Source organism: Electrona antarctica, assembly GCF_951216825.1.
Source record: "Electrona antarctica genome assembly, chromosome: 1".
NCBI lineage: Eukaryota > Metazoa > Chordata > Actinopteri > Myctophiformes > Myctophidae > Electrona > Electrona antarctica.
The window spans coordinates 37,380,315-37,452,403 of record NC_136806.1 but is presented as its reverse complement, the minus strand read 5'-3'; the positions used below and the strand labels follow the sequence as shown (position 1 = coordinate 37,452,403).

General features: G+C 42.5%; 2 protein-coding genes across 4 annotated transcripts; both read left to right on the top strand.

Moving 5' to 3' along the window:
* Positions 1-13,818: 13,818 nt before the first annotated feature.
* On the top strand, positions 13,819-40,373 carry sh3rf2 (SH3 domain containing ring finger 2). 2 transcript variants are annotated; one of them, XM_079511447.1, is made up of 10 exons: positions 13,820-14,996; positions 18,579-18,872; positions 19,889-19,984; positions 21,366-21,746; positions 30,586-30,710; positions 33,666-33,836; positions 34,019-34,287; positions 34,751-35,064; positions 36,083-36,390; positions 38,167-40,373. In XM_079511447.1, the coding sequence occupies exons 1-10, from the start codon at positions 14,592-14,594 to the stop codon at positions 38,345-38,347; spliced, it is 2,544 nt and encodes an 847-aa protein (XP_079367573.1). In that variant the 5' UTR covers positions 13,820-14,591; the 3' UTR covers positions 38,348-40,373. The 2 variants fall into 2 exon arrangements, with proteins under 2 accessions (XP_079367574.1, XP_079367573.1); XM_079511448.1 differs by lacking the exon at positions 19,889-19,984 and having other exon boundaries at positions 13,819-14,996.
* A 2,433-nt stretch (positions 40,374-42,806) lies between these two features.
* On the top strand, positions 42,807-67,856 carry kif3a (kinesin family member 3A). 2 transcript variants are annotated; one of them, XM_079501362.1, is made up of 17 exons: positions 42,807-42,982; positions 46,090-46,354; positions 47,458-47,602; positions 49,290-49,374; positions 49,572-49,677; positions 50,296-50,435; positions 51,199-51,396; positions 51,762-51,936; positions 52,366-52,464; positions 56,809-56,965; positions 57,498-57,678; positions 61,857-61,967; positions 62,908-63,033; positions 64,984-65,037; positions 65,204-65,272; positions 65,932-66,062; positions 66,535-67,856. In XM_079501362.1, the coding sequence occupies exons 1-17, from the start codon at positions 42,977-42,979 to the stop codon at positions 66,581-66,583; spliced, it is 2,097 nt and encodes a 698-aa protein (XP_079357488.1). In that variant the 5' UTR covers positions 42,807-42,976; the 3' UTR covers positions 66,584-67,856. The 2 variants fall into 2 exon arrangements, with proteins under 2 accessions (XP_079357488.1, XP_079357487.1); XM_079501361.1 differs by having other exon boundaries at positions 42,807-43,000; positions 46,099-46,354.
* The last annotated feature ends 4,233 nt before the right edge of the window (positions 67,857-72,089 follow it).

The window sequence follows — 72,089 nt, the reverse complement described above, 5'->3', positions numbered from 1 at the left end:
AGTAGGGGCAAATGTGGCGCTGTTGTGCTAGAAACAGAGAGATAGTGTTGCACTGTTGCCTGCTAATTACAATGTGGAGCGTGCAAGAGAGAGCAAGAGCGACCATGGGCCCCATTTTCAACTCAACTCAACTTTATTGTCACATCACAGGTTTACAGGTGTCGTACAAGCTCCATGGCGAACTTCTTCAAATGCCTAAGGTGAAAGAGGTGTTGTTGTGTCTTTTTTCACCGCATGACCAGTGCTCTCATCTCAGGAGAGGTCCTTGGTCATGTGAACGATGAGGAACTTGAAGCTTAATGGCGTCCATCCTCCCTCCTCTCTTCCATAGTCCACAAGCAGCTCAATGGTCTTATCGATGTTGAGAGACAGGTTGTTCTCCTGGCACCAATCTGTCAGGTACCTGATCGCTTTCCTATAGCCGTAGATCTGTTTTGTCTGTAAACAAATTGGTGAGGGGCTTTTCAGCCTTTATTGTATTGATAGTATATATATAGTAGATAGATAGAAAGGAAATGGGGAGAGAGAGACTGGGAGTGACACGCAGCAAAGGTCCAGATGCTAGGTACATTCATATCTGTGTGTGTTTCTGTGTTTAACCCATTTTGACCTGAGATCAGATTCTAAAAATGTCTTCTACATCCTGACGGTTTTCTGTCGTTCTTCGATTTTTCAAAAATAGCAGTTCAGTCAGACAACTCAAGGAGGATGTAATATATATTTATTGAATATAGATGAGCAATACAGTATATTCATTATGGTTTGGCGATGTATTGGATCTGCTTTTTAGGTACTTAGATCAAGCGCATCAGTCCCGACCAAGGGACTCCGAATCCCCCGTACCTAAACAGTAGATCCAAAACGACAGGTGGTAGCTGGGGTGGAGGTGGGTGCGCAGAAGGTTTGTATACAGCGGCACGCTGATACAGAAGCAGCAAGCAAGTTGTATACTGCAGCGCGCAGGTATACGGTAGCAGCAGCGAGCAAGCAAGCAGAAGGAGGAATGCAAACCTCCGGTTAAAGTAGCCGGTATGAAGATGGAGTGAGTGTGTGATTGGCTGAGTGAATCATGTGAATGGGAGCGTGATGCTGAGGCGGTACTGAGGTTCCCTGACTGAACTTGCTCTGCGCATGTCTACGACAGGCGCAAAAAGCTCATTTCAGTCAGACAACTCAAGGAGGATGTAATATATATTTATTGAATATAGATGAGCAATACAGTATATTCATTATGGTTTGGCGATGTATTGGATCTGCTTTTTAGGTACTTAGATCAAGCGCATCAGTCCCGACCAAGGGACTCCGAATCCCCCAAAACACAGCGCAAAACATCCGAATCCCCCAAAAAGCAGATCATTCCACACCAACCCTAAGCTATACATGTGTACAACAGAGCACCTGTTGTTTCCTGAAATCTGAAATCAGTACCCAGTAGCCTACCACCTGGAGCTGAGAGTTAGCGAGCCTTGCAGAAAGCGCAGCGCATGAAATTAAATGAAATGAAATGAAATCTATATTTACCCAGGGTATCTGGGCTAAGCTCAAGAACTTGTTTCCAGCCAGGCCCTGCTCATAGAACACATTTCATCGTAGTGGTTGATGCCTTGTTCAAGGGCATTTCAGCGGTGGTAATTTTAACGTGTCGGACGGCTGATTCGAACTGGGAACCTTCCGGTATCTAGACCGCGCCGCTATCCGTTCGGCCACCGCTGCCGCATATAGCATGATCATAAAGCAGCAGCAGTAAACTATGCCGCAGCGCATATAACATGATCATAAAGCAGCAGCAGTAAACTATGCCGCCTGGCGCAGCGCATATAAGCATGATCATAGAGCAGCAGCAGAAAACTATGCCGCCTGGCGCAGCGCATATAGCATGATCATAAAGCAGCAGCAGTAACTATGCCGCCTGGCGCAGCGCATATAGCATGATCATAGAGCAGCAGCAGTAAACTATGCCGCCTGGCGCGGCGCCTATAGCATGATCATAGAGCAGCAGCAGTAAACTATGCCGACTGCGTGGCGCATATAGCATGATCATAGAGCAGCAGCAGTAAACTATGCCGCCTGGCGCGGCGCATATAGCATGATCATGCAGCAGCAGTAAACTATGCCGCCTGGCGCGGCGCATATAGCATGATCATGCAGCAGCAGTAAACTATGCCGCCTGGCACAGTGCATATGGCATGATCATAAAAGCGGCAGCAAGTAAACTATGCTACCTGGCACAGCGCATATAGCAAGCATGCAGAAGCAGTTAAAGAGTATTTATAATACCCTGCAGCATAGGGAGCTAAATAAAGAATATATGTAGCATGTGTGTAGCATTTGGAACTTTTGGTGCTGCTGTGGTAGCTGCGCCGATCCTGAAGAGTGTGACGTGTAGCGATCAGGAGGCAGCCCACGGCCTTGACACAGAAAATGCAGCTTTTGCAGAACCAAGGACCGGATATGGCTTCCCGGAATCCATCATGAACAGGGGCTCATGACATTTGCGGATGGACAGCATGGCAGAAAACGAGGCATGGAAGAGAAAGGACAAAGACCAGTGTTAGTTGCTGTCACAGATATACCTTAATGAAATGAGTTGTTTTTAGTGATTTTATGGTGGGCATCCAAGCAAAGTCAGAAGTGGAAATATCATGTATATAGGATTCGCCACATCTTAGAAACCCATAGAAGGAAGTGAGACATCTGATTGTATGAGATCTATGTAAGGTAAGACTGAAACCCTTGGAGTTGAGAACCAGTTGAAAAGCATTGCCAGTAGATTACTCACTGAATGATCTGGAGTAAAGCTGAACGTCAGCTATAATGCCTTTGAGATTAAAACAGTTAACTAAAGCACTACAAAATAGGATACACAGAAAGCAACTTGGAAAGATGAATAGGACGCTGCAGAGTCATAGGTTTTAAGCCGATTTGGCTGAAGCTTGCAGCTGTTTAAGAGAAGGCAGGAATAGTTTAGCATGGTTTGATTGAAAGTTACCAGGCTACTTCGAACCCATCAGCATGGCCTCTGGGCTAGAACATGAAATTAAACAGGACGAGCATCTCTACGTTGACAAACCTGGAATTAAAAACAGGTCTTAGAATGAAATAATCCATAACACAGGTCCACGTTATACCACTGAGTAGCCTGTTGATAGATGGAACAGAGGAGCGTCCTTATTGATGGGTGATTGCAGATTCATTCATTATGACTGATCCGTTTCCCATTCCCGGTTTTATCCGACCAAAAGCAAGCCACCGCTGCTTATAAGGTAGCTCCAAGCACAGAAGACTTATCTGCCGGCAAATATTGAATTCAGCCATTTATCTGCAACCCATCTCCCTTCGTACTCTTCCCAACCGTAAAAGGAGCTGCGTCCATGTCAACAACTAATGTTACAGATGTTTCGGCCGAAACACTACTTAAGTGGCTGAGCGACTGCGTGTGAATATGGAATTGAAAACTAAGAGAACAAATGCAGCCTATGTGAAGATGCAGATTGATTAACTGATGACCTGCCTCGTGGTTTCGGTAGCAGCAAATCCACGAATACCGCCAATGTGAGCCTATCCGGTAATGGCCGCAGCTGCGATGAAGACTGTATGCGGCAACCCACAGGAAGGACCTTCCCAGCACCCAAGGTTCATCCCATCAGTATGATCACCATAAAGGCCTGTCGCTCAGGAAATGGAAAACAGAAGCAGTAGGAGGTCAGGCTATGAATGAATATCACTTTAAAATGACATGGATATAGCTAAAGTTGACGTTAAAAGCAAGTTAGCTTCAGTCATAGTGTAGTATCATCTAAGCCGTAACGCTAATAGAATTAAATCGTCATCATTTAGCAGCAGTGTTAGCAACGCGGTAACACCATACCTCTTTTCCTGGGCTGAGCATAGGAGAAACACCACACCTGTTTCTGGGCTAAGCATAGCAGAAATGTTAGCAAGAGCCAATTCCTGTCTTTAAAGACGTTTATTTTAATGTTAAACACTTCCCTGGCGCGCCATATGCACTTACCTGAAAAACAGACCTGAAAAATAGAGTAAGACGGTAAGAATGGCACGGCTCTTCTACAAATGGGTAGAAGGACCGAAGTAGGCAGAAATGCATGGACCCATGCAACGGCCCAGCTTTAGTGATCTTGAATCCCTATATGTTAGATTGTTTGTAGTAACCATACGACAAACACGTTAGGGACTTTAGTCATCACTGAATAATACTTTTAAAAACAGTTGTCATGTTGCACACGTGCCTAAAAATAGCTCTTATTGCGCCGCTGAAACTTCGTTGAAAACAATGTATTCAAACTCTGCTTGTCCGCCTTTCAGACTGCATGAACAGCACTCGGTTTCTACCCCCTCATCGTAACTCTTCTATTAGATGGCTCTGCTGTAACCTATGCCACCAATTTCTCCAAGCATACTTGCATAGGCGGCCCAGCGCGTTAAGTCCGGGGGTGCTTGAGGGCTGAAGCACCCACTGACACAATGGACGCGTTCAGAAATAGCGCACTGAGCGCACTGTGCAATGCAAACAAATGGACGAGTGCGCTCCCGCACTGGGGGCAGGGCAGGGGGGGGGGGGGGGGGGCACCCACTGTCGTTATAAGAACTTTAGCGCCTGCATAGGCCTATATCCCGTGCGTCCGTACCATAGACTTGTTTCTCCAATTATAAGCATGAGCATATAATTATTTTCTAACCATCCGTGAGCACTTCTGCATCTGATTAATTGAAAAGAAGGACCCCAACGTAACCAAGCCAAAGTGCTTTTCTGGGCATTTTTAAAATCCTCTAGCTGCAGACCACTTATATTGAACTGCGCTTTGACAACTGGTAATAGTTGCAATAGATCTTCCTGATCGTTAATCCCCTATCAATTAGCCTCCTAAAGACCTCATAATACTAATGAAAAATATTGTTGTGATTCCTGAATGTGCAAGCATCCACCTTATAGCCAAGTAAATCCTTTACTTTAAACAGCAGGATCATTTAGTTTATATAGTTAGCATGAATCATTTGGCATTATATTGATTCCTCCAGCCAAAGATATCCGGCATGGCTCTGCCCACCCTAGGCCCATGATATGGTACAATTCACACTTAAATATTCCTTGGGACCCAGCAGCCATGTGGGCCTAAGCAAACTAGCAACGTCTACTCCCTCAGTTGCTCTGGTCAACTCCATTTACTTCTGACTGACGCTGCATTGGACATTTCATTCTGATCAGAAAACTTGAGTTGCCATATTGGAAGAGACAAGCAGCCAGGTCCGCGAAAACAAGCCACAAAAAACAATCTTGAATCCTTATGAAAACAGTCCAAACAACGTCAATAATTTTAACATCATATTAGACTGAGGGTGCTTCAAATGCACCGTGGGTTTAACAACGACGTTTACCCGGCAAGTGACTTAAATAAAACAAGCCCAAGATGCTTATAATGACCAGACGTGGCAACATGCCTGACAGACGCGATGCGGACATACTCAGAGTAATCTAGTAATGGTGGCGACTTACGTGGCAACAATGGAATGCGGAAGTGCTCATTCTATCTCAACGGGATAGTTCCAGCCATAGGAACGATGTTGGAACTGGAGATCAAGCGTGTCGCCACTCTCCTCCTACTTTACCTCTGGACAAACTAGTCGCAGACGCAGACTAGTGTATACTTTTAATCCATATTACGTCCACATATTGACTAGTAGGCCTACTACTAGGCAGTCAAGACAAGAATGCGCACTAAACGTGACCGCTGTCTGAATGATCATAAAACATTGGCCTGGATTTACATGTGAAGAACGGCGGAGAAGCAGAGCAACTCGATAGCAGGTAAGGCTGCTTCCTTGACTAGTGTTGTGAGCAGGACAGACCCAACGTGACATTCATTGGCTAACAAATGCGATCTCGGTGTTTGAGGCACAACGATAAAATGGCAACAGAAGAGAACATTTAAGCAGCAGCTTCAACTTGATCTAGGTTCCGTCGGTGAACAAAGCAGTGCACGTTCTTCCCACCAATTCAAACCCCCTGACTTACCAGGTTTGCGTGGAAAACCGTGAAAGCAACGTCAGCAGCAGTAGAATTGCGCAGAAGCAGAAGGTTTGTATACAGCGGCACGCTGATACAGAAGCAGCAAGCAAGTTGTATACTGCAGCGCGCAGGTATACGGTAGCAGCAGCGAGCAAGCAAGCAGAAGGAGGAATGCAAACCTCCGGTTAAAGTAGCCGGTATGAAGATGGAGTGAGTGTGTGATTGGCTGAGTGAATCATGTGAATGGGAGCGTGATGCTGAGGCGGTACTGAGGTTCCCTGACTGAACTTGCTCTGCGCATGTCTACGACAGGCGCAAAAAGCTCATATCTACAAGCTCGTAGCGCACCACTCGGTGGCGCGCTATGAGCTTGTAGATCTGCTATTTTTCAATAGCTAAATTAAGCATAACATAATGCTAACACCAAAAGGGGTTCCCGCCCAAAATGGGATGGTAAACGATAGCAGCTGAAACAGCCCATGGTTATGGCGGCACGTAAAAGTATGTATAACATGTCACATGACGACACCGTAAGCTTCCCCGATGTTGGACCACTTCAAATATGAATACCAAGACATGCTGTATGGTAGAGGCACGTCATGAGTGTGTGAGTGGGCTTCCATTGAGGGTGCACTCCACCTGCAGTGCAGTGTAAATAAATATAGTACACGTCCCCTGAGATGAATGTACCGTATGGAGGGACACAATGGGCTGACACAGCAATCACAGGAGGTCATTCATGACATGCTGGGTTAAGATGTCAAGTAGAATGGCAGGTATGCAATATGGTTCCTCTCATATAAGCTGGGCTGTTCTGTTATAACATCGTGGTATGCTACATCCATGAGAAGAACATTTCTGCATATTACATATAGAATAAAACAAATACCTCTCCAGTGACCAAAATGTACGTATACCAGGAGATATGCTTTGAAATTGAATATGATTATGAGGATAATTATATGATGATTATCATCATCATGTCCCTTATTTAGCCAGGTAAAACTCTGATTGAGATTAAAATCACTTTTCCAAATTGACCTGACCAAGAGAGCAGCATAAATTGTTACAATACAACAATAAACACCAACAATACAAACAGACAAATACAACTGTCACCATACAACCGAGTAAAAACCAGTAAAAAAAAATCCAGTAAAAATGCAATAGAGGGTCAAAACTGTCATAAAATACATGCAGCATATTTTTTTCTCTCAGTATTACAGAATATGGTGGTACAAAATATTGGATTCACAACATTGTTCTTTTTCTTTGCTTTAGCCATTCTCATGGCTGGCATTGGAAGGTTTCTGACAGAATACGGTATTTATATTTCCGTTGATGCCGGTGAAGTGGGGCAGCACCCGACTCGCAGTTCCTTTCCCAAAATACATGAAACTTCGACATCCCTGCGCCACACTTCCTCTAGACAATTGACTGAAGCAGTGTCACATTCGCCCTAATGAGCCTCTGCATACACAGGTAGGAAGCAACTTATTGCAATGCTAAGAAGTAAAAAGAGGTCGTTTCATTTATTTATCATCTATGAAATATTCATAACATCCGATATGCTGCCAGAGAAGGAGCAGGCTGAACAAACTGTGGGTGGAGGAACTTTCTGCTTTGCTGAAGGACGTTAAAAGGCATCTGGCAGCAGACCACCTGCCACTCTGCCCACATACATTCCCATACAAAATGACATTCCAAGGCTTTCAGACAGCAGTGATACCACAGAGCTGGACTTAGGATGTAGCGTACACCATGAACACATCCCTACTGTATGTTGGCTCTTTGGCAACTTGACAGTCTGCAACACAGCAGGACAAGAGGATCTGAAAGGACCACAATGGAAATGAGCTCTCAATTTTTTTTTGAGTTTTATCCTTTTGACAGATATGTACAGTACACATATTATATGCTCATGTATATGCATTTTTTTTAATGCCAATCAATTGACCAAAAGCAGGACTAAAGGCCTCGAGTTACACACACACACACACACACACACACACACACACACACACACACACACACACACACACACACACACACACACACACACACACACACACACACACACACACACACACACACACACACACACACACACACACACACACACACAGAGAGCTCAGAGGAAAATCCAGTTCTTCAGGTTTGACAATGCTTTTTCCAAACAGATCCAGCAACTTCACACAATGCGTGAAAAGAGAAAGGTTGTCTTTTTATGGAAAACATAAGAAAACAGAACATTTTACTGTCGAAAGACTGCAGGCTGCAGCAAGCAATGAAACATGTCACCTAATCAGCACCTGAAAGTATGATGGGGGCCGATTGGTCCTCTGAACTGGAGGAGTTAATTATGTTGTGTTGTGCACCTAAAATAGCTGTTAAATCAAAACAAAGTCAAGTTGCTGCATGACGCGTACGCATCCACACACACACACACACACACACACACACACACACACACACACACACACACACACACACACACACACACACACACACACACACACACACACACACACACACATTATCAAACATTCACAGAGAATTACTCTAAAGGGAGAGAGATAGCAGAGAGAGAGAGAGAGAGAGAGATGCTAAAATAGATCACGTTCCACCATGAGTTAGCTGCACTCTTTGCGTAAGACAGCGACTTAAATAAAACATGAAGGCCAGAGAGGAAAGGACTCATCCTCATGCAGCAACTTGTGACAAGCAATGATATTCTGAGAGACAGCCCACCCAGCTAGGAGCCTTCCCAGTGGCAACCCCCGCCCCCCCTCCATCAGCCACAACCATCAAATACAGGACCTCATCATCACACATGTGAAGGAGTGCCAGAGGATCATACGCATTCATGTATTGATTTTATGAGCGTCAGAGTGGGTGGCCCCCCTGCTCTCTTCGACAAAGCAACAGAATGTATCCCATCCTTACACAGGTTCAACACATACTGATAAGAGTACTGAATAAACCAAAGTACAGTCAGCAACTGAATAGTGTACTTATATCATATCCCTGCTGCATTTGTTTGGACCTTGACAAAATCAAGCAGAAGTGAGAGCACTCCGTCCGTCCGTACAGCTAATCTCCGGCACCAGCGTTAACCCGGTTGATGCCAAAGTTTGCACACACACTCCCTGGATGCCAATGATGAACCTCTGCCCCAACTTTTCCAGAACGGCCTGTTATAGCACCACCATGAGGCAGCTTTTCACATTTTGTACCTATAACTGCACCGATCTGCGAAACCTTGCATGCACACTCCTTAGAGGCCAAGGACAAACCTTTGACATGCATTTTTCCTGACCTGCCTTTTATAGCGCTACCAGGAGGCCGACTTTTGTAAAACACATTTTTTATATTACTCCTCCAGATTCTGTAGAAAAATCCCACAAATCGTTACACAGTGTCGCTATAGTCATCTGCGTAAGACGGATGTCAGATATTTCATATTCCATCCTAATTGGCTAACATTGGCTTTCAAAGTTTGCAGGATTGGCCCGTTTTGAACAAAAAGCCTCAAATCATGAACACAGCGTGCAATTTACGTGGAACCTTTCATGCACTTTCCTACTAGGCTGAGGAATATATCCCACCCTTTTCACATTGGCCTGTTATAGCGCCACCAACAGATTTTCAAAACACATTTTTAGAACAAAATGCCTCAAATCATCCAATTGCCATCAAAGGCGTAAGAAATGGCACCCTTTTCACATTGGCCTATTATAGCGCCACCAGGAAGCCACAACCTGACCTGGCCTGGTGGAGACCTGTGGCACTTTTTCTAGTTCTCAATGTGGTGTCTTGAGGGGGTTCCAGGGGGTCCGCAGCTAAATTATTTGGAACTAAATGGACCCTTATAGCTAATATGTAACACAATTTGGTTACATTTGTACACTCTCAGAGTTAAACTGAAATGAAAAAGGTGCTGTAGAGCACCATGGGTCCAGAGAAACGGCCTTGTTTATAATTAAGCTACACAAGAGCCATTAAGTACTGAGAGGCCTGAATAGAAGATCTTGTACATCAACATTGAAATGAACATGTGAATAAATCATAGCTAATCTCACTCTGTTTGCATGTTCTCGCTCTCCCTCTGCCTCTGCCTCGCCCTCTCTCTTCCCCGCCCTCTCTCTTCCCCCTCTTTCTCGTTCTCTCTCCTACCTCTATTTTACCCTCCTTCTCTGTCTCCACCTCTTCATCTCTCTCTCTCTCTCTCTCTCTCTCTCTCTCTCATCCCCACTCAATCTCTTCGTTTCTCTCTCCCTCTCTCTGTATCCTTTTGAAAGCCATATATTTTAAGAATTCCCCAAGTTCTACTGACGTGAAGAAAGAGATGAAAGATTCATGCTTGTTTGAAAAATTCAAATGGATGTCCTGAACTTTCACTACATAGCCCACATGGGTAAATTATTTAATCCAAGGGAATTTCGGGGTTTGAAGTTAAGTGTGCAAACGAGATCCATGCCACAAAATAAGACATTTAAAAGATTTAATGAGAAGATGTCGTTCTAGCTACTGTGCATCGTAATGATATTATACAGTATCAAAAGTAAAACTTGCATCATTTGGCAAGAATAGGATGCATAATTTTGTCCACATTTCAAAAAAACATGAAAATAAGTAAGCCTATCACTAATAAGCCTATGACTCAAAGGGAATGCAGCTGAATCGTTAAGTGTTTATCATGCAGTTATTTAACCACCTGGATTCCTTTTATGGGCAAGTCATAATATAGGTGATCATAATCTGTGAAAATAGGCAAACATTCTGTGAAGATATCAGATCTACAAGCCCATAATGTGCCACAACATGTGGTGTTGTAAGCTTGTAGATCTGCTATTTTTGGCAAAGAGAATTTGTATATAGTAGCCTACGTATTACGTAAAGAGGGTGCCAAGTTTAAACAAACCAGTTACCCCGGGGGGTAACGAGTCAACGACAATCGACAAAAATAGCTGATCTACAAGCACACAATGTGTTGCAACAACATGTTCTGTGCTTGTAGTGTAGATTGGCTATTCTGTGGTAAAGAGATTTGGTGTAGACGGGGAAAATGCTGTTGGAAGTACAGTGCAGTTGTAAATGTCTGGTTCTCTACAGAGGTTCCCAAGTTCCCTACCACTGGTACGTACTGCTAGTGGTACTTGAGTCCCCCTCTGGTGGTACACTGAGGAGTCGCCCAAAAAAGGAGAAGAAAGACAAAAGTGGAATGAAATATTTATATTACTACAGGTAGTTCTTCTGACCAATCAATAGAGGGTATGCGCGTGACATCATCGTACCTGGAAGTTATGCGGGAACGCCCACTGAGTGGCAAAAAACTACTTTCTGGCCTTGATAGCCCTTACATCCAAACAGAAAAGTCCTGTCTGATTGCATTAAACAATGTTAAACTCACCAACATTGCAGCTGTACGAAAAGCTTGAATTATCCTCTTTCTATCTGCAAAGTTTTTGTTTCATGAAAATCCACCATAGAAACGTTATGAGCTACTTTCTGTCAAGAAATGCCCTGTATTTGATTATTTTTCTAAGTGTCAGAGTTTGGAAGTGCTTGTTTTCAATAACACAACATTTTGCTGCCTCCTGCATTATGTGACATTTAGACATTTAACACTCCATGCTGCTCAATGTATTGCCACTCAGTCTAGATGAGGGGGGCGTGTCCTGATGGGAAAATCATGCATGTGCATACTCTCTATTGGTTGTAATAGGCTATCCAGCCGTGCTGAAATGAGCATGACAGCACACCTAGCCGTCTTAAGATTTGAGAATGGATTAATCACATTAGAAATATCATCAGGTGTGCTGATTAGTGATTAGACAGAGTTTTGTCAGAGCAGCAGCATTATTGGCTTAGGAATGGAACAAAAGGGGATCCTGTATTTTAACATCAGTTAATTAAGGTGGTACTTGGAGAGCCAAATATTTTCTGAGGTGGTACTTCAGTATACAAAGGTTGGGAACCAGTCTATAAGACTAGAGGGTTTATTTAAGTAGTTAAATAAATGGTTAAGCCGTGTGTGAATTGTGCTTGTTCAAGTTAACAAAGGCAGCATGGCAGGGTTACTGGCACTATATGCACCAGCAGAGGGAGACCATGACACATGACAATATGAGATGCTCTCGCTGAAGCTAGAGCTACAGTTCTGATAAGTCATGTCATGTGGCCTAGACCTGTCACGGTGCATGGTTTCCAAAGTATGGTCCGGGGGACCCCGGGGGTCCAAATTATGATTAGTTTAATTAATAAGATATTCTAACAAGTAACAACAATGTCTCAATTTCAATTTCCATTTCAATTCAATTTCAATGTCTTAATATCACTAATAAGAATCAATTTTTATCTTGATAATTTAGCAAGATTTAAACAAGTTCAAAGTGTTATTTTCATATCAAGGACAAGGTACCTTGGGTAGAAACATTTGGGCATGCATGGCCTATAGGCCCTAGAGAGAAAGACAGTTTGGGGGTCCGTGAACATGAGAAGGTTGTAAAACAGCTGGGACCAGTTAGATCGCTGTGCAGTGATGCTTATGGGCTGCTGGTAAGGCTGCAGCTGCCATCTGGTTTTCTAGCCCACCAGAGGATGTTTTCACCTGGTGCCCTTGTCATTCTAGCTGTCTAAGCAGGGATCTAGTTATTAGTTAACAAAGGAGTAATACAGTTAAAACATACTGGGATACAAAAACAGCTGCACTAGGAGCCTGACTAGGGGTCCCTGAGAACAGAACTATACTGACCTTGACATCTAAAATGTTAACACATTTAAACCGCAGAGGCAAGAATAGGTGATGAGAAAGAGCAGGATGAGCAATAGCCCTATAGAATGTCTGTGATATTAGGCTACATACATTTCATATATTAGGCTACATACATTCCATGTATTCCAAATACACATATACAGTATTTGGAATACATGGAATGTATGTAATATGAGACATTCTAGATGAGCAATAGATACAAAAGTAAATTCCACTAATGAAAAATCAAGTATAGCCTTGATTGATTGATTGATGTTTTTATTGACAAAAATGCATAGGCTACAAATACCGGCCTACCATAGTCGATTTTTGGTTCTCCCAGCAGGTGGCATAATAATAGCCTACAATATCTGGGTACACATCTGTGAGAACCCAATGGCTAAGTTATAGAATATAAACAAAGTAAATATGCAAGACAAGTAGGCTACTTATTTTTCTAGACACTATATGATTTATTTATTTTGGAGCATGCTATAGCTAGTATAGCTAATCAGCATGTGACTCATTGCAAGTATGAATGAAATTAAAAATATACATGAGTATAAAGTTACCCCCCCCCCCCCCCTTAAAATCGCCACTCAAAAACAAGGATAAAACACAAAAAAGCTTGATATATGAGAGCGTATTTTCATTGTGGTCCTTTTGAGTGTACATCTTTGTGTAAACTGAGTGCATGTGTGTGTGGCTACAGAAGAAAGATATATAAATCATAATGAATATACATTCTTACAATTTCAATGAGTTATGGTAAAAAAAATAGCAAGGAACAATAACACGGGTAGCCTACTGTAAACGAGCAATTTATCAATCAATTGTATGGTATTTAATGGATAATAAATTAATAATAACTAAATGTTAGCAGAAAATATTTGCTCACATTATTGTGTGTGTGAATGGAGTCACCACATAGCAGCAGCGTGTGTACTGTGTGTGTAGGCCTACAACGCCTACAACGCAAGGGTTAACAACGTGAGTGGACAGACTGAAACCCGACACTAGGAAAGTGCAAATCCCTAAACGTGTTTTAAGTGGATCCGAGACATGTTAGACAACTTAATTTAAAAGTAGTATTTCTGTGTGTCTAATCTGCAATCCTCTTTGTCACACAACCAGCAACACAGAGTGTTTTGGTTACAATCGCCACCGCCCACCACGGAGTTGTGTTCATCATGTTTGGTAAATAATCAGCTGCGTCACAGACAGGCGAGCGCTGCACTTTTCTGCGCGAATGCTTTGGAGTTTGGACATTTCCCATTATTGGAATGTATGGCTAATAGTCAGCAGCCACATGCGTAAGTCATAAAGTATTAGTATTTTGAAAACAATGTGTAGCTCAGCTGAAAGGGAATATTTCTTGCAGTGAGAGCAGCCTATAGCTGCAGTGCTATCATGGATTCAGTGCTGCTACTACTTCCTGAAGTCGTCTCACCTTTGCAGCCAGCCAGCAGGTGAGGTGCGCCGACATGACACCTGCGTGCGTCATGTGGTGTTTACGCACGCCGACAGTAGCGCTTCTCTCCTCGTCTCGGTAGAAGTTTTGGATCGATCCGCGTGGCGTGGAGGGACCGTGGTGATAATAACGGTGTTAATCCTAAACGTGAGTGCTCCCGGATTAGGGCTGTTACAGTGCTTTCATTGTAGACAATTTGCAACAAGTGGATTGCCAGAATAACTGAAGTCAGACAGGCAGCTATAGCCTATTTCCTTTCCCAGTATGGCGGAATACAGTGTTTGGAACGTGTTAGAAGAAGAAGAAGTAGCGGTTTCCAGACAGATACACTCGTTAAAATGGAGGATCTAACTCTGTTGGACCTGCTTGAATGTTCTCTGTGTTTGGAGCGGCTGGATGTGTCGGCCAAGGTGTTCCCCTGCCAGCACACGTTCTGTAAACCCTGCCTGCAGCAGGAGGCGTTCTGCTCACCACCACAACAGCAGCAGCAGCAGCAGGTGCTTCTCTGCTGTCCGGAGTGTCGCATTCCCTCCCAGGCCAGGTCAGTGGGGGAGCTCCCGGAGAACGTGCTGCTGGTGAGGCTCCTGGAGGGACTAGAGCAGGTCTCCATGGGACCCGGCCGGGGGGCCAGGCAGTCTGCTGCTGCCCGCTACGCCCAGGTGCCCAACAACATGACCCTCAGGGAGGGTCAGCAGCAGGAGTCACCGAGCTCCCAGCACAGAGACAAACAGGGGGACAGTGAGGTGAGCGTGGAGGTCAAACACATAGCAACAAACTGACACATCATCCCAACTAGCCTACCTAGTACCTACTAACTTTAATGCTAACAATAGTGCCATTTAAGTTAAAAAAAAATATATATATTTACCAAACAATGTATTAATTTGTTTGTTGTAATTTACAGCTTACTATATTGAAATCAAATTACACTTTGAGAAGGTTGACACAGTGTCAACCCCAGTAAGAAAGTGTTTTTTTGTTTGTGTATTTTTTTTGTTAAAGTAACAATTAAGTAGCTTTAATATTTATTCTTATAGTAATCATTGCTGATGAGTGTTTGTTCTGTGACGGGAGTGTCCCTATCTCTCCAGCTCTTTAGTAAACAGAAAATACATTTTCAGGTTGGGATACCAATTTCATCCAATCAGGAGAGAGAACTCATACATATACACAATACAAAAAAGAGAAATAAGTGTCAGTGACGAAACAAATAATTGAGCAGACGAAATCAAAACTGTCTGGAACACTATAAAATTGAAGCGGTTCTCTTATGAGATTGGTGTCCCACAGACCCACCAGTATTTTCAGTTTACTAAAGAGCTGGAAAGACTGGAAAAACCCTGTTACTAAACAAACACTCAACAACAATGATTAATATTGGACTAATAGAGCCTTAACTTTTAACAAAAATACATTTTGTTTTAACCAGAAAATATCACTTACACAGCCTTTAAACCTATTAATACATATTAATCATGGGCCATGGCAAGAACCAAACACACCTCTTTTCTGCTTTCTAGTCTATACGTTTCCCACATTACTGTGAGCTCAGTACACACCCCCTTTAATCTCATAATAATTAGCTCCTTGCTCCAGGGTGCTTCCACTGCGTCACCACAGACTAACTGCTGGCACAATGCGAGTTTAGCGAGTAGTATTGAATATCGGGCGGGCACAGTGATTGACAAAATAAATTCAGTTTGTTTATGTTACTGTTGTTGTTTCTAACCTCCCATTTAATTCCACTTGGAAGTTTGCCGGAGAAATGTACTTGAATATGTGTCACTATCTCAACAAACCAACTGTAAAGGTGACTATAGGCTTCACTCTTTTTTTGATAGTGTGGAATTTGGATGGTGGTTTTACCAGCATCCCTATTCTGGGGATAACGAAAAAAGCATCACAATACAACGTTTTGGGAGCTTAGATCGTCCCGATTTATCCAGAGCAACCTGCAATAAGCAAGGTAATCACATATGTAGAATTTGCAGTTTCCGCTAAGATATTTGGTGTATGGGGATTGGGGGAAAACAAGCTGGCCGTATTATTACTAAGTATAGAGGGTATAAGCGGTTAAGGTTATTTTTGTTTTGGTTCTTAAAAAGCTTAATCTAGTCAGTTCACTAATGATCTGAGACAGACTAATTACTTGAAAGCTATATTTCCCCAACAGGGTCCCACACAGGAACATTGGGTCATTATATTCTTTCATCTATGCTGCCATTTGAGCATTAATTAACACAACACCAAGATGAAGTGCCCTCTAATAACCTCCCTGGAGGACAGAGTCATGCAAGCTCATTACTCTTAATAAATGTTAGTAAATCAAACTGTGCTGCTGTGTTCTTTTTATTTGTGGGATGAAAAACATATATTTGTTTTGCAGGACAATATCCCTTTTTGGTCTGATACTTCTGATAATTAAGTTACTAAATCACATGAAAAGTGCTGTTAAATTAAGTGTTAGTAGCTCTATATTCTAATAGTAATCATTAAACGACAAATGTTCAGGTCAGGACATCAATTTCATCCAATCATGAGAGCTCTTGTATTACAGGATACAGTGATAAAGTGGAAATGAAATGATAGCTTAAAACTTTGTTGGATTAACAAAAAACGGTTATTAGACATAGACAGTTTATTAATGATATGTCAGATATTTTGGATTGCATCATCACTATAAATTAAACATGACAATTTCACAGCCCAGAGATTATCACAATTTTCAAAATGGCCAATGTGAAAGGGTTGCCACTTCTTCTTACGCCTTGCATTTTGTTCAAAAAAATTGTTTTGCAAAAATCCACCTGCTGGTGGCGCTATAACAGGCCAATGTGAAAAGGGTGGGATACATTCCTCAGCCTAGTAGGAAAGTCTGTGAAAGATTTCAATCATGTCACGTAAATTGCACGCTGCGTTCATGATTTGAGGCATTTTGTTCCAAAAATGCGTTTAGCAAAAATCCACCTGTTGGTGGCACTATAACAGGCCAATGTGAAAAGGGTGGGATTTATTCCTCAGTCTAGTAGGAAAGACCGTGAAAGATTTCACGTAAATTGCGCGCTGCGTTCATGATTTGAGGCTTTTTGTTCAAAACGGGCCAATCCTGCCAACTTTGAAAGCCAATGTTAGCCAATATCGGACAGATCCGTCTTGAACCACATGACTATAGAGATAGTGTGAAACGATTCGTGGGATTTTTGGACAGAATCTGGAGGAGTAATATAAAAAAAATGTTTTTCAAAAGTCGGCCTCCTGGTGGCGCTATAACAGGCCGTTCTGGAAAATTTGGGGCAGAGGTTCATCGTTGGCATCCAGGTATCCAGCTGTACACAGACGGACGGACGGACACAAATGGACGGAGTGCAAAACATACTCTCTCCCCATGCCTTCGGCCTGGTGGAGACAACAATTATGTTCATGAAAGCCAGTGAGATCAGTGTGAGGAATGCAAATTTTTACATTCAAAGTATTGACTCATTTCTCAGACAAGCTAAGCATCTTCTCTCAATGCAGAAAGAGAGAACAACACAATGACATTTAAGCTCTTCACTGATTAGTATCTACAGGGATGTGTGTGTATGTGTGTCTGTGTTTTGTCTTCATTGTATTTGAAGGACTGGGGCCTTTTGCTAATGTTCTGCACAAGGCTTATGTGAGTTGTTTTGGCCTGCTGCTATCTCCCTGTCTCTCTCATTCTTGTTAGTAAATGTCCTTTCCAAAGTGCCTGGTCTCACTTTGTTACTGTAGAAGTAGGTCAAACCCCAAGTTTTGTGTTTCACTCAAGGGAATTGCAATTGTATTGGCGAGCCACTATTTGTTTTATATCTGACATCATGGGAAAGAGTAGCCCAGGGTCCCTTTGGTACCTTGCTGCTTCTCTGCCCAAATGCAGCAGATTGTATTTTCATCTTGATTTTTAAGAATTCATGAACACAATGTGTGCGACACATAACTTATGGTATCAAAGATATCTCGTAAAGTTTTCTTTTTGCATGTATCTTAATGTTTCAAAGGTTAAGGCCTTAAGCCAGATATATACAGTACTTGGCTATACACTGAAGCAAGAATAACCAATCCACAAGCTTACAGCGTGTTGCATTGTGACGAGTTGGGAGCTTATAGAGATATGCTATGCCACATTGTGACGTGTTGAGAGCTTGTAGAGCTATATTATTGTTATAAAGTTTTGGACATTGTTCACCTATAACGACACGCCCAAAATAGGAAGGGCCGGTTGTTGAAATGTGCTATACAAATAAACTTGCCTGCATTACACAGCCAATTAATCAAAACATGTGCTATTATTTTCATGCCGTGTGCAGGTTACCAGAGCTTTGCACAACCACGGACGAGGCGGCATGGGAGAGCTGGTCCTCAGCACTGCCAACACCAACCACGGACGAGGCAGCATGGGAGAGCTGGTCCTCAGCACTGCCAACACCAACCCAAGACAGAAGATGGAGGAGAGCAGCAGTGGGCCAGGCGCTGCCAACTTGTTGCAGGATGTAAACCTGATGCCTCAGTCCCAACCGCTGGCTCTTTGCAGGGCCTTGTCTGACTTCAATCCCAGCACTATGGACCAGGAGGATTACAAATACTGCCTGAGGTTCCTCAAGGTTCGTCTCCCTCTGTATTGTAACTAACCTGATACTTCAACGAGGAAAGCGGACAAGTTGAGAGAGTGGAGTCCGTGTGCCATGCTTACAGGTTGTAAATGCAGGGAGCATCAGGAGGCTAGAATAATAGGATTTCCTGTTCAGAGCGGTTTATTAACTCCAGGGACACTCCACACCTACATCAGGCATGCTGCAATTTTTGGAGAGAGAGAGAGAGGTGTAAAAGGCATGTGAAAGCCATTGTGCACTAAAAACCAGCACAGCACCTATGGTCTCAAGAGTGTTAAAGACCATTGTCAAGTGATCTGTGAAACCACCTAAAAGTGCAAAATATCATTCTCAAGTGCAAGCTGGTTGAAGCTACATATTAAGTCAGATGGGACATGTGTATGTGTGTGTGTCCCTTTTCAGTGAGGGAGAGAGAGACACACGACACCAAATTCTGCATCATGCTCGTGTGTTCAAGCACACACGAACGAATATGCACAATGGTGTTATTTCATAATGTCTGTTGCTTTCTTTCTCCTGTTCCCTGCTTGAAAGGAACAGAAAACCCACAGGATGGTGGAGCCAGGGGCATAGTGGCACAGGAAGACCTCCACTTCGCTCGCTACTTAGCGCAAAGGACTTTCTGAAGGAGTTACATAAGGACCTTAGTGTTCCATTAAAGCACATCTGAGAGCTGGTCAGAAGGGTTTGAGAGAGAGAGACAGGGAGAGAGAAAAATGTACTGGGCCCTACAGAAATAACGGCAGTTGATGTCACATGCTGCGTGCGTGCGTGCGTGCGTGCGTGCGTGCGTGCATTTATTTTTGACAGGGGGGGGGGGGGGGGGGTTCTTAAGACTAGGTCTATTTCTATTCCAAACATGTTCTCTTTTCTTTCTTTTTATAACTCTCCATTCAATCTAAATTCACGCCCCCTCTGTGTCTCCTTCTACCACTGCCCCCCCCCCTCTCTCTCTCTCCCTCTCATCTCTTCCTCCCCCTTTCCTCTCCTGTCATCCTGGTTTGCAGGGAGACATCCTTACTGTCGTCAGACGGGTGGATGAACACTGGATTGAAGCGAAACTTGGAGACAAAGTTGGGATTCTCCCTCTACAGTTTACTGAGGTTTGTCTCTTTCTTTCTTTCTTTCTTTCTTTCTTTCTTTCTTTCTTTCTTTCTTCTGTCTTTCTGTCTTTCTTTCTCTGTCTTTCTTTCTTTGTCCATGTGAGTTGAGAGTGAGTGGTACTGTGTGTGTGGTAGTGTGCGTTGCAGATTGCGTGGGCTGATGCTGTTTGACGCTATGCCTCCAGCAACAAATACAACTGTAAGTGTTAGTGTTGATGCTGGAAGCGTGGGTCACTGCCGGAGCGTTTTCGCGCTCAAACCTTTTGCTTCATCCATAAATGTCAGTGGCGTACAGCAAAGTGCTGAGGCACAGTGCTGCCTGCAGCCCCTCATTAGTGAGTGACTACACGGTTTACTCAGGTTCCCAGAGCTTGCTTAGGTTGCTGACTTGTTTTCCTCTCAGAAAAGAATGTTATCCTCGTCAAAGAATTTAGATATTTTAACTGCTCCTTTTTAAGCAGTTGAACCCTATCAGATCTTGTGACTCGGCTTGTGGATCGTCTATATTCAGCGAAGACATTTGGTGTAGAGGGAAACAACTTGACGATCTAATATACTGTCGAGTCCTGGAGGACCCTGCTCAACTTCGCAAGTATATAGGCTTTAAGTGGTTAATGCGCCTTCTTCAGATGTTTGACTTCTTTACTTCCATCTCTCCTCGTGTCCTATTATTATTTTACGTCCTTTCTCTTCTCTTCGCTGTGTTGTTTTCCTCCTCTCTTCTCAGCTTTCTCCTCTCATGCTTCTCCTTTCTGTCTTCTCTCTTAACAGCAACCCTCTCAACCTTGTTCCTCATCTTCCTCTACTCTGCTCTCATCTTTCATCGTCCTGCGCTCCTCTCCTCTCTCCTCTCCCCCTCATTCTGTGCCTCTCTCGGCATGTTGAGGCAGTGGAGCGTGAGGACACAGTAATGCTTTCTCTGCTTGGGTGGCGTAACAACACATCACTGTAGGGAGTGAGAGCATTAACCCTGTCCTGCCTGACGGTCTGGCATCTCTACAGTCCATTTCTCTGCCATCTGCCATCATCGTTCCCACCGCCTCTCGGCCTGGCCGTTCGTAGTCGCACTCGTCCGGTCAACAAAGTTGTATGGGTTTGTGAGGTAGTTGTATGGCCTTCGTTATTGTTTAGCTTAGAATAGAAGTTGTCGGGTGAAGGGGTGAGCGAAGCATTTAGTGTGTGGTTGGTTAAGAAGTCGTATGTTATTTTTGTGAAGCTTTTTGTCCTGTTCTCTTTCAGCCGAACTCGGTAGTGGTGAAGTGCAGTAGCTGGATGACCTTGTTAACTCGGTAGTGGTGAAGTGCAGTAGCTGGATGACCTTGTTTTTTTTAGCTGAGCAAAGAAGCCATCTGTTGACGTGTTTTCTTCTATTCTCTTTCAGCCAAACTCGGCGGCTGTCAAACTCCTGGAGGGTAAGAACAGGAAGGGGAGGGACTCATCGGAATTTAGCCAGCGGACCGGAAGTGGGAGCAAGGACAAGGCCGCTGACGCACCCGACAGGACCAACCATTTCGGAGTCCTTCAACTCCCGGCAAAGACTCCTACTATCAACGCTCTGCCTCCCCCCAGCCAGGGGAAACAGTTGGGTGTTGGCAGCAGTGCCATCTACCAGACGGCCAACATCTGCACCTTCAACGGCCTGCAGGGCCCGACGCCCCACCTCTCCACTGCTCCAGCCAACCACAGCCTTGCTCCGCCCTCCAGGGTGACCTGCCAGAACGTGAAGGGCCGCTCCGACGGGATGCACAGACACCTGTCACAGGTGAGTCCATTCTTGTGGAAATCAGAAAAACAGCAGGGCTACGTCTTTATAATGATTAGTAAAGCTAAAATCCTTGAATCTGAAGTCAAGAAGGAAAGGTAAAAGGGAGTGCAACAAACCATGTACAACCCAGATTCAGCGCAAACATGGGACTAAATTATTTTCGCTCCTATGCCACCAAAATGTGGAACGCCCTACCAACAGTCATTAAGACATGCAAATCCCTTGACTCATTGACTCTCTCAAAGGGCACCTACGGACGGCTGCAATTCGAAACTGGCCCCCGTAAAATCTGAATCCCCCCCCCCCACACCCCTTTTCCCCCTCACTGTATATGTTTCTTTTCCCTTTTTACCTCCATTATGATGAATTCCTGTTCTGTTCTTTGGCTATATAGAAGTGTATTTGTACGTCTCTAATTGTTTTGATGAATTGAACAAGGTGGACCCTCTTGTAAACAAGTGTAATGCTTTATTGGGTCGTCGCTCACAGTTAACAGTCTTTGTATTGAGTTGTGCTTGAAATGTACTGTAATTCTGCAAACTGTTAATAAATATTTCAATCAATCAATCAATCAATTCCAAGGCACTCTTCAGTCTTCACGATGTAAACAAAGCTTTAATAAAGCAGGCTAGTTCATCATTGAACAAAAGACAGCATGCCTACATATTTTGGGCCTCAGGGCAAACATGAAGCCTTCCTTATTGTGTCAGTCACGGTGGTTCAAGATGCCTCTTTGGTTCGAGTTCCTTTCCGTTTTGTTTGCTTTACCTTGTCTTTTCCATTTTCCATCCATTGGTTCAAACTGTGGCATGTGGATTTCCTTTAGTGACTCTTTGGTCTCCCTCTATTTGTTCTAATAGAACACGCATGTTATTCAAAAGACCTGACCTGTTTTGTCAGTGATAATGAATGTTTTCATCAGTCAATAGGAGAGAACAGGGAGGGAAGCATTACACTAGGTTTCAGGAATGAGTGCAGAGGGAAAGACATCGCCCTTGTGTTTCTGTTCGCCGTTACATGACTAACAGGCTCACATGGAGACAGATGTGGAAGCCTACGACTGAACGATGGAGCGATAAAGAGGGTCAGAGATAGAGGTGAGTGGAAGGAGGCAGGAGCCACAGATTTTAATCGGCATTGGGAAGTTAGCCTGGTTTCCCCCCACAGGAGATGAAGAGCAAGGAGAGAGATAAGGACTATAGGAGGAGTGTTTGATTAGCTGTCATACTGTTAATTTGCAAATTAGTTGAGGTGAATGAGGTTTGGATGGAAGAGAGATCGTTAGCAGACATCATTCAGAACCAATGATAAGATATTGTAGATTCAAGTCTAGTTTCTAATGAATACCTCTGAAAAACCAGAAGAGCAAAAAAGACTGACAAGCTCACTTGTACTGCACTTGTCTGTTCTTGCCTGAAGATCTTTCTGCTGTAACATCTGTAAAACATATCAATTGGAAGCAGGCTTTTTAAAAGCCAGACTGAGAGGTTGAAGCTTGTAGGATAACAAAACGTGGTCATGTTTTACGAAGATGGTTTAAGGCCTCCCTCCAAGTATGAGGATGAATTGCCAACACAAGTCACACATGCTACAGTATTTATTTAGTAATGTCCACATTCATCACCTTGTGCCAGTGATACAATGTGTATTATTATACACACAGTGTATCTATCACCTCTCACAGGGCTGATGAATGTGTGCATTGAACCATGCTGGGCAGCTGCATGACATGACTGAAATAAACAATTCAGCTAAATCAGGCTAATGTTCAATATATTTTAGCACCATGTTTTGTTCTTTAATAAGAATGGATCAAATGAGTCAATGGCAGGGATTATACCATGAAAATGGAACACAGCACACCTTCCATTTAAACGTTTTTTATGTGTCTACAAAACTGTCCTTTCATGCCAATCAGAACTAAATGACTGGATAGTGTTGTCATAAGCAGGTTAATGTCAGGGTAAGGCTGGGGCGTTTCCTGTATACGAATGTCTGCAAGCATTCATTTTGAACCGAAAGTGTTGCCAAAAGACCTGCCCTGATACGACGGTTTCCTTTGAGGAGAACATTCACATGTCTGCCCTGCAATTATACTGTTCACTGTACTGTACATGTCAGCCTGCGACAGGGAGAAAGACAGGCAAAACGGAGGAGGAGGAGGAAGGAAGAGGAGGGGGACTAGACTGGAGAGGAAGGGCAAGAAGGTGGAACATTGGGTCAATGGGGGGGGGGGGGGGGGGTATGCAGGGGGGGGGGGGGGGGGGGGGGGGGTATGCAGGGTTTGAAGTTAAAGCTGCAATCCGGAACTTATTTTAACCACTTAAGCTTTATACTTTGTCATGGAAGAATAGCTTAAGTATTTGATCTACAAGCGCTTATAGATCGATTATATTTGCTTGCCAATTTTTGAAAGGTTTCGCTTATGATATGGCCAAAATAGGGATGCGGCAGCCAAGATGCTGCTTTTGTTTAAAGTGGGAAATTTGGTATATAGTTTTTTTTTTATTGGCCTAAAATATTGTCTATATACAGTACATGCATTCATGAATCCACTTGCTGACCGGCTATCGGTATTGATCAATGTTTTTATTGGGGGATATATGTGAGCCACTTGCCCAAATGTGCCCAAAATGTGCTGACCTCATCACATTTGTGATGACGACTATCCCAGCCCAAGGAGTGTTTTGTTTGTGCAAAACTAATGCTTGGAATGGATTCAGAAATCATGAAAACCCCCTAGTTTGACACGTCACATGGTACTTGAAGCATAATTAATTTTTGACATCTTTGCCTTATATAGGTTTTTAAGGTATGGTCACACATAAACACCTAAAAAGAAAATTGCTCAATACCGACAGCCGGTCAAGCAAGTGGATTTATGAATGTATGTATATAGACAATATTTTATGCCAATAAAAAAACTATATACCAAATTTCCCACTCCAGTCCACACCCCCGGCTGCCGGACTATATAGACAGAATGTTAATACAAACTACATCTGCAGTGGTTGGCGGTGGTGTCCCTGCTCTTCCTGGTATCGCTGGTTCGGACACCTACAACACTGGTTTACAAGTAGTACTGCCTGGCCCTGAAACAATATCTCAGATAGACAGAGCGGTAGAAAGGTTGTCTCTGGGTCGGGGGACCTGGGACCTGGGTAGGACATGAAAGTTTATGGATTGCAGCTTTAAGAAAGGAACTAAATTATGTAGTTTGGAGAAGCAGGGGTGACAGGAGAGGGGGGGTGGGGGGGTACAAGACAAAAGAAAATAAAGAGAATAATGAAGAGTATAGCTGGGAAATGGAGAGAGAGGCATGGAGAAGAGGGAGTCTCTCTGCTTATCTCTCTCATAGCGATGATGATGAGTCACTGGCTAGGGTGGCTTACATAACGGACCCCTTCTATCTCCTCCTTCCTCTTCACTGAGCAAGTAACATCATCACCCCGGCCAATAATAGACGACAAGCCCAGTTCTTTTCTGTGCGAAAGTTTTCTCTCTCTAAAAGGGGGACAGGACTCCTCGCCATTGGCCAAGCCAGCATGTGTTTTTTTTTTTTTTTTTTAGATCTATTTATAGACGTGCTTCCCATCACCTCTCTCAGCTGTGCAATCTGCCGCTGAGTTTGAAATACTGCTTCTATTGTGAATATTAACGGAGTTGTGTATAAACACAGCATGGGTGAAGGAGCCAGAATAATATGTAGGCTAATCATTTAATTTGTTTACAAACCGTGTACTAATTTATTGAGGTCTCTCAGTGAGTGTTAAAAGGATCCCTGGCTAATAAGACATGTGTCTTAAAACACTACTTGCCCTCTATAACTAAAATGACAAAATAAAAACACCAATATTTTATTTATTTCGTAAATAAATAATCTTTCACTCAATAGGAAGTGCTCCTGTCGCAAGTTGATGAAGTCATATGTCCATGTGTGGTCCAGCCCTATGGAATGTATGGAATGCATGTGCTAATAAAAAACAACTTAATACTTCCTAAAGTTAATATGAGCATCAAAGCAATATTTGAAATACTTTTTCATTAGCACATGCATTCCATACATTAAATCGGGCTGGACCACACATGGACATATGACATCATCAACTTTATTTTTACATTTTAGTTGTAGAGGGCAAGTATAATGTTTTAAGGCGTATTTGTCTTATTAGCCAAGGATCCTTTTAAGAGATGAGTGCAGTCCTGAAAGAAAATACTAAATCAGCTCGTAATTTAAATTTCTAATCAATACCGGTTCTGACTGTTGCATAAGTGATCATAACAGCTATCATTGAATGATTGTATGCTGACAACACTAAATGTCACAATTTAATGTGACGAATGAGTTTGGTTTTTCCAGTCACAGCCGTAAAGGTTTTGAACTTACTGTGCGGCACAACCTGTCGCCCAGGTTGTGCCTAAACCTTAACCTTGGAACTTCACAAAAACTATAAACCTATAAACCCTAACACTAACATCACAAACACTATGCCTAACCCTAACTTTAACCCTAACCTCACAGAAACTATGCCTAACCTAACCTCAAAACCACTTCCACCTGGGCGAAACACAGAGAAAAGAGAGAGTCTGGTACCTCTCTGTCTGTCAGTCTGTATCCATTTTATGCCCATATATAGAGATCTCTGCGTCTGCTTGAATAACTCCTTCAGGTCCTCGGTGATGGGCATGCACAGTTTGAAGTCTATCAGTGGGACAATTCTCCAGATAGCGCGTGGACAGACGGCAGAGATTTATAGATGTAGAAGACTAATTAATCCGTCATCCCTGTCTGTGTCCCTTTTTTATGCCCATATACGGAGATACATGAGGAACAACCACCGCCGATCCAACACGCATCACTCCATCGGGTCATCAGCCATACGTGTGCCGAGTTAGACATTGATTGATCATATTTCAGTACACCTAGATAGATATTACATGGATAGTGATAAATATTATTTTCTTCATATCTGTCATATTGCTCAGTCGTGCTTGTTGTTTCAGTTGGTGTTAAAGATAGTCATTGCTTTTTAAACACCAGACCTCAATGACTTCAGCGTGACTTAATTTGGGATAGTGCGTGACACACTGGGTCACATGCTGGGTCACTGTCTGTTTGTGTTTGGATGATAAAAGAACAGAACAGAAATGATAGAAGACATAATGGACTGATACGAAGACATGAAGACGTTGAAAGGTTGGAGTCAGTCAAGCCATTTCAGTTCTTTATTGCTTGCTTCCCTGCTTTCTCTCTTTCTCTGTCTCTTCACAAAGGAAAGCTGTCATGTCTCCAGGACATTCAGTAATAATAATACAGTAGTACGTTAACTCGATCTCCTGTTACTTCCGCCTCATGTCACTACTTCACAGCATCTTCATTAGGACCTTTTTTGTTCTCTTGGGTACAGTGTGAATATAATGCAACCTAATCGTGGGAGAGCCTAAAGGGTTAAGGGTACTGTTACCGTAACTGTACAGAGTGGAATGTTGTGTTCTCTGTCTGCAGAAGAGCATTAACCACTTTAACGCTATATACACTACTTAGTTGACCGGAGTCCCCCACAGGTCTACTAGGTCCCATCCTTTTACAATTTTTATTTAAGTGTCAAATCACAACAAGTTGTCTCAAGACACTTTACATATAAAGCAGAAAACCAACAAAGATCCACCCAGAGCAAACAATATTGTGACAGTGGTAACGAAAAACTCCCCTTTAGCAAGAAACGTCAGGCAGAACCCGACTCTAGGGTGGGCGGCCATCTGCCTCGACCGTGTCGGGGGAGAGGGGGAATAGAAAGAAAGAAAATAGAAGAAAGATAGACCGGGAAAGAGATGCAGGCAAATACAAGTAGTAGCAATAACAACAACAAATAACAATTTTTCCCCTCCACAACTTCAACTGATTGTGAACCCGGGACCACCACCCTGACAGAATCAACCTGGGGACCACTGTTGTCTTGGGTGGGGATATGGACTAAGATTTGTGCTTTTGTAACACTTGCATCCCATGTGTATACAGCCCACTGTTTCTCAACCAATGGTCCATTGACTACTAATCATTTCCTAATAATGAGGACTCAACCAGACAATCCGGTGCACTTCACCCTCTTGAGATTCTAACTCTTTTTCTGTTGAATTTTTTTACCTCCAACTTCAGTAAATAACTACATGTTTCTCAACTAGTGGATTTTTTAAAATCATATCCTACATTACTAAATGAATCGTCAGGGACCACATACTTCCACAGACCACCAGCGGTTCAGACCACCTGTTGAAAACCCTTGATCTACACCAAATATATTCCCCCCCACATTTAGTAAAATGTTCACACCAGAATAGGGACACTAGGTTTCATGCGGTTTATAAATTAATGTTGTTTAACACAGCTGAGCTGTAAATAGCAGCAGGCATGCCGTGTGTACAGTGCATCACCAAAAGGATAACGGTCACTGGGAAAAACATATTAACACCTTTCAGAAATAACATCATGACTCGCCATGAGTGGTTTTCATTTTGAATCACAAAGTCCGTGTGGCTAAAAATCTATTTTCAGCTTGTTAAGTAGTAAGTACCATTATCCTAAAGGCTACATTCTCCTCAAAAGCCGGTAGCCACACCCTGGGATTTGCTCCCTCCCATTATGCTGGCTGTGTCAGGCCTGACTCACTGGCACTGCTCTGGGAGAGCGGACGGCGTGGATGAGTGTGTGTCACGTGTTATGCTGCTCCCACAATTGTTGGTTTCGGGGCACGTCCCACTGGGAGGAGGCCATGGGGCAGACCAAGGACCAGATAGGTGATAGGGCTCCATCTTGTGCCACCCTTATCCCTTATCCCTAAACGTATTTGCCATTTTTTTATTATTTTGAAAAGCATTTTAAAATAGTTCAACTGGCCGATCTACATCGAGACATTGTGAGCTTGTAGATCGGCTATTTGAACTATTTTAAAAGGTTTTTTTAAATAGTAAGAAATGGCAAATTAGTTTAGGGATAAGGGTTAAGGGGTGGCGCAAGATATAGCCCTATGGGCTCCATTTTCGTCACCGATAAACCCCTTATCCCTAAACTTCTTTGCCTTTTTTTTACTATTTTGAAAAAGATTTTTGAATAATTCAACTAGCCAATCTACATTGACACGTTGTGAGCGTGTAGACTGGCCATTTTAACTATTCAAAAATGTTTTGCAAAATAGTAAAAAAAAGGCAAAGAAGTTTAGGGATAAGACACTCAAAGCTGACCATTCATTGTCAATGGCATTCAATGTTTGTGTCAGGACAATGTTTGTGTTTACACAAACTCTCAAAGCTGGACATAGGAGGTGCTAGCGCCCCTCAACAATGGATACAAATGTAATGAAATGGACACTATTCAGAGTTTTGGCTCCGCCAGGGACTGCCCTTTGCCATGGTTCCGTTATGTCCTTATCTGCATTTCTTGCTCTACACATGGCCCGGAATGTCTCAGGACATTCCATGCAGACATAATCATAACAACACTGAACACTAGGTTAAAATGAGTCATTCAAAAAGTGAGAATAAAATGGGAATGAATCATAGAACACATTTCTTCCACATGAACTTCTTGTGATGTGTTACGTTTTTTGGATCCTCAGAAACATCAGTAATTGTGCACAATAAAATCCTCAGTGGTATAAATGTAACTCTGAGAGTGTATGAATGTTAAATTGTTACACTCTGAGTAACAAATGGATAAATTAACAAGTATTTTACTGTGTAACTACTGTATGTTCCGGGCAGAACATTAAAGACTTCCTCACATGACCCTTTTGGCAAAGATGATTAGACTTTTGTGTCAAGCCACGCCTACATCACTGGCAACACACAGATCCACTTAGTATTTTTGAGGGGCGCAAGCCCCTCCTATGCACAGCGTTGTGTGTATTGAGCACGGAATGTGTTTGTAGCACGTAATGTGATGATTTGATTGGCTGAGCATAGAATGTGATGTATGACGATAAGAGCGCCACTCACTTAACACGGGTGTGATTTTTGAGTGGTGCAACCACTCCAAGGAACAGCAATGTCACTATGGGACTATGTCCCAATGTTTAGAGTACCAGTAGGGGCAAAAGTGGCGCTGTTGTGCCAGAAACGGGGAGAGAGAGAGATAGTGTTGCACTGTTGCCTGCTAATGAGAGAGAGAGAGATATAGAGAAAGAGAGAGAGGAGAGTTGCACCACTCAGTTCACACGGGTGTGATTTTTTTTTTATCCAAAGAAAAAGTTCTGGTCTGTTGATCTGCCTCCTCCTCCTCTCACCTCTGTGTCTGTTAAAGCTGAAATCCGTAAGTTTTGAACCCTGGTCTCCTGTGTTTGAGAACAAACTTCTATGTCAAAACAAACCTCACCATGAGGAGATACTGGACTTGTGAGCTTCAGGCAGTACTACTAGTGAACCAGTAGCTAGCTGACACCAGGGTTAGGGCTGTCACGATTATTATGACATTTTACTTGACGATGAATTCATCGTCATACAAATAATTGCGATTTAACAATTTAATTGTGTGGCTTTTTAGGCCACGTTGGCCTAACCTAACCCTAATCCTACAGATTCACTAATTATTGTTGACATACTCTATTCTACCTACATATGTACTAGTTATTAACTATCTACCATACAGATGTACTAGTTATATTGAAGTAACATACTCTACCATACGGACTGGTTAAAATAACTTTCATTCAAATAGGTTCCGGGTGGCAGCCTTTAACCATAGATATATGCGTCATCCTGTGCGTCATATACTGTATGTGAATCATGAGTTGATTAGCATTTGTGTATGACGGCGATGTTGACCTCCATCGCTGCCTTCCAGGGCGAGAAGAAGATGAACAGCGAGCCGCCCACCATCAGCATGGCCCTGGTCAACCCCCAGGTGACCCCCCCCTCCACGGACAGTAAACACTCGTCCTCCTCCACCCAGCAGCTCTCCATCAGCGTGTGAGTAATACATATACACAGTAAGACACAGAAACAACTTCTCTTGGAATCAACTTTCCTAGGACTGCAACAGTCAAACTAATGGCCCCTACAGACTGTAGGAGTTTTAAAGTTGTTGGCGAGTCATCGGATTGTTAAAGGGGCATTCCACTCATTTTCAACATTTTACTATGTCATTAATATACCTTAGAGCTGTTGTGTGGAAATAATAAAAAAGTCCCCCCATTCTGTGTTTCCTAGAACTGTAATTGTTCAGACCTCTAGTTCTAGGAAACATAGAATGGGGGGACTTTTTTATTATTTCCACACAACAGCTCTAACAGCTAAAGTTTTGAAAATGGGTGGTTTTCCCCTTTAAGTATTTCACACTACAGGAGTCTTTTTTTTAAATCGACTGTCATTATATCTGTGTGGCTTTCACACTAAACGATTGATCGCCGACTAGGCATCACACACTGCAAGAGTTCACCAAGATGCGATCCAGACCCGATACATATTGTTTTTTATTCCAAATAATTTTGACATGTCACGCACGTGCTGCAGGATGCCGTGATAGTGAAGTGCGAGACCAACACAGGACGCTTCTCTCTCTCTCTCTGATTCCGATGCGGTTTTATCAACATTATTCAAGTGAAATGCGTTAATTTTATAGACTATTTAACAGCAACATTGGGCTAATATAGCTACCAATATGTATGACACAGGGATTTACCCAAGGAATAAAGGTTATATATTATCATCTGATCATCTATCGATACAGTCGACAGACAGACGGACAGTGTCAGTGAGCACAGCTGTCCTGTGCTCTCATTGGCTGTAATATGGCCTTCTCGGTGTGCGGTCGGCGGTCGCAACCCAGTTCATACTGTGTGATGTCCAGTCGGCGACAGAGTCAAATATCAAACCTGCTAGATATTCAGAAACGGTTGGGAAGGCGTCAGCGAGCGCTTTTATCGGCGCTATATCTTCTCGCAGAGCCTTCCACACACAGCGAGCAAAACTTTGGCGATCAAAGCCCGATCTTCCGTCAAATCGGGAGTTTTGTCGGCGAGCACAAAAAATGCTCCCGGACAGCATAATCAGAGCAAATATCGGGCCGTGTGTACGAGCCATAACCGATTTAATCATTCAAAATCGCAGATCTACAAGCTCACACGTGAGCTTGCTAGTTTCCTGCAATTTACCTATTTTTGAGTGACACTGTTGTACGACAAATGTTTAAGAGGTTATCAGACTTAGATTTAGTCAATTATAATGATACTTTTACTGATATAAAGAAATATGCTTCTCGATGATTAGATTCCTTTTAAAAGTAATTGATATAATAATCAATTAGAAAATAATCAATCTGATCTCAAACTAGAACTGCACTCTGTCGAGTGCCTACTTGCTTGTTGCACACTAGTAGGCCATAAATGGCTTACTAGTGCGCAAGCAAGTACTGTAGACCGCTACAAACTTTCAAATCTCAGCCTCTCTGTGAAGGAATTATTAGGTTTAGCTATTTGCTACGTACCTTGCTTTTGGAGGAGAAAAAGTAGTATTTTGAAGTATGGAAATGATTACTTATGCCTGTTATGGCAGTGGTGTCAGATTACATACATGTATACATAGGGGCATTACCTTTAGTCCACCCGACACTGAAACATGTCATCTTTACGTCACCATCGATAACCAATTATACCCTGGCATTGGTACATATATTCATCACGTCATATGCTCATATGTCTATATATGTGTATATGTCTATATGTATGTATATGTAATTTCTGAGTGATTATCTAGTGGTATAATGTGGTTACTCGGGTGGTTTGATGCGTATGTCCCTGACACTGAAACATATCATCATTACGTCACCATCGTAAACCAATTATACCCTGGCATTGGTACATAATCTTCATCACGTCATGGGACATCCGCGGAAAACATACCTGCACGGTCTGCTTCCGTATGTCCAGGGCCAGCATATGACGTCATATCATATGCATTCTAAGGGACATTGGTACTTATCTTCATCACGTCATGGGACATATGCTTCGTAGCATGACGGAAAACATACCTGCACGGTCCGCTTCGTGCCAGCATATGACGTCATATCATATGCTGGCCCCGGACATACGCATCGTAGCACTTGACTGATAACATTACTTGCACGCTCTGCTTGCGCAAGTAACAAGACTGGGTCCTTCATATTCCTGCATCTGCAGGATTGTTTGAAAACAAAATCTAAAATCAAACATAGTTACACATTCATAAAATGGCATCCAAACTCCAGCCATTATATATCTTCAGCATCCTTCTCCCAATGTACACATCTCCACTCCACACATGTACAGTGCATACCATTTCAACCTGGCCTCTCTTACTTTATATGCAAACCTTCCAATCTGTGCTGTCCCTCTAATACAGGTTATGGTTATGAAACATTTTCATGTCAAGGACCCCCAAATAGGCTATTTGACGAACATGATCTGAAAAGATTTTGTGTGATACTGTAGATCCCCAAAAGAGAAGATTTGTGTTCAAAATTATGAATTATAAAAAATAGTAAAAATAATAATGTGTTAACTGACTTTGTTGCGGACCCCCTAGAACACCCTCAAGGGCCAAAGGGGGTTCCCGGACCCTACTTTGAGAACCACTACTCTGATATACATATTCCTGATCCTGTCCATCCTCGTCACACCCTGTGAAAATTGTATCATCTTCAGTTCTGCCACATCCAGCTCTCCACATCCAGTCTTTTCATCAGTGTCACCAACTCCATGTTGTATAGCATAGCTGGTCTCACTACCTATGGTCTTACACATCTTTCTTTTCGCTCTTGCCGGTACCCATCTGTCACAAATCCCTCCAGACCACCCGTCCCATCCCCACCTGCACTCTTTTCTTCACCAGCTTTCCAGTAGCAACTGAGGAAGTTACGTTTTGGTATAAATTCGTTTGGCTCCTCAGGTGTGCAACCCTCTACTCCTACAAACCTCGACGCCCAGAGGAGCTGGAGCTGAGGAAGGGGGAGATGGTGGGGGTCTACGGGAAGTTCAAGGAGGGCTGGCTTCGCGGGTTGTCTCTCAGGACGGGCAAAGTGGGAATTCTTCCCGGGAGCTACGTCACCCCTGTGCTCAGGTGACATGCTGCCATACCTGCCTGTTTGAGATAGTTATTTAGTACTGTACTGTCATTCATACATTCTGGTATTTTCACGGTTGTTTATCGGTTCAGATAAATCCATGTGTGCAGTATTACATTGTAGTATACGTGTATGCCAATTGATATTTATGCTAATGCTACCAATTGCATCACCACAGAACCTCCGCCAGACTCCTGGAGACTAAGGCAGCGACCACGTCCTCTCCAGCAGCTGTAAAGAGGCCCACAGTGTCGCGGAATCCTGCTGTGGTCCTTGCTCTTGATAGGGTAAACACAGATGGAACAATGTACTCAACAGGACAGGTCCCATCTGTCCTCAACGGGGCGCAGCATGCAGCACCATCGGCTGGCGCCGAAAAGTTGTCCTTCTATGGGGTCTCACAACAAGGCTGGGACACCGTTAGACGGGCCTTTAATCCACATAGAGGTGAGAGGGGATCAAATGCATCTGTTGGCCAATAGGGGTGCATTAACCGAACAAATCGATTTAATGGATTGTTATATATATTCTTTTGATAATCGATCAATTTGTTTTTTCAAAATAGTAAAAAATAGCAGATCTACAAGCTCACAGCTTGTCACGATGCGATTCATTGTGAGCTTGATGATCGGCTACTTTTGCATGACAGTTATACAAACTAGCCGGGCTTATTGGTGGTTATTCAGACTGATTATAACAAATCAATTAGAATTTTTCCATGTTGAATTGTTAATAAAATAAAATGATTTGATTAATCGGAAAAGTAATCGATAGAATAATTGCTACGAAGATAATCGATAGTTGTAGCCATATTGACCAATTCCAACATCAACCTTTCATTGACATTATATTGCATTGTTTACTCAAGTTTCACAAAGAAAGAGTGGGCGTCTGATTCCTATGTTCTCAGGCTCGACACAGCGAGGAAACCACTACATCCACACATCCACCTCCAGCCACCTGTCCCACTCGCACAACTTCGTTCAAGTTCAGGCGTCTGGCTGTTCTCCTGCCCTGCAGAGGAGGAAACATGGCAGCATTTTGCCCAGCCCTGGCAGGCCACTGGGCCGCATGTCTGACACAATAGCACCCCCTTCTGGTGCTATGCCGAATGGCAGAGACTTCACTGTTCTGAAAGAGGCAACATTTGACAGAAAGCCTTTCACAAATGGCCCTCACTCAATCTTAGTAAGACCTGACTCGCACAAGAACAACACAGACAAGGTATTGTATTTCCTCTGAAAGACTAAAGTTTTGAAATTGATACAAGTTAATAGAATTGACCTCCAACTGCTTTTAGAAATTCTTTGCAGCATGCCTTATAGTACAGTAAATGTTTTTTTCACTGTAACATGTATCATTTATCACGACTACACTACCTCTCCTGCATTTCTGTTAACATACATTTAACAATTTCTTCTCAATGTTATGCCGTGAGCGTTGTCTGCTGTCTATTCTTAGCCTAGTGCTGTCTGCTGTCTGAATGTATGTTCTGCAGTGCATGAATGTGAGTCCTTGGTCATTAATTACCCTGTCTGGAGCAATGTGTGTCAGGGTCGTGGTGTCTGACCTGTTCTGTACGTGCTAGTGCCGGTCTGTCTGTATCTGTTTGTCTGACTGACAGACTGCCCCAAAGAGAAGATGGACTAAATAAGATCAAGGGCACATTGAAGGTCAAGGTCAACATTGAGAGTGGCTGGGCAGATTTTAATGAAACTTGGTGGGAATTATCAGCAGACATGATTTAATGCATGGATCAAAATGATCAAGGTCACGATCAAGGTCAAAATGACATAACGGGTCATTATCTCAATCTGAGTGGTGGCGGCAGTGGCTCAGCAGGTACAGTGGCTGACCTTGGAATCGAAAGGTTCCTGATTCTGGTTCCTATACGGGCTGTGTCCTCACACTTAACCCCTAATTGCCTTAATGGTTTCCTCCACTGTTGTTTTGTCGATGCGTGTGTAAATGTAATGCACATTTTACAAGCTTTGGAGAAAGGTACTATACTGTACTGTATACATGCACGTTGTTTCTTGAAGGTTCATGACATTTATTTATTTATTTATTTCTGATTTCACACTCCTAAGTTGCTCTCGATAACTTAACAGTATCTGCTAAATGCCTACATTGTTAATTGGTTCTCACCACAACAGATACCAGAGAAATTTCCTTTCAATGGAAGATTGAGATTTGACAATAAAAGGATCATGTTTCTAATAAAGCTCTTCTTCTCCCACAGCCAGTTAAGTCTGTGCGGTTCTTCCCAGATGAAGACCCCTCTCCTCCCAGACTGCGAGCCTCCTCATGGTCGTCGGGTGGGCATCAGGGGAGCTCCGCTGGCCGACCCGGCTCCCTTCCTCTGGAGGTGTGGGCACCTTCACTCACCTTGGGGCGAGACGGACCCGGCATTGTGCTCAAAGAGGGAAAGAATCCTGTTCTGAGGAAAGGCCTTGAAACGACCGTCTCAGATCTGAACTCCAGCCTGCAGAAACCGTTGTCGTCACAAACGTCATTATCAGCAGCGTCAGCTCAGTACAGCCCCAGCAGGTGACAATAGTTATTAAACCTTTATTTATTCAGGTAATTCCCACAGAGATACAAGATCTCTTTTTCGAGGGAGCCCTGTCCAACATAAATAAAACATTAAACATCATTATTATAGTAATGTAAAGATGTATATTACTGTAGTAATCATTGCTATAGACTAGTGTTTGTTCATTAACGGGGGTCTCCCCTTTATTAAGCTCTGTAAACTAAACTACGTTTTCAGGTCGGGGTACCAATTGAAACCAATTGGGAGAGACCTGATCCAGGATATACGGTAAACAAGTGAAATTGAGTTCAACTCATATTTGGAACTGGAACACTAACATTTAAGCTGATAAATGGGTTTGAATAAAATTTGTAACGCACCTGAAACATTAGTTACTAAAGAGTTGGAGAGATGGTAAGACCCCTATTACTGAACAAACACTATATATGACTATTAAAATATAGCGCTTCAAAAGACAATTACTTTATTGTCTCCACCAGGCCGAAGGCATGGGGAGAGAGTATGTTTTGCACTCTGTCCGTCCGTCCGTCCGTCCGTTACCAGCTAATCTCCGGCACCGTTAACCCGGTCGATGCCAAACTTGGCACACACACTCCCTGGATGCCCATCGATGAACCTCTGCCCCACATTTTCCAGAACGGCCTGTTATAGCGCCACCATGAGGCAGCTTTTCACATTTTTGAGGGGCCATAATGTTTAATGTTTGTCTTTAGTTTATTTAAAACGCCATTGACAATGAAGAGAAATTAATGTTTGTTTTGTCCCTAACACAAACATTAAATCCCATTAACAATAAAGAGAATTTAATGTTTGTTTTACAACATCACCTAATCCAAGCTATACTAGTGAATTCCCTCCTCGATGTTGTAAGATGATAAGAGCGCCCCTCACTTCACACGGGTGTGATTTTGTACCTATAACTGCACCGATCTGCGTGAAACGTTGCATGCACACTCCCTCGAGGCCAAGGACAAACCTTTGACCTGCATATTTCACATCTGCCTTTTATAGCGCCACCAGGAGTCCGACTTTTGTAAAACACTTTTTTATATTACTCCTCCAGATTTTGTCCAAAAATCCCGCACATCGTTACACAGTATCTCTGTAGTCATGTGCTCAAGACGGATGTCAGATATTTGATATTCCATCCTAGTTGGCTAACATTGGCTTTCAAAGTTTGCAGGATTGGCACGTTTTGAACAAAAAGCCTCAAATCATGAACGCAGCGTGCAATTTACGTGAAACACTTTCCTACTAGGCTGAGGAATATATCCCACCCTTTTCACATTGGCCTGTTATAGCTCCACCAATAGGTGGATTTTTAACCACCAGATGAAAGCAGGCTACAATGTCCTGCTCATCCAGAATTCTATCCTCAGAGATGCTATGAGTGATCTGGCACTGCATTTCCTCAACAAAATCTAACAAAAAAACATGTTTATATTACTCCTAAACATAAAAAATAAAATAAATAAATATATGTATATATATATATATATATATATATATATATATATATATATATATATATATATATATATATATATATATATATATATATACATACATACATACATACATACATACAAACAAACGCATAACAGGTCAAATCAGTAAAATCCTTGGTTCTATTTACATACACTCAGAGTGAACATGTTCAAATCAACAGAGGAGGATTTTACTGTGTAGCAGAGCTGTGCCGTTGGTTCCGCTGTGTGGTGGTTGACTCGACTGTGACCTTGAGCGTCTGTTCTTTGTTTGTCCCTCAGGCACAGAGTGACGACAACATATTTAGCACAGACAGACTCCGAGCTCAGTCTGCTACAAGGAGAGCTGGTCCTGGTCCACAGACATCGACCGGATGGACGGGTTCTGGTCACCCAGGAGTGCAGTGGACTGACTGGCCTGTTCCATAGCAGTGTCCTACAGGCCTTGGAGAGGCTCAGCTGACTGGGTTTTAGTATATTATATCGTCACTGTCGGGCAGAAACCTCGTATTTATTATTAATTTTTAATTGTAATTTAAAGGTAGGGTAAGGGATATGTTTTTGGTTAAAACGTTTTTTTAACAGGATAAAGCTTTTAATTCTGTATAGTCTGTACAATAGTGATCATTAAGTGATCTGCTATTTTGTTACATTTTTGAAAACTTGTGAGAACTTTAGAAGAGATTTAGAAGGCATTTGTAGAATCGGCCTCAGGTCTTAATGGGTTAATAAACAGGAAAGAAAATTCAGGTGGGATGACAATTTCAGCCAATCAGAAGAGAGTACCCATTTATCAGCTTCAATTTCATAGTGTTCCACTGACAATTTTGTCTGCTCATTTCTTTGTGTCATGTCCAATTTCACTTATTTATCCTGTATGAGTTCTCTCTCCCGATTGGATACAATTGGTATCGCAACCTAAAAATGTTTAGGTCTGGAAAATGTCTGTTTACTAGCAATCTGGGTAGTTTACTAGCCCATTCTGGGCGGGAACCCCTCTTGGGGTTCTGTACATTATGTACAGTATTCAGAAATTACAAAAAACGTATTCTGCTTTATAAATATTTGAAGTATTTCAGAATTTCAAGGTGTTTTTTAGAATGGGCCTCAGTCCAAAATGGGCTAGAGACAGGGAGACCCTAGTCTCGCATTGTGAGGCCCTTCACACCTCTCCACCTGAGAAGAGTAGGCGGAGCTATGAAGGGTCTAGCTATGCAAGACCAGAGCCATAGAGTAAGAGGGGGCAGAAAACAGCCTGGTCACGTGGTTCATGTACTCGCGCGAGCCCATAGACTCAATGCATTCCGTAAACTTCCGGTTGTCCCCTTTCAATAGAAGTCTATGTAGAAGAGCTTGGCCTTACTCTATGGCTCTGTGCAAGACTAGGGACCCCTGTTATGATCATTATAGAGCTATTTGATAGTAATTTTATCAAAACAATATCTCTTGCCCTACCTTTAATGCCTTACTTCGTCATACTGCAGGGTCACACAAAAGTAGCAAAAATAGTAGATCTACAAGCTCACAACACATCGATCAAACTTGTAGATCTGCAATTTTTGCTTTTTGAAAGTGAAAGAGGTTACGTTTGTCTGTGGGTTTCATTTAACCAATGAAAAGTATTAACAAGAGCTCGTGATTAAATGATAACTACATTTGATACATTGGAACACAAGTCCCCCCCCAATTTCCTGAAAAGCAACAGTTTTGGACCTACAAGGTTTCAAACTGACCGTGTCCGTGACGATAATATAGTACGTTTCTGTGTTCTCTGTTCAGACAAATGCCAAATGTCTTGACCAACTGCTGCACAGCAGTTGGCTTAGTTTATGTTGTTACATACTAGAGGTCAGTGCTGCCAAACGTCAACCCTGCAAAGGTGTGTGTGTGTGTGTGTGTGTGTGTGTGTGTGTGTGTGTGTGTGTGTGTGTGTGTGTGTGTGTGTGTGTGTGTGTGTGTGTGTGTGTGTGTGTGTGTGTGTGTGTGTGTGTGTGTGTGTGTGTGTGTGTGTGTGTGTGTGTGTGTGTGTGTGTGTGTGTGTGTGTGTGTGTGTGTGTGTGTGTGTGTGTTCCAATGAAAGTGTATGCATGTTACATATATTATGAGAATTGCACACAGAAAAATCCCACTGTTCCCTTTTGAATACCTGTGTTACACACTGTGAGTGCCTTTGTAAAAACCCACAAAAGAAGACTGGTATCCAATAAATTGAATTACATGAGTAATAATATCTTGTGTTGTAATAATCAATGCTTCCGTTGTGGGTTAGAATCCATTGTGGTGTAATTGGACCCTCAATTTGATATGATTTCTATCTCTAGGATCCTGATCTATGAAACCTTTTTTGTTGGACATGATTTGGATTTTTTTTTTTGCGATATGCTCATGCTGTGGCTGGCAAATTGGCAATTGGTCCATAATTCCTTTGCTGTCTATGAACTGTATAGGTATAGATGTGAAACTGATCAAAATAGACATTATTTTACGTTCTGTTGTTGTATTTACTTGTACATGTTATAATAGTGAAGATTAACTCTCAATACTAGCTGGGGACACCCCGGCCCGGACCCCCTCGTGGACCCAATATTGAGAACCACTGCTTCACATCAATTCATGAAGTTATAATAAGTCTAATATTCAGGAGGTATTTATTCCACCAGACCACCACATGGTTCAATACCCGTTTTGCCATATGCAATGCTAATCAATTATCCATAAGTGTATCATGTTTATGGATGCAATCTGATACCCAACAATAATCTCCAAGGATGTCACTCTCCTCCTATCCTGCCAGAAGGAACAGCTGCGCTGTGATTGGAGAGTTGGTTGCCAGGTAACCAACGTTGGTTGTCAGGTTCTGAGAATGAAGGTTTATTTGTCACTCGTACAGATAAGCTTAAAAAAAATACAGATAAAAAACGTATGAACCTGGATGAAGTGAAGCAACATTTTGTAATTATAGATAAGTTAAAGGACAGTTGAACAGCAAGTAGCCTATCTTTAGCAGAGTCAATATATTCAGAAAGTGTTCCTCTGAGTGAACTACCGGTATGCATTTCATTGTAGGCTACTTGATGTAGTAGTCTAAGTAAATCATGATAAATATGACACGCAATAACAATTTGAATTGATATAAATTATGATAACGCTGAAACGGCTGAACAAACTTAGGATATTTTGAGTTGACAATATTGTCCAAATGTATACAAATCTATTTTGGACATTAGGCTATTTTACTATGTTGTCTTCTACTCCACTGATTCTCAACATGGTGTCTCGTATGGGACCCCCAGGGGTCCTTGACGGGGTTCCAGGGGTCCCCAATCCCCATAGTTGTGGGGCGACTGTGGCTCAAGAGGTAGAACAGGTCGTCCAATGATCCATGGGTCGGCGGTTCGAATCCCGGCTCCTCCTGGCTACATGTCGAAGTGTACTTGGGCAAGACACTGAACCCCAAATTGCTCCCGATGTGCTGGTTGGTACCTTGCATGGCTTCCGCTGCAATCGGTGTATGAATGTCAATCAATCAGATGCTGGTGCTTCCTCCTAGGCTCTTGAACCTCCTACCAGATGGCAGGAGTTCAAGGAGATGGTGGGAGGGGTCGGTCATAATACTCATGGCCTTCCTGACACAACGGTCTGTGTATATGTCAGCTATGGGGGGAGGGGGACACTTGTGATCTTCTCCGCTGCTCTCACTATCCTCTGTAGGGACTTGCGGTCGGCATCTGTGCAGTTCCCATACCAGACAGTGATGCAGTACGTCAGGACGCTCTCGATGGCTCCTCTGTAGAACAATGTCATAATAGAGGGGGGGAGTTCACTTTTTTCAGTCTCCGCAGAAAGTACAGGCGTTTCTGGGCTTTCTTGGTGATAGCTGAGATGTTAGTGGACCACTTTAGGTCGTCAGCAATATGCACCCCCAGGAACCAGTGCTTTGTACCCTTTCCACAGCAGCACCGTTGATGGTAAGTGGGGTGTGCACACTAGGGCCTCTGATGACCATCTCCTTGGTCTTGTCCACATTTAAGGACAGGTTGTTGTCATTGCACCACATGGCCAGTTTCTCCACCTCCTCTCTGTACTGTGTCTCATCGCCGTTCGTGACTATACCCACCACTGTCATGTCGTCAGCGAATTTGATGATGTGGTTGGAGTTGGACCTGGCAGAACAGTCGTGGGTCAATAGGGTGAACAGGAGTGGACTGAGCACACAGCCCTGGGGGGAGCCAGTACTCAGTGTGATGGTGCTAGAGTTATGTCCTCCTATTCTGACTGATTGTGGCCTGCAGGTGAGGAAGTCCAGAATCCAATTACAGAGAGGCGTGTTGAGACCCAGTGTGCTCAGCTTCCAAGCTGCTGGGGGATGATGGTATTAAAAGCGGAGCTGAAGTCAATGAACAGCATTCTGACGTATGTATTTCTCTTGTCCAGGTGTGTAAGGGCCAATAGGCAGTAGACACAGCATCGTCAGTGGACCTGTTGGCCCGGTATGCATACTGATGGGGGTCCATGTTGGGGGGCAGGGCCCTTTTGATGTTCTCCAAGACCAGCCTCTCAAATAGCACTTCATAATGATGGGTGTCAGTGCTATAATAATAATCATGTGTGTGTGAATGGGTGAATGTAATGCACAATCTATGTAAAGCATCCAAGGCGCTATATAAATGCACCATTTACCATTTATAGTTAGAACCAAATGGACCCTTACAGGTCTGTAACTCTGGAGTGCAAATTGGCGAGTTAAATTAACACTGAGGATTTTATAGTGTAGATTCGGGTCCCAGAGATTTGTTATTTAATGACCGGTACTTTAATAAAACGGGTTTTCTGTTCTGTGGTACCCTACTGTCAGAGCCATATCTGCCTACTGTCGGTTGCCTGGCAACAACCACAGCACCCTCTGGGCTATGGGATGTAGAATCACCTCTATCGCGCATGCGCAGCCTGAGCTGATGCTATGGGGGCTCCTCTGTGTCGGCATTTAAACATCAAATGATCAAATAACAATAAAAAAACAACTACCAAGGCAATTACGACTCTTTAATTGTTCCCAGGCGAACAATAAGACGACACTTCCCCTGTTCTCAACATGCCGGTAGGTCGTCACGCCTCTGTGTTGTGTTTTGTTATCAGGGGTTCCACCCTTCTTCTGATGTGATGATGTGATGCTAATCGATACGTTAGCTAACCTAGCTAATGAACAGTCAATGCTACATCGTCATGAAACGACATTTCTCTAAATGTCACTTGACATGATGATATTAAACGTGAGGATTTGAGTGTCTTAATGATCTGTTCTGCATGCTAGGTATAACCGTAACGTTAGCAGCCCTGTGTTTGCGTTGGATCTTTTGCCTAGCAACCAGCTAACATTAATATAAAAAAATGCAAACCAAGGCCGTGATTGATTGTTATTACGCTTTAATTACTATTTGTTGTTGCGTGACTCAACAGAACTGGAGCTTTGTTTGAATTTGAATGCTGTCAATTATTAAAGGTTGCACTTGCACAATGATGATGTCATGACATGTTCTCATCAAGGCAGACGGCTTCTCAGTTTGATTGATTGATTGATTGAAGAATTTATTAACAGTTTGCAGAATTACAGTACATTTCAAGCACAAACTCAATACAAAGGCTGTTAACTGTGAGTGGACGACCCAATTAAGCATTACACTTGTTTCCAACAGGGTCCACCATGTTCAAATCATCAAAACATTTAGAGACGTACAAATAGACACTTCTATAGACAGAACAGTTAAAGTGGGTGACAATATTATCACACACGAAAAGATGAAATTACCTTTGATTGATTGAAGTATTTATTAACAGATTGGAGAATTGCAGTACATTTCAAGCACAACTCAATACAAAACTGTTAACTGTTAACATTTTGATGAATTGAAAAGGGTGGGCCCTCTTGTAAACAAGTGTAATGCTTTATGGTGTCGTCCATTCACAGTTAACAGTTTTTGTATTGAGTTGTACTTGAAATGTACTGTAATTCTGTTAGTCAATCAATCAAACTGTGGACGACACCATAAAGCATTACACTTGTTTACAATAGGTTCCACCGTGTTCAATTCATCATCATAACATTTAGAGACGTACTAATATACACTTCTATATAGCCAAAAACAGGAAATCATCATAGAGGAGGTGAAAAGGGAAAAAAAGTTTCGGACAGTTTCGAATTGCAGCCATCATAGGTGCCCTTTGAGAGCTGTTTTGAAGGAGTCAAGGGATTCACATGTCTTAATGACTGTTGGTAGCCTAGGGTGTTCTACATTTTGGTGGCATAGGAGCGAAAATAATTTAGTCCCTTGTGCCGAATCTGGGTTGCACATGCTTTTGTAGCCCTAGAACGGCTCTTGTTGTTCCATACAGTATATACAGTATTTCACATACAGAGCCATAGAACGGTCGCACTTACTTTCATGTCGGACGTAAACTTGGCGGCCTAAATGTGATAAATGCTCTGTTTGTAAACTTTGTACTCACCCATTAATAAAGACGTGGAGTGAAATATGGTCCTCTAGTTTTATATCCATGTGAAAGTTCTGGCACAAAACGTGTATTTAGTCAATTATCTCCACTTTTTCAAGAGATGCACACGGACGTCTTTCTCTCCGGGCAAAGGGGCCCCGGAATGACAGCTGGACTTCATTTATCAAAACTTCCTCTGATCATCACAAACGTCATCACCAATTGACCAGGGAAACACAAAAGTTTGGGTCACACAATTGTCAGGTGCCTTGCGATAGGTGCTGGGTAATTAATCACACCACCTGCCAATTGTGTGACCCAAACTTTTGTGTTTCCCTGGTCAATTGGTGATGACGTCTTTGGTAAACAACAGGAAGTATCTAAAATCAGTTCATCGATCATTCCGGGCCCCTCTCGCCCGGAGAGAAAGACGTCCGTGTGCATCTCTTGAAAAAGTGGAGATAATTGACTAAATACACGTTTTGTACCAGAACTTTCACATGGATATAAAACTAGAGGACCATATTTCACTCCACGTCTTTGGAATTATTTAATGGGTGAGTACAAACGGAGCATTTATCACATTTAGGCCGCACATAATTCAATTCAACCAGGAACAGTAGGAAGGGATCTATGCCTATGATACATGAAAATGTACGTAAGTTAATGAAATGATCACAGGCATTCTAGGTCTAATGCTTTTGTTGAATTCCCTCTGGTGTTATGGGTGTGGACATCGTTGACATTAAGCCTGGAGTGGCTTCTTGGTTAGAGTGGGTGAAAACGTAATCAGAAAAGTCAACCAAAGAACAAGATTCCTGTACACACACAGGATCTCCTCACTGGTCAACAAAAACACCTTGAAGAGTCAAGACCCTAACAGAGCACTTGTACAAGGTTTGTTTGACTATGCATGCACCTCTTGGTACCACAGCACCTCAAAGGCCCTTAATACAAGGCTCCAGACTTCCCAAAACAAACTGGTCAGGCTAAACTACTTTGCTTCACTCCCCGAACCCAACATACCCCTGTCCATTTTGATAGGCTGGAATGGCTTAGGGTTGACGACAGAGTCAACAGCATCTTGCAATGGGTCTGGTCTACAAGATTTGCTACACCAAGATACCCATGTACCTGTCTAAATGCTTCCTAAATGTCAACGAAGTTCACACCCACAACACCAGAGGGAGTTCAACAAACCATGTGCAACCCAGATTCAGCTCAAACAAGGGATTCAATTAATTTCGCTCCTATGCCACTAAAATGTGGAACGCCCTACCAACAGTAGGGTGCTGTACCATTAGATTTTTATTTCATGTTGTACAGTCAGTGTTGTTATACTTTCTGTATTCCTTAATTTCCTTCATATATTATTGACTTGTAGCTGAATTGTACTGTATGTATCTCTGTTATCTTTATTGTATCATGTATGATTTTCTTTGTCCATGGTTACGAGGGACATTGTGCAATTCATCCTTGAAAAGCACTACAAATGTAATAACAATGTTGTTATTAACCTATTCAATGAATTGAGTACAAATGACCCCAATTGAAACAAGCTATAGGCTTTCTTGGGTTTAAAATTCTGTTGACAGACCTTGTATCGAACTGTTGATCGAACTGTACTTTCCAGTGCTTTTTTTGCAAACTGCTAATAATGAAGTAATCAATCAATCAATCAATCAATCAATCAATCAATCACATTTTCTTTCCCAGGGCAATAAGCCAGAAGTATGTGACAACGTGAAGGTGGTGGTGAGATGTCGTCCTCTAAACCAGAAGGAGAAGACACAGGGTCACAAGCTGGCCGTTAGCGTGGACGAGATCCGAGGCACCATAGCGGTCAACAAGCTGGAGACGCCTCATGAACCTCCCAAGACGTTTACATTTGACACAGTGTTTGGACCGGACAGCAATCAACTGGATGTTTACAATCTGACGGCCAGGCCCATCATCGACTCGGTGTTAGAGGGCTACAATGGTGCGTTTATTTACTGTATCATATCGCTACTGTCGGGCAGCTCCTATCCTCATAACCCCCTAACCTTCTATCTCCATATTTTAACTGTTAGTGGGGGATTTTGTCTCCGTAAAGTAGCGCCCTACTTGATCATAGTACAGTGTCACACAAACAAAAGCATCAAAGCTAGCAGATCCGCAAGCTTGAAACAAGCTTGTTGATTTGCTACTTTTGCCATTTTGTATTTGGATTCCGATTTGAAAAGTAACAGATGATATGCTTGCAGCTGAGCATTCACTGAGCATTTTTATGATTAATAAACGATTGCAGTGAAATCTACATCACCACCACCTTTAACCCCTCATCATCTCTTGAACATAATTCATTATACCAGTGCTTCCCAACCTGTGGGGCGTGGCCCGTGAGTATATTGCAAGTGGGCCCCCATATAATTGACAAAAAACACTAACATTGTAATGATAATATAACATTAATATAAATCCATAATGAATGGTGTTTTGAATAAATAGGAACTTTGACTGATCATTAAAATAAACACCCTCTTTTGATATTTTCATGTGGGCCCTGATCCAGAAAAGGTTGGGAACTACTGCACTAGTATTGTAGACCTACACAAGTAAAGTTATCGTAGTCTCGTGTGGCCAGACTGTTTTTCAAATGCTTACGGTCATACAGTCTGGGACACGGAAGCTGTTTTGATGATTAAGGGAGAAAGTGGATGTGAAGCCTTCTCCCCACTTCCTTATATAAATTAAAATCACCAAAGCATATTTAGCTTGCTGCTTAGCAGAAATGGAAATAAAATGCAACAATATTTTAAAATATATTTTTGTGAACAGAAATGACAGCTTCCGTTTATCAGATTTCAGGAGTTGTCTGGCTATGCGAGACTAGGTATAGGCGAATCCTCGGCAACCATAACTGCGGTGTCAAGTGGCAATAAAGAGAGCTGATTGACACACAGTTATGATTGCGCCCAGTGCAGTGGATTCGTCTATATTGTACACTTACTGTTTTAGTATTGAGATAATGCTAATGTTACCCATCACAGCTTGTTTGTGTTACTTGATCATCAATGCTGGGCACTAATTATTTCATTCCAGGCACCATCTTTGCGTATGGGCAGACTGGCACAGGGAAAACCTTCACCATGGAGGGTGTGAGGGCAGTGCCAGAGCTCAGAGGGATAATCCCCAACTCCTTTGCTCATGTGTTTGGTCACATTGCCAAGGCTGAGGGTGACACTCGGTAAGAGCAACCAACCACACAAACGATTGTGCCAATGATTTGTTTAATAATCTGTCAATCTTTTTTTTATTATTATAAATTAACCAGTATGATTAATCTAAGACTCTAGAGTCTACTCTAGAACATAAAATGAATGTAAAATAAGTTAATGTAAAGTACAACATTATGTTAAATACTCAGTGGACACTGAGTGTCACAAAAAATAAAATTAAAATAGCACATATTAAACAAATATGATCTACCAACCACCAAATCCCGCAAATTCATCTACGCTGACGACATCTGTCTGGCATTCCAAGCACCAGACTTCGACCCACTGGAACAAGTGCTCACCGAAGACCTCTCCAAACTGGACCAGTTCTGCAAAACATGGCGCCTAATACCGAGCCCAGCAAAAACTGTTTCCAGTGTTTTCCATCTCCACAATGCTAAAGCTGCCAGAGAACTAGACATCTACCTGAGCGGACTCAAACTAAAACATGCACCCTATCCAACCTATCTTGGTGTGACCCTCGACAGAACTCTGTCCTTCAAGGAACACCTAAAAGGGACAGCAGCTAAGGTGAAGTCCAGGAACAATCTGCTCTGTAAACTTGCTGGTGCAAAATGGGGGGCGGCAGCCTCCACCCTGCGCACCTCAGCACTGGCCCTGTCATACTCTGCAGCAGAATATTGTGCCCCTGTCTGGTCTAGGTCATCACACACACACCAAGTGGACACCCAGCTCAACACCACCATGAGAACCATAACCGGGACTATTCGCTCCACACCACTCCCCTGGCTCCCAGTATTATCAAACATAGCCCCCCCACATATCCGGCGAGCAGCAGTCTCTCAAAGGATGCTTCAAAAGGTCAAAGACTCTCCCCACCTACCAATCCATGCAGACATATTTAACCCACCCACTGCTCGACTTCCATCTAGACGACCAATTTGGAAGAACCCCCCATCAGCTGACTTCACCATCCAATCAGCTTGGAAAAGGGAATGGGAGTCCAATGAGGTCCCAAACAAACACCTGGTGTCAGACCCCAACCAACAGGTCCCTGGCACCACCCTCCCAAGGAGACAGTGGTCTACGTTGAATAGGTTCAGGACTGGACATGGCCCCTGCTTGGCCAGCCTTCACAAGTGGGGCAGTAGCCCAAGCCCACTGTGTGCGTGTGGTGAGGAGCAAACTATGAAGCACATCATAGAAGTTTGCCCTCTCCAAAGACTGGAAGGAGGATTAATCACCCTCCATACAGCAGACCAGGAGGCAACCGCTTGGCTAAAGGACTTTGCATTCGCTAAATAAATAAAACAAATATATCTCTTAAATATACTGTACACTAAACCGATTTATTTGATAACTAACATATTATTTCATTAATTTTGAGTTGGACGGACTAATCCATTTTATTAATGGTGTCAGTCACCCTGTTTAATGTATTGACTGTACTCCATCTCATCTGATGAGGAAGCATGACATGCCACTCAGGCAGCAGAAATATGTCACACACAAAATCTATTCATGACCTATTATGCTACTCACAGTTCTATTTTTAACCACTTAAGCCTCATTTTATATTTGTTTATGTTGAAAAATGTCTGATGTGTTCCACATTTAATGACACGCGCCAATAATAGGGGCGCCAGATTGAAAGTTCTTCACTGTTATCTACCCCTCTCTCTCTCATTGCCACAGGTTTTTGGTTCGTGTATCATATTTGGAGATCTACAATGAGGAAGTGCGTGATTTGTTGGGGAAGGACCAAATGCAGAGGCTGGAGGTCAGAGGCAGATGCTACACTTCAAGCATTGCTATTTGAGTCACATGTGTTTTACGTAGGAGTTTGTTGTGGTGGACTGGTGGGCTTGACAGTGCCGCAGTGTTGTGTAGGAGTTTGTTGTGGTGGTGGGCTTGACAGTGCTGCAAGTTTTGTGTAGGAGTTTGTTGTGTGACGGTGACCCAATTTGTGTGTTGTAGGTGAAAGAGAGACCCGATGTTGGCGTGTACATCAAAGACCTTTCGGGTTATGTTGTCAACAACGCTGACGACATGGACAGGATCATGACACTGGGGCACAAAAACCGTAAGCAGCAAGTCTGCCCTCAGACCACAAAATAATCCATTATTCAAGAAGTTTAATTGAACGTAATGTATCATTTGTATAAATATCCACTTTTGTAGACTACGAAATGAACCAAAAGGACCCATTTTTACACAATCCTGTGTTCATAGTTAGTGGAATAAATGATTCCACACACGTGCACATTTTGATTCCATGGGTATAGTTTGAAGCGCTCTGAGTCTGTGCCATAGACTGGTCTTTGCACTTTCCGCTCTCACTGAATTGTTATTGGCAAGACTCGGCATGCACGGCTCAACTTTGTACTGCGGTGCGTTAATCTGATCCCAGGTCAGTTTAAATCTGATCCCACGTCCGACAGTGTAATCATCGTAGAACTGTGCAATGCTTTTCTCTAGCGATCAACGCTGAGCACAGGTCCCCTCGGACAAACAGACCCGAGGTCCAAGATAATAGAATGGGAAGGGAACCGATATTTCTTTTAATGTATTTGATCGTTTCATATAATCGAAAATTGTTTATTTTTATTAACTGTTGCACCCCTATACTATGTATGATGACCTTTCATACATTACCAGTGTAACCACCAGTGTGTGGTTAAATGTCTGCATCTATGTTTAGGGTCGGTTGGTGCAACCAATATGAATGAGCACAGTTCCCGCTCGCATGCTATCTTCACCATCACCATCGAGTGCAGTGAGAAAGGTGTCGATGGAAACCAACACGTTCGCATGGGCAAACTACATCTGGTTGATCTTGCGGTGAGTTTTGTAACCCACTATTCGTTTTCTCAGAGTATTTTCTAGGAACAGTGTGGTCATGCTCATGCAGGTGAACACATCGTCGGAAAACTCAGGTCACCCCCACCCCTTTACTTGGCCCGTTTTCATTCAAAACTAAATATCTTTGCTCGATCTATTGAGCTCAGAACACTCCGACACGTAAGCTTATAGATCAGCTGTTTTTGTCAAATATTTGCTCCACAATGACTATATGTATGCTAAGATTGATTAACTCCTTTGGATCTATTGGGAAACATTTCCCCCCCTCCCCCTCCCTTCTTTTTGAGTGATTCAACCACTCCTATAGTATAGACAGCTATGTGTGTGTGTCCCTCCCTGTGTCCCTGTGTCCGAGCACGAAAATAGCATTTGTTCACCACCAAGTGTCACTGTTGCACAGCCTAAAGCAGAGACACACACAGGCCAGGGAGGAGGGCTTGTACAGTACAGTACAGTACAGTACAGTACAGTACAGTACAGTACAGTACAGTACAGTACAGTACAGTACAGTACAGTACAGTACAGCACAGCACAGCACAGCGCAGCACAAGTGCAGTACAGCACCACTCACTTCAGACGGGTCTGATTTTTCATTTCCTGAAAAGTCGCAGTAGGTTTCCACCCGACAGCGATGATAGATAGCATCAGCACCATTCTTCCTGGCAGCAGTGTGGTCACACAGATGCAGAGAATCATTGCGTTATCAGGGCTGTTCCATCTCACCCCCCCCCCCTCCCCGCAGGGTTCTGAGAGGCAGGGGAAAACGGGCGCTACAGGACAGCGTTTGAAGGAAGCCACCAAGATCAATCTGTCCCTGTCCACCCTGGGGAACGTCATCTCTGCCCTGGTGGACGGTAAAAGTACACACGTCCCCTACAGGAACTCCAAACTCACCCGTCTGCTGCAGGACTCGCTAGGAGGAAACTCCAAGACCATGATGGTACACACACAGCTGATTGATTGATTTATCCGACATACAGTAATTGTATAGTATCATCACCGAGGATGAAAACACAAAAAAGCCAAAAGAGGGCACAATTCCATTGTGGTCCATCAACAATTCATCAAGTCTTTTATGGAAATGACGAAATATCACCATAACCTTTGTATTGAAAACAAAAGGTTAAAATGTCCACCACTTCCTGTATTGTCTTTTTCGATTTAAACTGCTTACACTTTTTTTAAAAAATATTTCAAGGTCTTTTTCCTATAATGGCATTGATTTTTAAATGTTTACAAAATGTTTTGAAACAAAGTAGGGACTCCATGGAAGTGGTTAAATTAATGAGTATGAGTCCCCTGCAGTGTGCAAACATCGGGCCAGCAGACTACAACTACGATGAGACCATTAGCACGCTTCGCTACGCCAACCGTGCCAAGAACATCAAGAACAAAGCCAGGATCAACGAAGACCCCAAGGACGCCCTGCTCAGACAGTTCCAGAAGGAGATAGAGGAGCTGAAGAAGAAGCTACAGGAAGGTACAATTCTACATTCACCACTCCCATAGTAAATCTGTTGATACACTGATAAACGCATAATTACAGTATTTACCACCCCACTAGGAAATGTACACATTTGTACAGAATACAGATGTGTGTACTTAGGTAGTGGCGTGGACCATCTAGGAACTGGAAGGTTTCGGATTCGATTCCCAGCTCTTCCTGGCTTTATTTCAAAGATTGTGTGAACAACTCACTGAACCCCGGCCTAAATGCTCCTGATGAGCAGGTTGGCCTTGCATAGCGCGTGCGTGCGTGCGTGCGTGCGTGCGTGTGTGTGTGAAATGCAGAGCATTCACACACACAGAAGTAATGCAGTGCTCTCATAGGTGAGGCGATCTCGGGCTCTGAAGTGTGTGTGTGAGATGCAGAGCATTCACACACAGAAGTAATGCTGTGCTCTCATAGGTGAGGAGATCTCGGGCTCTGAAGCCAGTGGATCAGAGGAGATGGATGAAGGAGATGACGAAGGTGGCGTGGAAGGAGAAGGACGCAGGAGAAGAAGAGGTGAGGAGGACACACCTTTCTCACAGGAACAGTGTTCGTCAGAAAGGACGAATGGATGGGGCAGATATACGTTTAACCACATGATCTCCCCTTTATGGGCGTGTACCCTAGTCAAAAACTCCTATAGGATTCTGATAGAAAAATTCTACTAAAAATCCTATTAGAATTTGGAACCAATCCTATCTCATAGGATTATTGTCAGAAAATCCAATAGGATTTGTTCCAAATTCGAATAGGATTTTTTTTATAGGATTATTTCTTAATAGGCGGACATTTGGCGAAAAGCCCTCAATGCTTAACATTGGGGGCTTGTAGAGCTGCTATTTTTGCTATTGACTTACAACAAAGTATAAAGGATTTAAGTGGTTAAATGTGAACACACAGATAAGTAACTATCCACTTTCCGAATGGAAGATCCCTCCTAAAGAAAACCCACTAATATAAGTTATTCCGTTAGTTATTTAAAGTTATTTAAATATTGTATGTAGCTCATTGTGTGCTGTTTTATTCAAGGGACCTTTGGTAGTTCCCAGACTGGCACTGAGTGCTTGGTTCTAATATGGGATGCGCTGCTTTTTCTACCACAAAATGTGGTACCAATTTGCACCACTAGTTGTTATCGCTGAACCCCTCCCTAGTCCCCCCCTAGATCCACAGGGCGATATTAACCTTACCTTTATCCTGTTATAAATATCAACGTTTAAATGAATGCATGTTAAATAGACAAACCCGATCCTACCCTAAAATGTATGCTAATTGGCTGTGCCGAGCCTTGGGTTCCATGAAACAAGAATGACACACGTATCATTAACAGCCAGGTGAAACAAGCGGTCTCCGTTGTGCATCTGTCCTAGCCTGGTTAATAAACCAGACCGAATCAGCCGTTGGCAAAAAAAAGTTGCCTACCAGCGGATTACGGTCTGGCGAGGCTCAGTAGCACGCCTCTTTCCTACAGCAGAGAACAGGTCGGACCAATCGGGACACGGTATGCAATATAGGCGGGCTTTGGTACAGTGACGTTCAATGCTTGAGACTTTTGACTGACAGTAGCTCTGACCAATTGCGTCAAAGAGAAAATGTTCCCCGGGAAATGAAATCCAAGTGGAGCCAGCCCAGACTGATATACCGCGACAGTGTTGTGTGATATTAGTCTGGCTTATTAGCCAGGCTACATCTGTCCCCCTTTTCTGCGGCGTTACAGATTCTGGGTTGAGACCATAGAGTGATAATACTGTATATCTAAAGAGTGGATGGGGAGCGACAGGCCCGCCCCTCGCTTTTCACTTCAATGGAAGTCTGGGGACTTGGTTGAGACTTCCGCGCGGCGTTTCAGAGTATGGGGTCAGACTCCCATTGGCTTAGGCAGCGTTTCAGAGTATGGGGTCAGACTCCCATTGGCTTAGGCGGCGTTTCAGAGTATGGGGTCAGACTCCCATTGGCTTAGGTGGCGTTTCAGAGTATGCGGTCAGACTCGGCCAGCCAATCAGGACTATGTCGCGCAAAGGGACTAGGTCGCGCAAAGGGACTAGGTCGCGCAAAGGTCCTAATAGCCAACAGCAGCGATCATAAGCCAGGTTTCATCTGGCAAAATAAGAAAAGAAAAAGGAAATCATAATTATTTATTTTTCTGGGTTTCGGGCCTAACAGCAGATTTGGTCTGCTATATGGGGTAGGTTTATCACAGGGGCAGTTTTTTAATACACACCATGGAAATGCAGGTTTGACACAGAGATTCCAGACTAATATCTACACAGTGATATTAGTCTGTCCATGACAGGCTAAAATAGTCGGGCCGAGCCACTGGCCGGCCCAGTTAAGGCCGGGACTTAATTTTCAGGCCCGTTGAGAACTCTGATGTTAAAGAAAAGAAGGCTTTGTATTCTACATCCAGGTCAAAGGAGCACTTCACCCCACAAAGACTTTCTTTCTATCAATAATCAACTCATGAATGATGCCTTGAATTCATGGAGAATTGTAATTTTCCACGGTCGTTGCTGTTTTTCCCCCAGTGAAGGGTTGTGTTGTGACTCTAAAGATTAAACTGATATGATCTCTAATGAGCTAATTAGAGCCAGCCTCTATCTTGTTATGACTCAGCAACCTTTTTTCCAGATAATTATCACTAACACGTCTGAGTTTATTGGAAGACTTTAAAAGACGCACCACAGCCCACGGTCAGGAGTTCCCCTGCTACCCATAATCCTTTGATTCCTAGCTACATGGAAAATATTAAGTTAATAAGAAAATATGTACACCAACATGGTGTTATTTTTGTGACGATAGTGTCTTAAAATAATTGTGAATCGTGGTTCATCTTTGGGTCAGTAAAGGTCAAACAATTCACCCTATGCATGTAAGTTATTGTACATTTATAATTGCTGGAGCGTTTGTTCCATACTTATTTTCGAGGGGCGCTAGCCCCTCCTATGTTCAGCTTTGTGTGTTTGTGTGTACTCCATAATGAGGATGTGATTGGCTGAGCACCCCATAGCGATGATTTGATTAGCTGAGCAATGTATGTATTGAGGATAAATGGTGAGGATGCCACAAGTGATTAGCTGGATTGGACTTGAGGATAAAAAGTGAGGACAGAGGACTCCAATTGTGATTGGCCACTGAGCAGTGAGGGCACCAATTGTGATTGGCCGGAATGTGATGATATAGGATGATGTATTTCACAGAGGATTAACGCTAACCAGTGGCACAACATCAACTCCATTGCATGACGTTCTCTGGTGAAGTGCAGTGTGTTCGTGCTGGACCTTCTAATCTCATCGTGTATGATGCTGTATGCGATTTGATAGGCTTTGTTCTATGCACATACTGTACATTTCCCCATCTGTATCATGTTGCATTGTCACAAGTTTTAGCCTTTTCACGTGTCCCCTTTATGCACCTTTGTCTTGTTGCTCTACCTTTCTGTGAGTCTTTATTTTTACTTAATTGCCATCTGCCTTTTTTTTCATGATCATTTTGGTAGAGACAGTAAGACTTTTCAGCTCATTCTGTAATGTGTTACACCTTGTCTCTCTCTTTGTCTCTCTCTCTTTCTGTCTTTCTCTGGGTACAAAATGCTGCCTGTCTGACTTGCCATACTCTCTTTATTCCAGAAGAAAGAGGTTGGTGCTCCTGACTGTAATGTACTGTAGAGTAGACATGACAATTCTACACTTCTCCTACCCAACGTATCACCCTTAAAGACCAACTGAAATGAAAAATATGTTTTGCACACTATTAGAGCATAGGCATGGTTTACAAAATAAAAATTATGGGGTTTTTTTTCTCCTCCAAATCCATAATTTCCTTAACAAAAACATAATGTGTGATTACATCGGCCGGCCAGGTACTAATTTCAATCAATTAAATGATGACTGCCACCTGTCAATCTCATAGTATAGCTCAATGGCCAATCCCTCTTCCACACGGAGCTGATGCTGACACTAGAGGGCGGTGGCACTTAAATCTCAACAAAGATTGTGACAAATGTTCTCGTTTTGAATTTAAACAGTACAATACAATTTGTTTCTGATAACATTTGAGGTGAAATAGGTGGGGCAGTAACAAACGTGATTCAGCACTGTGTACAACATAGGAGCACAGAGTTTAGACCCCATAGTTCGAGTGGACAAATGTACGCTGTATGGAGGTTGGAAACCTGAGCTCAAAAACTACCAAGCATCATGATATCGTCATAAAAAGCCGCTTCAGCTGGTCTTTAACCACTTGAACCCTTGTTTACCTATTCTGTGGTGAACATTTGGTGAAAATAGCCAATCTAAAAGCTCACAACATGTCATGCATGACACATTGTGAACTTATAGATTGGCTATTTTGGCGAAGATATTAACTATAGAGTGAAAACAGGATGGACTCTATTACAGAGCCATGGGGGACTCTGGTCAAGTATACAGATTGTAAGTGGTTAATCTAACTCTGCCTAATTGATGCTTCGTTGCATGATGGCATCGCTTGCCAAAAATAGCACATTTTGATTTTGTTGCTAGCTTGAAACGCAGTTCTTTTCAGCGAGCGACACCGTCATGCAAATGAGGTTAGAGTCTACAGAGGCCAACAGACAGGCCTCTTTTAATCATTGTTTACTGTCTTTCTGTCCTATGAATGTCTGCCATCGTCTTCATTATTCCCTCATTGTGATCCTACATGGAATTAATGGATTTCTGGAAAAAACTTTTTTCTTTTTCTTTTCTTTTAATGTATTTAAGTTTCACACTAATTAGTGAGTTAAGCTAAGTTAGCAATCGATGAGGACACATTTTAGTACACATTAGATGGAACATTTTATAGGAGGCCTACAATGACATATTGATGTCTTGCTCTCCGAAGGCAAGAAGAAGGTTTCCGCAGACAAGATGGTGGAGATGCAGGCAAAGATCGAGGAGGAGAGGAAAGTGCTGGAGGCCAAGCTGGACATGGAGGAAGAAGAGAGGAACAAGGCCCGAGCCGAGCTGGAGAAGAGAGAGAAAGATCTGCTCAAAGCCCAGTGAGAAACGTCATGTTCACATCACTACAACTCATGTTCACATCACTACAACTCATGTTCACATCACTACAACTCATGTCCACATCACTACAACTCATGTTCACATCACTACAACTCATGTTCACATCACTACAACTCATGTTCACATCACTACAACTCATGTTCACAACTACAACTCATGTTCACATCACTACAACTCATGTGCACAACTACAACTCATGTTCACATCACTACAACTCATGTTCACAACTACAACTCATGTCCACATCACTACAACTCATGTTCACATCACTACAACTTTTAAATAAATGTTTTCTTTTTTTAAACAAATTAAGAAATTCCATAAATAAAAATGATTATTAAGAAAGTAGTGAAAATGGACGATCTACAAGCAACACGCTTGTAGATCTGCTATTTTCACTAGTTTGGGTCCCCGGCAAACGTCTTATCTCTCTTTGGGGTCTCAACCTGAGGTTTTGGAACCACTGACTGACTGACTGACTGACTGTGTCTGTCTGTCTGTCTCTCTCAGACAGGAGCACCACCTCCTGTTGGAGAAGTTGACGGCTCTGGAGAAAAAGGTGATCGTGGGAGGTGTGGACCTCCTGGCCAAGGCAGAGGAGCAGGAGAAGCTCCTGCAGGAGTCCAACAGTGAGCTGGAGGAGCGGCGCAGGCGGGCCGACCAGCTCCGCATCGAACTTGAGGAGAAAGAGGTCAGAGGCTGAACGATGGGGGGGGGGGGGGGGGGGGGGGGGGTGGTTGCTGTATTGGGGAGGGGTCTACCCTGTGTGGCTGGGATTTACAGAAGACTGATGCCTGATTTTTCGGTCCTGATTTTGGAGAATCCCATAACGATTAATGATGATTTGACTGATAACATTTTCAAAAATAGCCGCTTCGCTGTGTCCTATGAATAAAGGCAGAAAAGCCCCCACAAATATCTTAATAAAATAATAAATGGCCAATCTGCAAACTCACGCATTACGAGCTGGTACTTCGCTGGTACCTTAATCCATAAAGACATGACAAAAATAGGGCTGTCAGGTTGAAAACGGTTAAAGTCGGGACAATATATCTGCCAAACTGATATTGGCCGGGCTCTACTGTACTGTGGAAACAACTAGGGGTGCACTGATGCATCGGCCGACAATCGGTAGGGGCCGATGTTTGCCTTGTTAACAGCCATCGGCGCATCGGTAAAAAACTTGACTTTCACCGATGGCAGTAGCCGATGGTCTGCTCTGCAGCCAAATCCGGCAATACACCATTGTACGGAGATGTATAGAGCGGCTGCGTGCCGCTCAGTGTACTGCCCATAGATATATATAAAGTCTAGATGGCTCAAGGCGGAGTCTTTGACGTAGTTCACCTGGCGGCCATCTTACTTCGGGGCTACAGTACAGTATGTTCTATGGCAGCTTAAACAATAACAGTCATAACTCGCTCAAATCTTGACGGATTTACAAACGGGTTGGTTTATTACAAACGTTGTCAACGTGGCTATGATTCAGGACGCTTATCTGCTTAATTTTGTTTTTTTATATGAACGTCGTATAAAAGCATTTACGTATGCGGACGTCTCATGTTTATAACAAACCAAACCGTTTGAAAATCGGTTGAAAATTGAGCAAGTTATGGTTATTTAAAAGTGCATGCCCCATAGACACAATGCTATAAGGCCCCGAGGTAAGATGGCCACCACGTAGCAACATCGCCCTCCATTGGCCAGAGAGCGGGTGAGCCATCTAGCTTTCTTATATAGAGCACCGAAGTCTGACGTCACTTTCAGTAGAGGGCACCAACACACAGGTTCGTGTATTTTTTTATTTGTATTGAAATCTTCATAGAGCGATTTTATGTCGCTTCATATAAGAACTGTGTTTGAAAAATAAACCGACCACCCCGGCGTTTCTGTCAGGGGAGTGGCTGTGCGTCGTTAATGATGTCCATTCATATTTGATACAGCCAGTTTCTAGAGAAAATGGAATTAATGTGACCGCAAAAGCCTTGAAACTACATATGAATGCAATGTCGCTGAGCATATACGTCACGCCCAGCTGTCAACATATTGCGTTCCTGAGATTCCTCGTTGACGTAAACTCAGCTGGTGGTGACTCGACTCGTACTAACCACGATACATTATATATCAATAAAATAAACGTAATTAACGTTCAGTTTCTGTTGTGCGACGGGCTGCGGGCAGAAGCAGCCTACCCGGAAATGTAGTCTCTGGGTTGTTTGGCTCGTTTCTAACGCTTATTTTGTTACTCTTTGGGTATATTTGTACATTTCCACCTTCAGTCGATGCTTCATATCCATATGAGTGAAAAGGCCGGGGCAGTGACGTCAGGACTTCGGTGCTCTATATATCTATGGTACTGCCACTGAGTCTGCCCTGTTAACCATGCAGCCTATATTTCATGAGCTGTGGTGGCTTGTTAGGCCACTCTCTCAATTAGGGATTTTCCCAGAGGTTAATTTCACTGATGTGTACAACCTTTATTCAAATAGTTGAAAATGTATTCATTAAAAAACTGAGCACATGTATTTTTGATCTATAAGGCCAAACCTAATTTGAAAGAATATATTCAGAGTATATCACAGCCTTTTAAAATCTTTATAATATTAGAATTTGACACAGCTGTGCTACTAACTAATTACATCACAGTCTGTTTGCACAAATCTGGGTCAAATCAATTAAGCAGCAGGAGCTGCCTATAAGCTCCCATATTCTCAATATTAAATCAAAAAGACAAAAGACTTTGCCTGCTATGTATGTTTATCATAACTTTTAATTTTGCACTAAAAAAACATGCTCGACAGGAACTGTAACCAAATAATGGCCCGATGCAGACCGGTGCATGCACGCACGCATGCACGCATGCACACACACACACGCATGCATGCACGCACACACACACACACACACACACACACACACACACACTATATACACAATACACTTCGTGTACGACAAATGTTGATGTATTTTTTTATATTTTAGACAGAATATCAACATATATGCCAGGTTGAAAGTGGTTGAAAATAATTTGTGTTTACATTGGTAGTCAAAATGAATCATTATTTGATTGGAAGCATACGAGGCAAAACACACCACTTCCTTCCCAAAGCATAGTAGCCACAATGGTTTCCTCTTCCGAAGTTGCACATACGCGGTGTTTAAAGAGAAGCTTGTCATGTCACTTTATAGCTGTATAATACTATATGTACTAGCACTGACTGAGTCATCATATACTCATGCAGAACAACAACTTATAACAAGTTGTGTAAAGTATTATAGGTGCTGGCCATTATTCATTATAAGCTCAGAAGAACAGCACATTACTTATAACTACCAGGTAACACTTTACTACTGTAAAGGTTGGGTCTATAATGCATTACTTTCACATTTATACTTCATAACAGTTTAAGTCATGGGTTTTCAACCGTCCGCAGAGCTGTTTCAGGTGGTCCCTGAAAGAAACTTTTTTTTGTTTTTTCAATTATCAACATTGGCCATAATCTTCAGTTTAAAAGTGCTTTATTTATAAAAGCACATCAAAATGTGTTTCATACACAACAAACCAAATGTAGTCTAGTTGTAGTATTTGACAGTGCAGTGCAGAAACATAATTGCTGAATACACGCACGCACGCACGCACACACGTGCGCACGCACACACACACACACACACACACACACACACACACACACACACACACACACACACACACACACACACACACACACACACACACACACACACACACACCTGCCCTCTGAGAGTCTGGAGTCTAATTTCTCTCCAAAAGCCCTTGAATATGATGGAATATAATTAAAGATGACTGTGATTATGATAAGCTCAAATGATGAGCATTTTTTCCCCGTATCTTTGATTTGCAGGACATTGTTCTGTTTGTGCGGGATGTGGGATGAACGGTGCAATTTCGGGACTGTCCCGCGAGTTGCGGGAAGGGTGGTCAGCCCATCCGTCACAATAGTGGTGGTCCCCAGGTTGCTCTTATTCAGGATGGTGGTCCCCAGGTTGCTCTTATTCAGGATGGTGGTCCCCAGGTTGCTCTTATTCAGGAGGGTGGTCCCCAGGTTGCTCTTATTCAGGAGGGTGGTCCCCAGGTTGCTCTTATTCAGGATGGTGGTCCCCAGGTTGCTCTTATTCAGGAGGGTGGTCCCCAGGTTGCTCTTATTCAGGATGGTGGTCCCTGGGTCAATAGTGGTGGTCCCCAGGTTGCTCTTATTCAGGATGGTGGTCCCCAGGTTGCTCTTATTCAGGATGGTGGTCCCCAGGTTGCTCTTATTCAGGATGGTGGTCCCCAGGTTGCTCTTATTCAGGATGGTGGTCCCCAGGTTGCTCTTATTCAGGATGGTGGTCCCTGGGTCAATAGTGGTGGTCCCCAGGTTGCTCTTATTCAGGATGGTGGTCCCTGGGTCAATAGTGGTGGTCCCCAGGTTGCTCTTATTCAGGATGGTGGTCCCTGGGTCAATAGTGGTGGTCCCCAGGTTGCTCTTATTCAGGATGGTGGTCCCTGGGTCAATAGTGGTGGTCCCCAGGTTGCTCTTATTCAGGATGGTGGTCCCTGGGTCAATAGTGGTGGTCCCCAGGTTGCTCTTATTCAGGAGGGTGGTCCCTGGGTCAATAGTGGTGGTCCCCAGGTTGCTCTTATTCAGGATGGTGGTCCCTGGGTCAATAGTGGTGGTCCCCAGGTTGCTCTTATTCAGGAGGGTGGTCCCTGGGTCAATAGTGGTGGTCCCCAGGTTGCTCTTATTCAGGAGGGTGGTCCCTGGGTCAAAATCAGTTGAAAACCCCTGGTTTAAGTGGTTTAAGGGTTTACGTGATTAAGATTAATTTTCTGTGTCTTCTTCTTCATTACAGCAAGAGCGTCTGGACATTGAGGAGAAATACACCAGCCTTCAGGAAGAGGCACAGGGGAAAACCAAGAAGCTGAAGAAGGTCTGGACCATGCTGATGGCAGCAAAATCAGAGGTATGGCCAAGAATGCTAAGGCTCAAAGGCTTGTACTCCAGAGCTAGAGTGCACTTTATACTTTTTTACGAGGTACGTAACACAAATGTGAAATGATGGTCTGTTGTCTCTAGATGTGTGAAAACCTTCCTTCCTGCCAGTGGTTTACACCACTAGCTAATTTAAAATAGGAAGAAAAACTGTACATACATTGGCTCGCTAGTGAACTAACAGCTAGTTGATGTCACTTCCATGGTAACAGTTACAAACTGAAAGTTCACAGAGTGGGTAGAGTTATTTAGCGTGTTATTATTCATTGTTTATAGAATTAAACCATCTGCAAAGAATGTTTAAACTTTGGAGTTTGTGGTGGGATTATTTTCCAACAGTGTTCACAACACTTTAAGACACTCTCTCTCGCGCGCTCTCGCTCTCTCTCTCTCTCTCTCTCGCTCTCTCTCTCTCTCTCTCTCTCTCTCTCTCTCTCTCTCTCTCTCTCTCTCTCTCTCTCTCACCTCACTCACTCACTGGTCAATTTTGTATATGGATCTGTTAAGTTGGCAATTTGTAAAACGAGGAAGAATAAGGTGCAGGGTTTGGGGTCAGTTGATCCCCTGTTGATGGCAAAAGGGATAATGGCAGCTCGCATTAAAGTAGAAAAGGCCTATTACAGTCTGGTGGGGGACATTGGGGGGGTTTGTACAGGTGTGGTGTGTAGGAGAGGCATTATGCACAGTCACTACTGATGGTACCTTACAAATTGCTTAAAAAAAAGGGGGGAAACAAATATATGTTTTTATTTCACTTCTGTGTTTTTAAATCTCTGGCTATAATCATTTGACTGTCATGTTTATCATGTACTGAAAAAAGATTGAATAAAGAGGTCTTGAAATCTCTCTCACTCTCTCTCTCCCCCTCCTCCCTCTCTCTCTCTGGTTTGATTGGGTTGTGTGTGTGTCAGATGGCTGATCTACAGCAGGAGAATCACCGGGAGATCGAGGGTCTCCTGGAGAACATTCGACAGCTTAGCAGAGAACTGCGGCTCCAGATGCTAATCATAGACAACTTCATCCCCCAAGAATACCAGGTGTGTGTGTGTGCGTGCGTGCAGCATATACTATATGAAGCAGGGCTGCTCAGTTATGGCTAAAATCATAATCAAAACGATCATAATATACATGAGAGGGCGAAATACGTTTTCGGGCCAGGTAGGGGCCTGTGTGCTAATTTGTGAGGCCAGGTGGGGCCTCGGGCCAGCCCAGTTAGGGTCCAGGTAGAGACGGGCCTTAATTCATTTCGGGCCTGTTGGAATGAAATCGAAAATTAAATTCATTTTCTGTTTTACTGTCCACTATATAATGAATTAAGACTTGGGACTATTTGTGCTAACCTTTACTGGTTAGATGATTATGAAAAACTTGAGTTATGTTTCAGTAAAGGCATTTTTGTTTTAGCAGATTTCTTATCCAAGGCTTGGGGAAAAAAGGCAGAATGTTCTGTTTTCTTGAAATGGAGTTTTATTGTACAACTATGCAATGATTTATATGTTGTGACCTCCATGTGCTGGGCACCTCTGGTGCATGACACATAAATAAAGAATCTATCTAAGTATCTCGCGCCCGCCGGGCGTGGCTGCCGGGCGCGGCGGCGCTAATAACTTTGGGGCGGGCCCGTCTAGAGTTTGAATGGACAGGTATCAGTCAAAAGGGAGACATCGAAGAGGAAGGACGGGTGGGGATGGATCAACATATGACATGTATTAACTGGTCAGCTCCATATATGAAGATCTAAGGGTTTGAGGTCAGATGTGATGATCCAGTCCATGTATGGCTATCCAGGGGTTGATGAGTTCAGTGTTGTGATCTTCATATATGGAGACGGCCATATATGGAGCGTGATGGACTGACGGTCATATATGGAGCGTGTCACGAGGTATGGCGGATGGACGGACGGACTGACTGACTCTGACAGGTTTTAGCGTGACTGACAAGGGCTTTTAATATACAGCTTTTTATGTACACAAGAAGACTTTTGAAAGTATCTGCATTGGTTGTGGGATACTGGCCTTATTAATCGGATTGAGAACAAGATGTGTGGAATCGCCCATCTCTACTGTGAGTGAGTTTGGGTTTTTAGGGAAAACCACACCACTGTAAACACAGCCAGGACATAACAAGAGAATCGTTGCAAAATAGAATACCGCACAATAATCTCAATTATCGTGTTTTTATAATTGTTAGAAGGCTACATTTTTATTGAAAATGTCACTATTAATCGCCCAGCCCTAATGTGGAGCACATGGTGTATAAGGGACCGGTCGAAATTTAAATAGGGGTACCCCTGGAGGAAATGTATGTGTCCTGATATAAAATAACATCACCCTCCCTGTGAATGAAAATAAAAATCCAGTCCCCTCCCCAGGTGATTAAACAAAAAGGAATCACCCTCCCCTATTAATTAATATCACATTTACCTGAGTATTATTTATTCCTAACTTTAATCTGCTAGCGTTTTTAATATAAAAATCGCAAAAAAAAAAAAAACTGTCCGCTGTGAGGCTTGAACTCACGGCCAACATGGACAATGGTCTCGTAGTCTAACGCCTAACACAGTAAGCTATGGAAGCTATTGAAAAGTGGGGGTTGAAGTGTGTACTTACACACTTGGATAGGCCAAGCACAATGATTGACGGAGAACAATGAAAACCGGTCCTGTTGGGAAGAACCAAGTGAAAGCAACAGAGGGGTATCGTTGACCAAAGTTGTACTTTAATTCAGAAAAGCTGTAGTATTAGATATATATATAAAACCCGGACTATTTTATTATCAAAATTGGATCACCCTCCCTTGGACTCGAAATAAAATTAGCTCACCCTCCCTCTGACTAAAATTAATAAGACATGGCCCTCCCCTATTTTCCTCCAGGGCCCCCTTTTCTAAATTTCGACTGGTCCTTAAGTAATACGTATTTGCTTTCACACGCATCAACTGCTTATTTTGAATGCCATAAGAAATATTTGCCACATTTTCCTCTACAGGAGATGATAGAGAATTATGTGCATTGGAATGAAGATATTGGAGAATGGCAACTGGTGAGTTCTCTTACATCCACATATCGAAACACACAGGACAGCATATATAATAACACAAACAAATCCCACATAACAGCATGTTGTAGGCTAATAAACTCTGAAATTACACTTGAAGACCTGTTGTAACAAACTAAAAGTGTTTAAATGTTGGTGTTTTTTCTTTCAGAAATGTGTAGCATACACTGGCAACAATATGAGAAAACAGACCCCAGTACCAGACAAGAAGGAGAAAGATGTGAGTCATTTGCCTGACATTGTTTGAGGTTGTTGGGTATTGTGGTTGGGTCGGCCGTAGCTTAGTGTTATAGAGGCTGTCTGGTAATCAGAAGATCACTGCTTCACCCCCAGCCCCCTGTATACGTTTCAAAATGTCCTATAGAGAGAGTTAACCCCTATAAGGCCCATACCGCACCAATGATTCACCATGCAACTCCTTGCAGCGTTGCATGTAGTTGCATGAAACCATTATCCCCAATGGCAGTTGCAAGGAGTCGCATTGGTGCGGTTTGGGTCTAAGGCCCAGCCCGTGAGCTTTCATCCGAGATCCGCCCATTAGAACCATCAGCTGGATTAAGCTGAAACTGAAATTCCCCTGCAGGAATAATAAAGTTCTCCTTTATTGTTCCTGTTTGTTTTGGTTTGATGAATAAAACATCTGTTACTTTCTTCTAGGCTTGGGAGACATCTAATATTGAAAATAATAATAATAATAATAATAATAATAAAACAGTAATAACATTTTAGATCTTCTAAATGACTTGTTTCATCACATACCCAACGGTTATTTGACCTGGATACGAGGGGTTATTGCCCCAAGAGGATCATAAGCTTGTGGTGATTGCTAATTGGCAGCCAGGCATATAACCCTTCATCTTCATCTTGTCCTCTCTGCAGCCATTTGAGGTGGATCTGTCCCATGTGTACCTGGCGTACACAGAGGAGAGCATGCGACAGTCTCTGATGAAAGTAGAGAGACCCAGGACCTCTAAAAGCAGCAAGAGTGGCCGGCCCAAGACTGGCCGAAGGTAATTTACTGTGGAACCTTTATATAGTAAAACTGATGATTTTACAGTGTACATTTGACAGATAAATTACAGCTAATCTGACATGGATTTTTCTAGTCTGATACCGATTCCAATTTTGGAGCAGGAAGGCCGATATCAACCAAAATAATTCAATATCCATCATTAATGTAGTGAACTATGTACCCTAAATACTTTCACTGTCTGCAGTGCACATGTGCCTTTCTTCCTATTTTTTTGCCTATTTAAATTATATTTATAGTTATTTTTCTGCATCATCTATTTTCAAACGAATAACCATATAAGGGTCTATAGCCGCCGTTCCCAATATTGTACAAAAGACAAATATGCAGCTAGATCAGATGTATTGGTCAATCCAAAACATGATTAGACTACTGTAGATGTTATCACTGTACCCTGCTATTCTGAGAAATGTGCCGTGTAAATGCATGCCAACACCTCTATCTCCAAACAGGAAAAGATCTGTGAAGCCGGAAGCTGTGATCGAATCTCTTCTGCAATGAATACTGGTGTCTGCGACCCATAATGTTACCTTATTAAAATATGTATCTGAATACACTGTATAGCCAGTAAGGGTTCGTTGTGAATGAGAGGCTGGTCAGGGAGCAGCCACTGTAGGATTTAAAACTTTGTGGTCAATGGGACCTGTTATTTTGTATTACAATGTAATGCTTGTTTGAGGATGGGTGACATGTTTTATCGTTACCTTGGAACATATCCATGTGGGAACTCTGCTTGTTATATACTTTAAGACCAGCTGAAACGACTTTTCGCTACCTTATCGTGTTGTATTTCCTAGTGAAACAGCGGCTGGGTGCTTCTCAGCCAATCACAGTGATGATGGGGCAGTGGGGGCGGGTCGTTCACTGACTGAATCAGTCAGTCCACCGTCCCGTCCTCTCAGGCTATGGGATTTAAACAAGGTGGCGTTAGATCAAGTAAATGTTTCTGCAACTCAAGCGTTATTTGTTTGTAAACCACATTATGTTCTTAAAGTGTGAAAACCATATTTTCCATTTCGGCTGGTCTTTAATAGGTAGGCTACCATAAACATTAATGGGAAAAGCCACATAAAGATTAGGATTTTTGACTGTGAAGCCAATAACACCTCTTCTTAAACTAGAATTCATCTTAATGACAGCATTCTTGCTTCTTCTGCGGGTTTGACATTTCTCTGGTTTAAGCATATAGGTTTGGGTTTCTTGTGAGAGCTGTGGTCTCCTGCCCAGATGGAGCACCTGCACCATGCAGCTCTGCAATGTAAGAATGAAGCAGAAACACTTGAAGGGGTGAAATAGTTGTTCAGGTGAAGATTCCTGTATGCTAGAGGACTGCAAGTCGATTATGAAATTATTATTTCATGTATGAAATATCAAAAGCAGTGCATTATGCTTCTGTTAGGTCAAAAGAGTAGGGCATGCATGCTATTCAGCTTCTTCTACTGTAGTGCCATTGGCCTCATACAATAAACAACAAGTCATTTTATTTAATTTTATTTTCACATTTGTTACAAATGTATGAACCCTTCCCAGGATATACTGTAAAATCCACATAGCTTCATATAATGCACTAGAGTGAATTAAATACAGGGAGCTAATTTCAGTTTTATGGTGCATTGTAGTGAAAGTAAAGTTACTTTATATTGTATTATACTGTATGTTACATGTTTACAGCATCAGACTTTTCTCTGCGTTCTTAATTTATCAAATGATTTTATATGTTTTATCTCACATTCTCTGTGCCATTTTATGCACTATTAAATCCATATCTGCCTACTACAGCAAATGTAGTTGAATGATTTCAAAGGTTCGTCTGAATTAAAGTTCATGTGATGAAGTTATGGTGGTGTTGGATTTATTTGATGGAATCAAACATTTTATATTAATTTATAACTTAAAATCTTTCTTACCTTTATTTGTAGTTGTTACGTCCCCACCAAAGAGGTCCAGGTGTTATGTTGTGCAAAAGTGCATTATTGGCTAGTTCCCCTACCATAAGCCCTCAATGAATTGAATTGCATTTAATTGAATGGGGCATTGGGCTGTTGTGCTTTTTAATATATCCTCTCTTCATAATGTAAATAGTATCCCAAGCGGCACACTTTGCTACTTATTTCGATGGAAATAAGCGAATTAGCACAAAAACCCAACCCCCATTGAAGGCTTATATTAGGGGAAATAGCCAATAATGCACTTTTGCACAAAATAACACCTGGACCTCTTTGGTGGGGACATAACAACTACAAATAAAGGTAAGAAAGCCTTCTAGCATGGAATTCTCCTTTAAAGGTGAACAAACTGATGTGCTCATTATTTTCTGTCTTGGTATTACATGATTAACAAGGATATTTAGAAAAGAATATGATCAGCATTATAATATTCCCCAATGCAGGTCTATTAAAATGTACACCTATAGTTGCTAGTTACACCAAAGTTGGTGACCTACATAGGCCTACAAGTTTGGGTTTCCGAGGCTACTTGTAGGCTAGCCTCGGAAACCCAGACGTTTTATTTCCTGGAAGAAAGAAAAGCCTACAAGTGACTCCAGTACTCATGTGTACTGCAGTAGCCATGTTCTAATCTAGGGCCATCGGTGTCTGGTCCCACTCACCATCATGCTTTATACAAACCCTTTAGTTTGTATTCATGTGAAAAGCTTGTTGCTGAACTCTTACGTGTGCTGTCTGTCATGCATGATTTGATCTATGCAGTCAGGCATTGATCGCAGTATTGTTTATCTTTGTCCGTTTTACCTAATCATGCATCAAATAAAAAATAGGTATTAATTGAAAATGTGTGAAAATGAATGTAGCAAGGCTTGCAATTCCTGTAGTTGAGGCCATGTGTGTTGGAAGGTATATGTAACATCATATTTGAATGGCTTATTTAGCACCATAATGCAACAATAGGCCTATGGAGCATTTATGAACCTTGCTTGATCACCTGGGGTAGTGCAGTGGTATTGGCTCAGGAGGCAGTGGCTTAAGAGGTTAGTTGATGTGTGCATACCTTGGGGGCGGAATGCTGGGTACACTGATCTTGTCTGTTTTGGAGTATGTATTTTTTATATTTATTACATATTTTATTTGTGTGTCTTTATACTTAATACAGCACAAAGTCCTGGACCTTACCTCACAGTGCATTCTTATCCTCCCTTGTAATTCTGCATGCCCATTCCCCTTTTCTGCTACAAGGTTTTTAAAGGTTAGTGTGAATCTTATCTGTACTTTTAACCTCATTGTTTTTACTTTAACCAGGCCAGTATTACTCGGTATGTCTATAATTATCTTGTGTAAGGTATTGTTGTATTACAGTATATAAATAACACAAATAACGCCTATTGATTCTCCTGGTGGAAATCTCTCTAGTTTGAATATTTCATCACATGTTGCTGTGGTATACAATCTTCAAACAACACACCTTAAAGATGGAGTGCCACGATTTTTTTCCACCCTAAAACATGATCATCAGGTTTTATTGTTATATAAGGAGGTATAATTTTTTCAAAAAAGTGTACAGTATTTGTTAAAATGTTGTTTTTATGTGGGCACGCCCACCAGTTCATTGAGTATGCCTGGTTTGCCTGGTGGGTGGTGATGGGTGGTGATCCACCTGAACTGAAGCCTCGCCTACAGCTGTAGTTGTATGATAAAGGGGGAGGGGTTAGGGGAGGGGCTGATAGTGTGGTGTCACTATATTACTGTTTACTTCATTGGCCCGTTTGACTGTCAAGGGTTCAGCCTCCAGGAAGAAACCCTAAATACAAAGTTAATACACCATTGCACATAAAAACGACTCCAGGGTGTCTAATGAAGTACTGTCACCTCATAGACACGTGAAAAACTGGAAAAATAAAAAAATTGTGGCACTCCATCTTTAAATATATTAATTCATAATTTATTGTTGCATAAATAGCACATGAAAAATAAATAAATACATATTTCTTGTTCCAATAAATAGTGAATGTAAGTGCCGATACAGTTAGGGTTAGAGTCCAGACCAGCCCTTTTAGATGGCCATCTATCCTCCCCCAGAGCAGTGTTCATTTCGTTGACTAAAACCATGACAAAAATGTTCGTCGACTACATTTTTTCAGTGACGAAAACAAAACAAAAACAAAGCTGTGATGACTAAGACTAAATACATTGTCCATTTAGTCAACAAATAAAAACTAGACTAAAATGTTAGGGAGGGACTAGTGGAGTAGAGATCCAGTATAGAACTAAAAGGCAAGTCATTTTTATGTTTGTTGGGGCTGAAAATAGCAGATCTACAAGCTCACAACACGTTGCAGTGCGACCCATTGTGAGCTTATAGATCGCAGATTTTCAGCATGCAAACAAAAGGGTAAAATCAAGCATTACGACACCATCAAGGCCTGCCAAAATAGTTGACTAAAATCTTATATTTAGTTGACTAAAACTGGACTAAAACTACAACTTTTCAGATTACTAAAACATGACTTAAACTAAATCAAAATTAAAACTCCTGCAGATCCATGGCATAATAACTCTTTAGTGATGATCACACTTCTTTATGGGAAGTCCGGTACAGTCGACGATCTTTTTAAGTAGTATTTTCAGTTTAAATTGTTTTTTGGGATGAGGATTCTCACACTTGCACTTGGTAACCTGCATCAAAAACAAAATAATTGCATAATGACAATTACATGATGAACATGTGACCCTTCCCACAGTTAACAAAATCATGCTTTTGTTTTGTAGCATGTTCTGAAGCATGCTCTAGAGCAGTGGTTTTCAATCAGTGGTCCGGGGACCACCAGTGGTCCTTAGGGGGATTCCAGGTGGCCCCCAGCTTGATGGAGAGTTTGTAACCAAATTTGGTTTCATTTTTGGATTAACACTCTCAAGAGTTAAATTATTGTTAAACATCTGCATTACTTAATTTACAAGAAGTCTACACAATTAGAGAATGCAAAATAATTGTTATTTTGATCAATGTTTGCACATTATCTCGCCTATGGTACCAACATCAATACAGCATGGAATTGTGGACAAAATCTTATATCGAACGATAACAAACTTCTTTAGTTTTGGGCCATCAATGAAATGGTGGTCTGTGGCTCAAATGCTGAATAAATGATACACAACTTGATATGAAAAGGGTTGAAAACCACTCTTCTAGAGTAACATGTGCAGCACATTGTTATAGAAATACAGTATATCTCTGGCTTGCACAAAGGCATATTAAAACAATTTGTGAAAGTTAGTGAGCTTACTGCAGATAATAAGACACATTGGATGTGTAATATCATAGAAAGTATTTCTTACCAATTTGTTGAAGGTCTTCAGATGTTCTTTAAGGTTCTTTATGGCCTCACAGCCATTAACGCAGCTCGGATATGAATGTGGCGGAAATGTAGTTAGACTCTTCTCAGCCAAACAGTAGAATTTATCCTGGGAAGAAGACAGAACATGTTACAGAATAAGTTACAATATCCTACATGTTAGGGTTGAAATATAGCTCCATCTTACAAGTGCACACGATGCAATATGATGCTGTTGTGATAACAGCATTGTATTTTTTTATGAAGACCGCTGGCGTAGTGGTCCGGGCACCTAGGGCTCTATTTTCGTCCATGCTAAACCCCTTATCCCTAAACTTCTTTGCCTTTTTTTTTTTTTAAATCTACAAGCTCACAACGTGTCGATGTAGATCGGCTAGTTGAACTATTAAAAAACGTTTTTCCAAATACTAAAAAAGGCAAAGAAGTTTAAGGATAAGGGGTTTAGCATGGATGAAAATAGAGCCCCTGGGCTACAATGTAGCCTGACAGCACGCCGCGGGTTCGAATCCCGATCCCGACGGTCTTTGTTGTGTGTCACTCACTTCCCAGCTCTCTCTCCCCATTTCCTATCAATAATAATGGCATAAAAAGTCCCCCAAAAATCTTAAAAGACCACTTCACCACTTTTCAATGTATCTTTATGTAATTGGTCCTCACTAATGATCATGATAAAATAGCACAATGTTTTTTGTCTGTGTCTCA

Coding starts and splice junctions, on each gene's coding strand:
- kif3a (XM_079501361.1), top strand. CDS start 42,977: ATGCCGGTAGGTCGTCACGCCTCT. Junction 49,375..49,571: donor ACCAAATGCAGAGGCTGGAG/GTCAGAGGCAGA, acceptor TGTGTGTTGTAG/GTGAAAGAGAGACCCGATGT. Junction 57,679..61,856: donor TCGAACTTGAGGAGAAAGAG/GTCAGAGGCTGA, acceptor TCTTCATTACAG/CAAGAGCGTCTGGACATTGA.
- sh3rf2 (XM_079511447.1), top strand. CDS start 14,592: ATGGAGGATCTAACTCTGTTGGACCTGCTTGAATGTTCTCTGTGTTTG. Junction 19,985..21,365: donor TCCCTCTACAGTTTACTGAG/GTTTGTCTCTTT, acceptor ATTCTCTTTCAG/CCAAACTCGGCGGCTGTCAA. Junction 36,391..38,166: donor GCTCAGTACAGCCCCAGCAG/GTGACAATAGTT, acceptor TTTGTCCCTCAG/GCACAGAGTGACGACAACAT.